Source organism: Leucoraja erinacea, chromosome 7 (genome assembly GCF_028641065.1).
Source record: "Leucoraja erinacea ecotype New England chromosome 7, Leri_hhj_1, whole genome shotgun sequence".
Classification (NCBI taxonomy): domain Eukaryota; kingdom Metazoa; phylum Chordata; class Chondrichthyes; order Rajiformes; family Rajidae; genus Leucoraja; species Leucoraja erinaceus.
In genome coordinates, this window is record NC_073383.1 from 55,613,915 (window position 1) to 55,673,868 (window position 59,954).

The window sequence follows — 59,954 nt, forward strand, 5'->3', positions numbered from 1 at the left end:
GCAGTCTTGTGGTGCTCCTAGGCTGAATGTTTGCGGGTCCGAGATGTGCTTTCCCAGCCTCACATGCTGCTTTCTGTCTGTCGGGAAGTTGGTGATCCACTGACAGAGGGGTTCAGGCACAGTCAACTGGGAGAGTTTGGAGTGTAGTAGCTCTGGCACAATGGTGTTGAATGCAGCTAAAATCCACAAACAAAATCCTTGCATAGGTCCCCTGGCGGTCTTGGTGCTGGAGGATGAACTGCAGGCCTAGGTTCATCCACTGCATCATCCACTGATCTATTTGCCCGGTAAGCAAACTGCAGGGGGGGTCTAGCAGGGGGTTTGTGATATTTTTCATGTGGGCCAGCACAAGTCTTTCAAGGGGTGCTGCTCATGATTACAGAGGTCAGTGCGAGAGGCCTGTAGTCATTAAGACCAGTAGTCCCTGGCTTTTGGGAACAATAGTGGAGACTTAATCAGGCTGTGCCAGTGTAGGTACGCAGAGACCGATTGAAAATGTCTGTGTAGACTGGTGCCAGTGGTTCGACAGAGCGTGAAGGTAGATGGGGAAGCATTATCCGGTCCTGGAAATTTCCAGATTTTCTGTCTCCTGAATAGCTTTTCCACCTCCTCAATTGCTATTGTCAGTGATGGAGAAGTGGCCAGATTGATGTTGGGCAGCAAGGAGGCGGTGGATGGTGGACGAGGGCTCAGTCTTTGCAGACTGGAGTCAGGCTGCAGTGGGTGTGGTGGTGATTGGGGAGGAGTGTGTGGGGAAGGGTTCAGACTTTGCAGACTGGTCAGGCTGTAAGGAGGTGTGGTGGTGATTGGGGAGGAGTGGGTGGGGGGAGGGGGTACCAGGGTTATGTTTCTGCCTATCAAACCTGCAGCAGAACTCGTTCAGGTCATTGGTCAGCTGATCCAAGGAGGGGGGGAGGGGGGGGGGGGGGGGGGGGTTCCTCTTGTAGCTGGTGATTTCTTGCAAGCCACACTGAAGAAGAGTCATTAGCTGAGAACTTACTCCTCAACTTCGCAGAGTACCTTTCCTTGGCAGCTCTGATTCCTCTTCTCAGCTTGTACTTGGCCTGCCTGGCGAGCTTTGCATCCCCGCTCCTATAGGCCGCATATTTAAACTGGCGGAGCTGTCTGAGTTCTGCTGTTGTTGTTGAACCAGATCCGGGTCCTAGTGGGAATGCAACTGTCCTCACAAAAGCTGACATATGATGTCACGGTGCCTGTATATTAATCAAGGCTTTGGTTGCTATCCTGAACAAATTCTAATCAATGAATGTCAACGAATACGCTCTTGACCTTATATAGGTGGACAGTACAGGGCATATTGACCGATATGCATCATGGTCTGGTTTGGCAACTCAAATGCCTGAATATTACAAAAAGTGGTGAACACTGACCAGACCATCACTGGTACTGACCTCCCCGTCATTGAAGGAAGTCGTTGCATCAAAGACAACACCACTCTGGCCACCTACCCACTGTTTAAGGTTCTGCGGTGATGGAAGCACATCGTAAATAGCCTCTATAAGGAAACTTACATGACCCATCACCATGCACCACAGGTCCTTTCAGCTAACCTTACCTATGTCCCCTTTGATTTCTCGTTTTCACATTCTAACTTCATATCTCTCGTTTCTCTTTCACCTAACAGTCTGAGGAAGTGACTCGACCCAAAACATCACCTATTCCTTCTATCCTGAGATGTTGCCTGTCCCGCTTTAGCTATTTGTGTCTATCTCTAAATGTTCCTTCTCTATTTTGAGCAACCACAAGGAAGGGATTCCAACAAATGGTGGGGATGCGTTTCCTCGGTCCATCTGGCAATTGTTTGCAAAGTCAGTTCTAAGGGTACACATTCTTTCAGGACTCTGGCGTCAAGCATGCAAACAATGTAGCTTATCCATCAGACAAGGTATTTAGGACCTCAGTGCTGTGGACGTTGACCTAGTGCATTTGCTTCTTAATTACTTGTCATTCCTGTATTCTAATTTTCCGTGATCACATCTTCTCTTCTCAGACTGTCACGACTTGATGACTCGCTTCCATATCAGTTCTGTGGGACCCACAGATTAAGGTAGAAAGGAGTCATAGTGTGGATAGAAACAAAAAGCTGGAGTAACTCAACGGGACATCTGGAAGAGATGAGATTCCTCTTAGCAGGTAAAGCAGACCAATTCCAAAAGACGTGGTCTATGTTTCTGGACCTATTACAAGTATGAGGTGCAATAGTAATTTAAATAAATAAATAAATAAATAAATGGTATCAGGACCTGGTAACGGGAGGTAAAACAACAAAAACAGACTTGGTTGGTAGTCCCCTTTCTGCGGAGTTTAATGTTATAATAGAGCGATTGTTCCTATTTTCTTTTTCTTTCTTTTCTAGGGTCTACTTTCTCACTTTACTTCCTTCTCTAACTTCTTTTCTAAGGGGCTTTCTTTTCCCAACACTCTTGCACTTCACGACTCTTGCGCACTTTCTTTACTTTCTTTACTTCTATCTTTTTCTTAAAGCTCAAAAAAAAATGAAGCGGTACAAAAAATGTATTAAGATATATGTGTTGTGTAGTATTGTAATTTACCGTACTTCTAATAAAAAAAAAAAAAATTAAAAAAAAAAATAATAAAAAACTCAACGGGACAGGCAGCATCTCTGGAGAGAAGGAATGGGTGACGTTTCAGGTCGAGACCCTTCTTCAGTGAGCAAACAGGCTCACCGACCCAACCTGTCTAAATGCTTTATAAACGTTGGGATAGTACATGCCTCAAATATCTCTTCCAGCGGCTCTATCCAAATACCCACCACTCTTTATGTAAAAAAACTTACCCCTCAGCTTCTTATCAAATCATCTCCCCCTCACCTTAAACCCTTGTCCTCTGGTTCTCAATTCTTCGACTCTGGGCAAGAGATTGTGCATTTGCCCGTTCTATTCATCTCACATTTTTTTTTACACTTCTATAAGATCACCCCTCAGTCCCAGCCTGCTCAGCCGTTCCTTGGAGCTCAGGCCCTTATCTCGGCGACAACCGTGTAAATCTTCTCTGCAATTCTAGCTTGACATCTTTTCTATAACATGGTTTGCAGAACCGAACACAATACTCTAGATGTGACTTCACGGACGTCTTTTATAACTGCAAAATGACCCCCAACTTCTATACTCAATATTTTGGCTGATGAAAGAGGAACACAACTCTGTGGGGGAGGATAGCTTGGAATGATTTTGGACCACATACCCTGCGTGGGATCATTTCAGAGCTTTGAGATGCCTGCTGTAGGTAATTAATTTCTCAGATGCACACAGGAGGGCAGCGACAACAGCTGACTGTAGACCCAGAACAGTGCCAGTTTTAGGTTTAGTTTACTTTAGTTTAGAAGTATAGTGCCGAAACATGCCCTCCAGCCCACTGAGTCCGCACCGACCAGCTATCCCCCCCACACTGACATTAGGCTTTACTTCTAAACAGAAATTATTTGATTTACATTGTCTTCAAAGGAACTGGATTTAATAAGGTGAATACACATTTGCATATGTTTAGCACAAATGCCCAAAAGATTTTTCTCTCCAAAAACCCTTTGAAATGGTTTGTAGTTAAATTGGCTGCATCATGGCCTGGTTCGGCAACTTGAACATCCAGGAGTGGAAAAGAATGCAGAAAGTTGTGAACACTGCCCAGTCCATCATCGGCTCTGAACTCCCCACCATTGAGGGGATCTATCACAGTCGCTGCCTCAAAAAGGCTGCCAACATCATCAAAGACCCACACCATCCTGTTCACACACTCATCTCTCCATTGCCATCAGGAAGAAGGTACAGGAGCCTGAAAACCTGTAACATCCAGATTCAGGAACAGCTTCTTCCCCACACCAACAGGCTATCAAATAAGCTCCAAACAATAACAGTCTATTATACTATTGCCTTTATTTGTTATTTATTGTGTATAATGGTCTACGGTCTATACACTGAACTTTTACCCCGCATTCTGTATTACGTTTACATATTCTGTTGTGCTGCAGCATTGTCCTATCTGGGACACATGACAATAAAACTCTCTTATAGACAATAGACAATAGACAATAAGTGCAGGAGTAGGCCCTTCGAGCCAGCACCGCCATTCAATGTGATCATGGCTAATCATCCCCAATCAGTACCCTGTTCCTGCATTCTCCCCATATCCCCTGACTCCGCTCTTTTTAAGAGCCCTATCTAGCTCTCTCTTGAAAGCATCCAGAGAACCTGCCTCCACCGCCCTCCGAGGCAGAGAATTCCACAGATTCACCACTCTCTGTGAGAAAAAGTGTTTCCTTATCTCCGTTCTAAATGGCTTATTCCTTATTCTTAAACTGTGGCCCCTGGTTCTGGTCTCCCCCAACATCGGAAACATGTTTCCTGCCTCTATTGTGTCCAAGCCCTTAACAATCTTATATGTTTCAATGAGATTCCCTCTCATCCTCCCAAACTCCAGAGTATACAAGCCCAGCTGGTCCATTCTCTCTGCATATGACAGTCCCGCCATCAACCCAGAATCATTTTAACCTCTTGTAAACCTACGCTGCACTATCCTCAATAGCAAGTAAATGTCCTACCTCAAATATAGGGGACCATAAAATTGCACACACATCCCAGCTTCTATCTCAGCTCTGTGTGGTCTTTCATCTATGGGCTCTGCACACCCAGAATGTTCAAGAATTCCTTACCATTTCTGTACGTCCTATTTTGATTTTCCCAGGGGGTAGTACCTCACATTTATCGCATTAAATTCTGCCATCTTTGCCCCCATTTATAAAGGCCTAAATCATGCCATTCGCTTTCATTCACCTATGCTGGTACCTGCATACTTACTAATCCTTTCACCTTCATCCAGATCATTGATGATGTACAAAGGACCCCCCCAGCACCCCACTAGTGTACTTCCCCCGATTTTCCCAATTACCCTTGGCGCCATTTAGCCATGAATACGATTCCTCTTGTTATAAAGGCTTTCCTGCCTGCTTTAGCTACCAAATGTGGACCCCCCACCTCCCATTTCCCAAACCGCCATTTAGATTAAACTTAATTGCTACCAAATGGATAACATCACATTGCATTAAACCATCTGCCATCTGCCCCCCCCAACCTTTCCAAATCACCCTGCATTCTCATATCATCCTTCTCATAGTTCACACTGCCACCCAGCTTTGTGTCATCTGCAAATTTGCTAATGCAACTTTGAATCCCTTCATCCAAATCATTGATGTATATTGTAAATAGCTGTGGTCCCAGCACCGAGCCTTGCGTTAAGCCACAAGTCACTGTCTGCCATTCTGAAAGGGACTCGTTAATCCACACTCTGTGTTTCCTGTCTGCCAACCACTTCTCTATCCAAGTCAGCACTCTAGCCCCAATACCATGTGCCCTAAGTTTGCCCACTAATCTCCTATGTGGGACCTTATCAAATGCTTTCTGAAAGTCCAGGTACACTACATCCACTGGCTCTCACTTGTCCATTTTCCTAGTTACATCATCAAAACATTCCAGAAGATTAGTCAAGCATGATTTCCCCTTCGTAAATCCATGCTGACTCAGACCGATCCTGTTACTGCTATCCAAATGTTCGGCTATCTCATCTTTTATAATTGACTCCAGCATCTTCCCCATCACCTTCCCCACCAATGTAAGGCTAACTGGTCTATAATTCCCTGTTTTCTCTCTCCCGCCTTTCTTAAAAAGTGGGATAACATTGGCTACCCTCCAATCCACAGGAACTGATCCTGAGTCTATACCTCTTGACTCGATTAGATTGCTTGAAGCAAGAAAAATAGAACAAAATAAATCTCTTTAAATAAATTAAAAAGCATGAATGATGTGAGAATGGAAAATTTAATTTTCAGCCATTATATTTCACAGAAGCCATTATTTGACCATAATAACCACAACAATAATTTGTATACAGTTTTTGAATGATGCCTTAAAGGAAAATAAATTAAGGAAAGTAATTAAGAAGTGGTTCTTTGTAAATTAATCTGTATTATAAATGAAGGGGAGGTGGCTCTAGAAATAGTGGACGCATTGGTGATCATTTCCCAATGTTCAATAAATTCAGGATCAGTTCCTGTGGCCTGGAGGATAGCTAATGTCATCCCACTTTTCAAGAATGGAGCGAGAGAATAAACGGGGAATTACAGACCAGTTAGCCTGACGTCAGTGGTAGGAAAGATGCTGGAGTCAATTATTAAAGAGGTAATAATGGAGCATTTAGATAGCAGTAAAAGGATTAGTCCAAGACAACGGATTTATGAAAGGGAAATCATGCTTGTCTAATCTTCTGGAATTTTTTTAGGATGTGACAAGTAAAATGGATAAAGAGGAGCCAGTGGATGTAGTGTATCTAGACTTTCAGAAAGCCTTTGATAAGATCCCGCACTGGAACCTGGTGAATAAAATTAGAGCACATGGTATTTGCGATAGGGTGTTGACGTGGATAGAAAATTGGTTGGCAGACAGGAAGCAATGAGTAAGAGTGAACGGGTCCTTTTCAGAGGCAGAAGCAAGTGGAATGCCGCAAGGCTCGGTGTTAGGGCCGCAACAGTTTACCATATATATTAATTTGGGAAAGGGAATTAGGAGCAACACTAGCAAGTTTGCGGATGACATAAGGCTGGGTGGCAGTGTGAACTGTGAAGAGGATGTTAGGAGGTTGCAGGGTGACCTGGGCAGGTTGAGTGAGTGGGCAGATGCGTGGCAGTTGCAGTATAATATAGATAAATGTGAGGTCATCCACTTTGGCGGCAAAAACAAGGGGGCAGATTACTACCTCAATGGGGTTAGGTTAGGTAAGGGGGAGGTATGATGAGACCTGGGTGTCCTTGTACACTGGTCACTGAAAGTTGTCGTGCAGGTACAGCAAGCAGTGAAGAAAACTAATGGAATGTTGGCCTTGAAAACAAGAGGATTTCAGTATAGGAGTAAAGAGGTTCTTCGGCAGTTGTATAGGGCTCTGGTAAGACCACATCTGGAGTATTGTGTACAGTTTTGGTCTCCTAATTTGAGGAAGGACATCCTTGTGATTGAGGCAGTGCAGCGTAGGTTCAAGAGATTGACCCCTGGGATGGCGGGACTGTCATATGAGGAAAGATTGAAAAGACTAGGCTTGTATTCACTGGAGTTTAGAAGGATGAGGGGATATCTTATAGGACCATATACAATTATAAAATAGGACTGGCAAAATGTTCCCAATGTTGGGCGTGTTCAGAACCAGTGGTCACAGTCTTAGAATAAAGGGAAGGCCATTTAAGACTGAGGTGAGAAAAAACTTTTCACCCACAGTTGTGAATTTGTGGAACTCACTGCCACAGAGGGCAGTGGAGGCCAAATCACTGGATGGATTTAAGAGAGAGTTAGATAGAGCTCTAGGGGCTAGTGGAATCAAGGGATATGGGGAGAAAAAGGCACAGGTTATTGATTGGGGACGATCAGCCATAATCACAATGAATGGCGGTGCTGGCTCGAAGGGCCAAATGGCTTCCTCCTGCACCTATTTTCTATGTTTCCATGTTTCTAAATAAGAAATGTAGTGCACAGTTATTTCTTGCCGCACTCTGTTTAAAGGCGATTTCAGGTTTAAGATAGACACAACAGCTAGAGTAACTCAGCGGATTAGGCAGCATCTCTGGAGAAAAATAATAGGTGACATTTTGGGTCGACACTTCTTCAGAATGAGAGTCAGGGGACAGGGAAACGAGATATATAGACAGTGATATAGAGAAATAGAACAAATGAATGAAAGACGCAAGAACTAACGATGATCAAGGAAAGGTGGAGCCTACAATGGTCTGTGCTGTGGGGACAGGTGGTAATGACTGATACTGACTGAAAAATAGACTAGAACTGTAAATGAGTGTCCCTGATGTGAATGCTGGATAATTCATGAGTTTATGCTGTGTTCATGAACTTGGGAAAGATCTCTGCCTGGAGTTACACATTCAAGCAGGAGTCCAAACGTTGCTGACAATTACAAAAAAATGCTGGCAGTCCTCTGCAGAAACTCAGGTATTTTCAGTGAATTTTACCGCATTGTTTTCAAACAACCTGCATGGCTTAAAAGGGATTTACTTGCATAGTAACGGGATGGAGAAACTAGTTGAAATGAGTTAATATGAAGCAGAAAAGGTCAAGAGAAGATTTGACAGGCAAGCACAAATCATGAAGCACTTTTACAGAGTGATTTAGGAGAAAATGTTTTCTGAAGCAAAAGCACATGTAAACAGAAATTATAGAGATTGGCAAAAACAAAGGTAGCACAAAAACATTTACATAACGAATTGTTACGGTCAGGAATGTATAGGAAGAAAGAATTAGAGCTTTCAGCTTTCAAAAGGAATTATTAGAATGGTTGGGGCGAGGGACTCAAATAGAGAAAGCTAGTTGACAGAATGGGAGGCAGGAAGCAGAAAAGGGAAGCACTCGGGCACAAGAGGAGAAAGAAAAAAAAGGAAATAAACAGAGAATAAGAGGCGGGGGGTTTCTTAAATGTGCATATTTTAATGCTAGGAGCATTGTAAGAAAGGTGGATGAGCTTAGAGTCTGGATAGACACCTGGAAGTATGATGTTGTAGCGATCAGTGAAACATGGTTGCAGGAGGGCTGTGATTGGAAACTAAATATTCCAGGATTTTGTTGCTTCAGGTGTGATAGAATTGGAGGGGCAAGAGGTGGAGGTGTTGCATTACTAGTCAGGGAAGATATTACAGCAGTGCTTTGGCAGGATAGATTGGAGGGCTCATCTAGGGAGGCTATTTGGGTGGAACTGAGAAGTGGGAAAGGGGTAGCGACACTTATAGGGGTGTATTATAGACTGCCAAATGGGGATCGAGAATTGGAAGAGCAAATATGTAAGGAGATAGCAGATATTAGTAGTAAGCACAAAGTAGTGATTGTGGGAGATTTCAACTTTCCACACTGGGAAACACATTCGGTAAATGGGCTGGATGGTTTGGAGTTTGTAAAATGTGTGCAGGATAGTTTTTTGCAGCAATACATAGAGGTACCTACTAGAGGAGGGGCAGTGTTGGACCTCCTGTTAGGAAATGAGACGGGACAGGTGGCGGAGGTGTGCGTTGGGGAGCACTTCGGGTCCAGTGATCACAATACCATTAGTTTCAATATAATTATGGAGAGGGTCAGAACTGGACCTAGAGTTGAGATTTTTGATTGGAGAAAGGCTAACTTTGATGGGATGCGAAATGATTTAAAAGGAGTGAACTGGGACATTTTGTTTTATGGGAAGGATGTAGAAGAGAAATGGAGGACATTTAAAGTGGAAATTTTAAGAGTACAGATCTTTATGTTCCTGTTCGGTTGAAAGGAAACAGTAAAAAGTGGAAAGGGCCCTGGTTTTCAAGGGAAATTGGACATCTTGTTTGGAAAAAGAGGGAGATCTACAATAATTATAGGCAGCATGAAGTAAATGAGGTGCTTGAGGAGTATAAGGAATGTAAAAAGAATCTTAAGAAAAAAATTAAAAAAGCTAAAAGAAGACATGAGGTTGCTTTGGCAAGTAAGGTGAAAGTAAATCCAAAGGGTTTCTACAGCTATATTAATAGCAAAAGGATAACGAGGGATAAAATTGGTCCATTGGAGAGACAGAGTGGATAGTTATCTGCAGAGCCAAAAGAGATGGGGGAGATATTGAACAATTTATTTTCGTCGGTATTCACCAAGGAGAAGGATATTGAATTATGTGAGGTAAGGGAAACTAGTAGAGTAGCTATGGATACTATGAGGTTCAAAGTAAAAGAAGTACTGACACTTTTGAAAAATATAAAAGTGGATAAGTCTCCAGGTCCTGACAGGATATTCCCTAGGACATTGAGGGAAGTTAGTGTAGAAATAGCCGGGGCTATGACAGAAATATTTCAATGTCATTAGAAACGGAATAGTCCCCGAGGATTGGCGTACTGCGCATGTTGTTCCATTGTTTAAAAAGGGTTCTAAGAGTAAACCTAGCAATTATAGGCCTGTTAGTTTGACTTCAGTGGTGGGCAAATTAATGGAAAAGATACTTAGAGATAATATATATAAGCATCTGGATAAACAGGGTCTGATTAGGAACAGTCAGCATGGATTTGTGCCTGGAAGGTCATGTTTGACTAATCTTCTTGAATTTTTTGAAGAGGTTACTAGGGAAATTGACGAGGGTAAAGCAGTGGATGTTGTCTATATGGACTTTAGTAAGGCCTTTGACAAGGTTCCTCATGGAAGGTTGGTTAAGAAGGTTCAACTGTTGGGTATAAATGCAGGAATAGCAAGATGGATTCAACAGTGGCTGAATGGGAGAAGCCAGAGGGTAATGGTGGATGGCTGTTTATCGGGTTGGAGGCAGGTGACTAGTGGGGTGCCTCAGGGATCTGTGTTGGGTCCTTTGTTGTTTGTCATGTACATCAATGATCTGGATGAAGGTGTGGTAAATTGGATTAGTAAGTATGCAGATGATACCAAGATAGGGGGTGTTGTGGATAATGAAAAGGATTTCCAAAGTCTACAGAGTGATTTAGGCCATTTGGAAGAATGGGCTGAAAGATGGCAGATGGAGTTTAATGCTGATAAATGTGAGGTACTACACCTTGGCAGGACAAATCAAAATAGGACGTACATGGTAAATGGTAGGGAATTGAAGAATACAGTTGAACAGAGGGATCTGGGAATAACCGTGCATAGTTCCTTGAAGGTGGAATCTCATATAGATAGGGTGGTAAAGAAAGCTTTTGGTATGCTAGCCTTTAATGTAATGGATGTAATTTAAAATTGTACAAGGCATTGGTGAGACCAAATCTGGAGTATGGTGTACAATTTTGGTCTCCCAATTATACGAAGGATGTCAACAAAATAGAGAGAGTACAGAGGCGATTTACTAGAATGTTGCCTGGGTTTCAACAACTAAGTTACAGAGAAAAGTTAGGTCTTTATTCTCTGGAGTGCAGAAGGTTAAGGGTGGACTTGATAGAGGTCTTTAAAATGATGAGAGGGATAGACAGAGTTGATGTGGATCAGCTTTTCCCTTTGAGAATAGGGAAGATTCAAACAAGAGGACATGACTTCAGAATTAAGGGACAGAAGTTTAGGGGTAACACGAGGGGGAACTTCTTTACGCAGAGAGTGGTAGCGGTGTGGAATGAGCTTCCAGTGGAAGTGGTGGAGGCAGGTTTGTTGGTATCATTTAAAAATAAATTGGATAGGCATATGGATGAGAAGGGAATGGAGGGTTATGGTATGAGTGCAGGCAGGTGGGACTAAGGGAAAAAAGTTGTTCGGCACGGACTTGTAGGGCCGAGATGGCCTGTTTCCGTGCTGTAATTGTTATATGGTTATATAGACATTAAAAAGGAAATTATTTGCAGGAGTATGAAGAAACAGCAGCAGAATGGTTAGATGCTGGTTAACACTAAAGATGAACACAAAGGAACACAAATCTCTGGAGAAAAGGAATAGGTGAAGTTTTAGGTCGTCCCTTCTTCAAACTGAGAGTCGGGGAGAGCGAAACTAGAGGTATGAAAAGTTACATGACAAATTAGATCCGACACCGATGGCCAAAGGGCCCAGAATGGTCCATTGTTGGCTGTGGAGGAGGTGATTATGAGGGAAACAGTAAAACTAGCAGGACAATCAGGGTGGGGGAGGGATGGAGAGAGAGGGAATGCAAGGGTTACTTGAAAATAGAGAAATAAATATTCATACCACTGTTCAAGCAAATGACGTGCTGTTCCTCCATCAAACAGACAGCTTTATCAAATAAGTAGCAAAGTTTGATAGATCAAATTCCTATTTTCTATGCTGTATTAACCAATGATAACATGATGTCAATCCGTTAGCATAGATATGAGTTTATTTAGACACAGAGGTTGCAGATGCTGGAATCTTGAGCAATAAAAAAGTGGCAAAGGAATTTAGCAGGCCAGTCAGCATCTGTGCAGGGAAAATGGACAAGAAATATTTCTGGTCCGATTGATGGAGTAGAGGAGAGAAAAAAATGCAAAGAGGTGAGGAGAAGGGTTGGGGCAAAACTGGCAAGAAATGGGTGGATTCAGGTGAAAGGGGATGATTGGCACTTGGGTAAAGATAATAACAAAGGCCAGGGGTAAGATGGGAAATGGAGATGGAGAGGAAAGTCTTCTGTAGGTATGTTAATAATGCCTGGATTTTCAGAATGCATTTGATTAACTCTGACACAAAAATCTGCTGAGAAATATTGAGGCTGATGAAACTGATGAATCAGCAGCTGCATGTATGATTAAAGGAAGGAAGCAAATAATCAAGGTAAACTCGTTTTTTTTCATCTGATAGGATGAAGTGTGTTCTGGAACCAGTATTTGTTTTTATATATTACTGACTTCAGCATAGTCATAGATCAAACAGAGTAGAAACAGGCCCTTTGGCCCAACTCATCCATAGTGACCAAGATGCTCCATCTAAGCTAATCCCACACCTGCATTTGGCCCATATCCTTCTAAAACCTTCCTATACAAGTGCCTGTCCAATACTTAATGAAATATTGTTATTGTAACTGCCTCAACTACCCCCACTGGAAGTTTATTCCATAAACCCACCACTGCCTGTGTGGAAAAAGTTGCCCTTCAGGTTCCCATTAAATCTTTCCCCTCGCACTTTAAACTTGCGTCCTCTAGTTCTTGATTCCCCTACCTTGGGGAAAAAAGACTGTGCATTCACCCTAATAACTCCCCTCCAGGATTTCCACCTATGTCAGGCCGCTGTCTGATCCCGACGGCCACTCGCAGCCACCCGAGCTACTTTCCTTCCCGCCCACAATGTGGTGGCTCTGCGCCCGGAGCACCGCTGCAGCGGTGAGTGAGTGAGTTGCTGGCATGATCCCCGACCCCCTCCTTCTCAACGCTCCTGCCCTCCCCGCAACTTTACCCCTGGCGGCCCAGCCAAGTTTGTACTTTGTGCAGCCCAGGCCTTGCTGACCCAGACCAGACTCTCCACATGCTGTGGAAAGGAACTCTCCACCAACTCGTTGGAAAGTTTCTTCTGCATGATGTTGAAGTAAGACCAAATGTATTTTATTCTTTGATATGGGATTGGCACGTTTCTTGATTGTCAGAAACCTGAAATGCACAGCAGAAGGTTAAGAATGGAGTTATTAAAAAAAAAGTTTTACATCTTATTCCAGACCCAACAGCTAATGGAATTTTATAAATTCAGTAACACTTAATTCGAAACACTAAACAACGAAAGTTGACTTATATAATCATTTATTTTCCCAATCTTTTGGTTTAGATTTCATAGGTGCGAATACTGTCATGAATGGGTAGTTTAGAAACAGAAACATTGCATTTTTATTTCTTTACTAGACCAAGTGCCACCCTTTGGGTCCAGTCCGCTCGACACGTGGTTAACCACCCTACACATACACACACTAACCCCACTACCCCCTTGATATTATATTAATATTATTAGTTCGCTCCTTTTACCCCATCCCTCGCCCTAGCCACTCACTCATAACCCCCAACTGCACATGCGATGTATGAAAGAAAGCACTACAATCTCACAATAATAACCATGTCTTGGACCGCTCTCCTTTTTGGAGAACATTGCTACTTCAGTACAGTTGGGTAATATTCAAAGTTGAACTCTTTCAAACGTATGCATGCACAGTAATCTGCAGTTCATTCTCTTGCAAAAACGATGATAATTTGCTGAAAGTTCACAGTAATCATCAATCATACTGTCATGGTTTAATATGGTGTACGATAATCATGTGAGGGTATTTGTATTATTGTTTTGATAGTTAAAACCTCTTGCACTAACCTTCCTCGGAATCTCCCATCACCATGATCCCAGTATGCTCCCTGCCTAGCTAGCCTGAAAGAAAGCACGTGATTGGTCAGTAGGCGTCTGACTCAATGTCAAACGTGCTTTGATTAGACAATTACTACTTGGAAAATTTGAGTTTTTTTCCATATTTTAAAAATACGTACAGGTTTTTTTCTTGGCGGATTTCAGATATGATTTCTAAAATATTTTTACACAAAATGTTATAAATACAGTGTTATACTGTAACAGGAGTGGTGCAGTCCGGAGGCGGCCCTCAGCCGGAGGGTTTAAAAGGCAGGGGTTTGGGTGCCATCTTCCTCTGGTTTCGTCTTCCCTACACCCGGGAGGAATATAATAAAGGTGCTTCTCAAAACATTGGACTTCGTGCCTCCTTTTGAATCCCACGCACCACAACAGGGAGATATGGGATGTGGGTCACGAAATGGAACCAAAAAGCACCTCGGCCCACAGTGTAATTCTTTCAGCAGTGTTTGCCTGCTATGTTGAATTTCTTGCTCCTAGGGTGAAATGTATTTATTTACTATTTATCTTTATGATGACTTTGACCATTCAAATTGGTTTGGTTTTTCTGCACACAGCTTAGACGCAAATCCACCATGGCTCCCCTCGAGGCAACACTCTCACTTGGGAGGGGGGAGGGGTTATGTGGGCAGGGGAGAGGTGCGTGTGAGCAGGGGGTTGAGCGGGGGGTTGTGGAGGGGGGGGGTGGGCTGGGGGAATTGTGGGGGAAGGGGGTGTGGGCAGGGGGGGGGGGTTGTGTGGGAGAGGGGTGCATGGGCGGGGGGGGGGGGGAGTGAGCTCGGAGAAAAGACGGGGAAAGAGCCATGGGGGAGAGAGGGGCATCACGGGTGAGGAGCCAGCGAGGGGGACCAGAGGGGTAGTGGCTGGAATTGGCGGTGTAATGGGGACTCACAGCGGGAGCTGGTCACTGGTCATTCTTCTCCACCGGGATCAGAGTCTCCGCTTTCCGTTTGGTGACATTGGCGACATTGGAGACATCTCTGAGTCCGGGCTGGGCTGGGTCTCCGATGCTCGGCTGGGTCTCTGACTCTGGGCTGGGCTGGGTCTCTGACGCTGGCTGATCGACGCTGGGCTACTCGGGGCTGGGCTGCTCGGGACTGGGCTGCTCGGGACTGGGCTGCTCGGGACTGGGCTGCTCGAGGCTGGGCTGCTTCGGGTCCCTTTGAAAATTGTGCCCGGTTGGAAACCGCCGCCAGCCATCAGTGATGGCGTGATGGGGCAGAAAAGGGGAAGACCGTCATGGTCAGGGCCGGATTTGGAGAGAGGCCCTAAGCTATTTCATTTGTGAGGCCCCCCCCCCCCTCCCAATCCCCCACCCCCACGACTAGAGGACCATGACTACCCGACAGTGACAGTGTGACACTTTTAGATCCCACTGTATGTTGTCATTAAACATTTGGTTTTAAAATACATATTGGATTCACCGCGGAGCAGGTGATGCCTTACCTGGATCGCCGTTTGAAGCTCTGGAGTGTTGGGCCTGCTGCTTCAACATCAGGAAGCTGTGGTTTGCGGAGCTCCCAGCCTCGGGCAACGCTGATTTCAACATCGTGGAGCCCTGCGATCCCTTTGCCGAGGGCCGCCAGCGTGAATCTCCGCCAAGAACAGCCTGTGGACTTCAGGAGCCGCGGTCTCCGGTAGGAAGTGGCCGATTCGGAAGTTCCACAGTTGGGAAATATTTCTTAAAGAATTGTTCCTTATTGACAATTATATTGCAAAACCTGAATCAAATCTGCTTGAAAATGACTAACATAACTAAACAAACAGGTTCACTTTTTAATAAACAACTCACAAAGCAGCTTGGTAGACCAATTCAAAACTTTACTAATTATCAGCCCGATGGAAGTGGCAAGGAAAACAAACCCCAGCCAAGTGAGCAACACAGATGCTTGGCTGTCCTCTCTCCACTTCCCTGAACACAGAATTACATGGTGTTATATATTGTTGAGGCGGTTGATGTCCTGCCGGCAGTTTAAAATAAAATGTTCTAAGGCCAGAAGATGGCCATGAAGGGGGGGCCAAGAGGAGGGCATCCGTTGGAGACCGGGAAAGGGATTATCAATGGGGGCGAGGACTCCTTCCCATGGAAGAACGGTATGAGGCGGAGGCGATGGAAGAAGAGCTCCAAATCGCACGGGCGCGGAACTCATTGAGGTGGGTATGGAGGGGGACAAAGGTGAGGCCTCTGCTGCGGACAAACCGTTCGGCATCTGAGAGGGGGAAGTGAGGGGGGGTTGGTGAACACAGGGCAGGGATGGGGGTTGGGGCTGGAGGAAGGCAGGTGAGTGAACTGAGGCCAAGGCGATGTCTGGTGGGGGGGTGGTCAGGGGGTAGGGGGTTATGAGGACTGTAGTGTGGGTGGGGATGAGCTGAGGTCACATGGTTTGAGGGGAATGGGGAAGACCCAGTGGAACAGCCACAGAGGTTACCAGAGTTGGGGGGGACTAGCATTAGGACCCAGTGCAGTCAAACCCAGGGGAGTGGGAATCTGCAGCGTGGAAACCAAAGATACTAGAGGGCCTCCTCTAGTATCTTTTGTGGAAACTTCAGGCCCGGTGCTGAGTCCAGGCTGCAGGTAAGGTGACGGTCGACGTGCAAAGCGTGGGAGGTCCCGTTGGTCTGTGGGATGGCGAGGTTTCATGGGTTTCTGGTGCGGCAGCAAGGTGGGTCAGCCCCCAGTGCGGCGGCGAATTGGGTAGGCCCCTAGTGTGGCGGTGAGGTGGGTAGGCCCCCAGGTGCGGCGGCGAGGTTCGGCGGGGGAAAAGGGGTAAATAAACAACATACCTTTTGCTTTGTCCTGCACTTCCAATGATCCAAGGATCTGTGGATCAAATTCCTCTCCACAATGAATATATACCTCACCTACATTTTAAACCCTCCCCCCCCCCACACCACCAAAGCCTCCGGAATCGCAAGCACAGCGCCACCGATGGTGGGTTTTATAACAATGCCACTATCGCACAGCGCCACTGATGGTAGGTTTTGTAACAACGCCACTATCTCAAATGTTTTATACACCTTGGTGGAGCGAGCAGAGGCCCCCCTAGATCTCGAGGCCCTAAGCTTAAGCTTGTCTAGCTTATACGTAAATCCAGCTCTGGTCATGGTGAGTGACAGGGGAAGAGACTAATCCGCACGGCGCTGAATGGCAAGAGAAGAGATCGATCTGCGCACACGCGGTTTTTAAGATTTTTTTAACCCTCACTAACTTTTAAAAAATTCAACCGATCAGAACGAAACTTGGTGCAATCGCAGCGTAGGAGAACGGTGAGTGAACTGGTGAAAAATCGTAGCGCTATCGCAAACCGTTTTTGCGCAAATAGAAAGACCGCACAAACCGGAAGATAACAAGATCAGAATTTTAGTTATGTATAGATAGATAGATAAACATATTTTTAAATATGTGAATATTTAGTTCACAATATTTAGTTTTCTTTTATTACTCTTAATTCTAACATTTAATAGATCATTGGTTTTCTTTTATTACTCTTAATTCTAACATTTCATAACTGAAGCACAACCATATAAAATGTTTCTATAATTTGTTTGTGTTAATATTGCACCTTAATGTTTGAGGTTGAAAACAACCTGTTTACATGTTGTTTAACCAATAAATCCTTATCATAATTAAAATATTCTTCATGTTTATCTGTTGGTGATGAACACATAAATTGCAACTCCCTCTATTCTGTACTTTGAACTGTAATGATTATTTACCAGGTTAATTAAATATTATGAGCTGTGATTGGCTGGTGCACAGCTATACCCCTCAAAGGAAGGTAAGATTGAAAAGAGTGAGCTATTGGCCTGCATCAGGAGATCTTGTCACAGTGTCGAATTTTGAAGTCGAATTGCTTGCTGTACAGGAATGAAGATAGACTTACACAGTCACATCTTGCCTAAGGAATGGCCAAATCTGAAGCAGGTAACACTCGAGCTGTATTGTTTTCTGTTTTAAACATTGAACAACCAGGCAAATAAATTCCTGAAGGAACAGATGTATAAATGCGTAAAGAAAAGAAAACAATAACAAGTACCTCAATGAAACCTAATATGAAGTTAAACACTTAGCAGACTTGAAATAACTGGTGATAAAGCATAGGCAAGAATGAAAAAGGCCATTCTAGGTTTAAAGAAATCATCCAAAATAATAAAGATTTGTTCAAAGCCAATAACAGTGAGACTATATAACAGAATTCTAAAGTGTTGACATGAGTTGAATGTGCCACAGACAAGTAACCAGTTTTAAAATGTCCTTATCAAATTCTATCTTTGCTTCCTTGTCCTTTTGGTTGTAAATGCATATGTTGTTTCTGTTTCTAAATTGTACTTTGCACTTCAATCATTGATTTGCAGTTAGTGAAAGTTTACTTGTGCTCTCATCGGTTTCTATGCTGCAGTACTGAAACATGTAAATACTGTGATGCAGTCACATCTCCACGTTATCTGAGAAAAGGTACATTTATTATTGCTCGGGAAATTTAGAATAATGTTGAATCCACGAGAGAATGGAAAACAACTGTCGAGGAAGGCTGAAATGCACTCATGTTGAAAGCTCCTGAAACATCATGTTGATAGCAATGAATAACTTCAAACACAAAAACAGAGAATGCTGAAGCATTCAGTTGAACCGGCAGCATGAGTGGAGAAAGGAACATAATCAACACTTATGAGTCAAGGACCTTTTCTCATTAATGTGAAAGTGAAAAGAAACGCTTGTTTAAATTGCAAAGTGGAAGGAACAAAGGGAATGTTTGTAGAGAGTGCACACCAATAGTGTCAGAGCAGCAATTACTTTAAAACACTGCAGTTGGAACAAAGTGATAGAAGAACAAATTTAAAGATAACAAATCAAAGCAAAAGTACACAGTCACATCTGTGTGATCAATAAAGGATTGCATTCAGATCCTACCTCACGCTTTTAGTTTTCCCTCAAAGACAGCAAACATAGCATTAAGGTATTAATTCATTGGAGATAAAGAACAACAAAATAGGCACTCGATATTCGTATGAGATCAAAAGCTACTTTCAGGAATTAGATTACAAAGTCTGCCGATGTGCATTTTTGCTAACTAACTCTGCTGTTGTTCACATTATCAACAATGCCTGCTATTAGCACACTTCAATGCAAAATAATGATGACATAAGAATGCCACTGCTGCAGGACATTACAATTTTTTCACTTAACTATCCACAAGAGGAAAACAAAAATCATTAATTTTACTGAACATCATTTAATTGCCCTTGGATAAAAGTTTCATTATCACAGAATAGCTTCAAATTTTCAATTTTCTCGGAACAGGAATATTAACCTTTTTGACATCATACTTAAGTTCTCTGGTCATCTCTCTTATTGGTGTAAATGGAGGATATTATAATGGTAGTTCAGTCACGGCACCACCCAAAAATAAGGGAAGGAAGCACATCCCAGTTTTAGATACGAGCGTAATTTTTTTCCATCACACAAACTTGACAGGAAACTGGCTGGCCACTTCCTATATCCAGCCCATGAGTTTTGGTGCATTGCAAATAGATAAAATAAACACTTAGATAATATATTTAAAAAACAGTTGTGTAAACACTGATCACCGGAAAATATTACTGTTTATATTTTAACTTATTAATATATAAATTAAGAATTCATAATCCTATTGTTTAACTGGTTTATCCATTTTGCTCCACAGCTTTAATACCTTGCATTTTATCTTAAAGGCACACTATAAATTGGCAGGGAAGAATTGCAAGAATGTTAAATTTCATGTTAAAATGAAAAGCAAAGTTAAATTTCATGTTAAAATGCAAAGCATGACATTCATGCTGTCCATGATCCACTGGTCCAGAACGAGCCGCCCGATTCCATAAACTGGGTCCATCACTCCAGTCCTCAGCCATCTCCCCCGATCACCTCAAAATCTGACCCATACCAAACCATCTGGCATCTCACATACCACTCCAGTCCTCAAACCACTTCACTGGCTTCTCCATCTCCCACCGACAGATCAGCTCCCCTACAAAATCCCTCCGATCCTCACCCTACAAAGCCCTGGACCCCCACCATCTGCCCCCAGCCCCCCCCCCCCCCCATCCATCTCACTGACCTAAACTTACCTCTCCCCCTACCAACCCGATCATGGTCCCTCAGATCCACATCAGCTGGTGTCTCCTCTCCATCCACAAGTCGCCCGAACCTCCGCAGTTTTGGGGACAGAACCTTCTCCAGGGCAGCTCCCAGGCTCTGGAACTCCCTCCCCCAACTGATCCACAATTCCGTGTCCCTCACCATCTTCCAGTCCCGCCTCAAGACCCATCTCTTCACCTCTGCCTATCCTTAGCCCCACGTGCCGTCCCTTTTCATCTGTGCATTAATTGCCTCATACTGTGTTTTGTATTGAATTCTGTATTTACTTTGTGTACTAGTCATGTCTCTACTATTTATTTCATTCCTCTTACATGTTTTTCTTCTACCTGCTAAATTTTTGTAAGGTGTCCTTGAGACTCTTGAAAGGCGCCCATGAATAAAATTTATTATTATTATTATTATTCATTGAAAAATATCAGCATTCTCCCAAGTAGGAAATGCTGAAAATTCAGAAGCAGAAAGCTTCTGTGGCAAAATAAATTAAGTTGAGCACTTTTGTTTTATTTCAAGAAAGAGAATGATAGTTGAGAGGAGCAGTGAAATTCTAGCTAAGGGCCTGTACATCCGACGGCTGTAGCGGCGACAACGGAGGGTTCATGGCCGCAACCACAGATGAACAAAGGAGGAGGACTGACTGAACTTTGTTGCCTTCCACCACAGTGAAGAATGCCGTGGTGGATGCTTATGTTAAATTCTATTGTGTATTGTGTGGGGTTTTTCAAGTGTATCGCTGCATGGCAAATTCATTTCACTGCACCTTCGTTGGTGCATGTGACAAATAAATTTGACTTTGACTTTGACTTTTTGACTTTGAAATACATACCACCCTCTCCATAATAAAATATAACCCTGCCTCGTGAGTCTTTTTTTAATCCCCACATCTTAAAACCTATGCCCTCTGGTTTTAGGCAGCCCTACCTTGGGAAAAGGATACTGGGCCTTATGTATTCCCCACATGATTGTATCTACTTTTATAAGGACACCCCACAGACTCATAGGCTGTAAAGGAAGAAAAGGGTCCTCGTTTATCCTGCCTGTCTTAACAACTGAAACAATCCAGACCCAGTAACATCCTGGTAAATCGTTTTGCCACCCATTTTAGTTGAATGAAGTTTGTTCTAGAACAGGATAACCAGAACAGCATACAGTAATCCAAATACCACTATATTGTACATGATGTCCCCACAGTCTGAAGCAAAGTCCAGACCTGAAACATCGCCTATCCATGTTCTCCAAGGATGCTACCTGACCCATTGAGCATTTTGTGTCTTTCCTATTGCACTCAATACTTGGAGATGACTATAATTTCACATCAATGATGTTTCATTTTCTTTGCTCTAATACTGTACTTGACACAACAGGGAAGTGTTAAGCTTAACATACCCGGAGGTTCTAGTGCACCCAAATGGGCATATCTGTCCTCGCATTGTCCAATGAAGTATCCTGATCTTCTGCAGGCTTCCCAGGTCATAGGCTCGCAGATGCAGCTTGGTTAAAGATTTTTGGGGTAATGCAAGACCTCTTTTAATATTGAAGCAAGATTCCTGTTGGGACGATAATTCTAATGTTTCCAAACAAAACAGCAATTACAGTTCAATAACAATCAGTGAATTTAGAGCATTTTGGGGCATTATGAAATTTTAATGAAACCATATAATTAAAAGTGATTTCTATCTGTATGTAACCAGACTTTCTCTTTTGCCAGAGATATGGATATGAAGGTTGGATCCAACTTCACCATCACTGCAAGGTATAGTTATTCTAATTCTAAGAGTGATGGATGATTGATTGCAGGAATTCTGATATGAGATATAAAATTGCAGCTTTGCTCCATTTTTTTAATCTCCTTGATTGTATTGAAAGTATTTTTGGTTGTGTTTTCTTGTTTAATTGTGGGTTTTTTTGTTATTTACTCTGTTGCTCTTCTTGATCCTGCTGTCCAAAGGCAATCATCTGTTTTTTGCAAGAAGTCCCGTTAGAATCTTGTCTGCAATCTCATTCATACTGTTTCATCACCAGCCCAGGATGGAGATTAAGCCAAAAAAGACATTGGTACAGTGTACATTTTGAATATCCATAGGACAGGATAGACTCGGCTTGTATTCGCTAGAATTTAGAAGATTGAGGGGGGATCTTATAGAAACTTACAAAATTCTTAAGGGGTTGGACAGGCTAAATGCAGGAAGATTGTTCCCGATGTTGGGGAAGTCCAGAACAAGGAGTCACAGTTTAAGGATAAGGGTGAAATCTTTTTTCACACAGAGAGTGGTGAATCTCTGCCACAGAAGGTAGTTGAGGCCAGTTAATTGGCTATATTTAAGAGGGAATTAGATGTGACCCTTGTGGCTAAAGGGATCAGGGGGTATGGAGAGAAGGTAGGTACAGGATACTGAGTTGGATGATCAGCCATGATCATATTGAATGGCGGTGCAGGCTCGAAGGGCCGCATGGCCTACTCCTGCACCTATTTTCTATGTTTCTATGTTTCTATGACAGTCAGGTACACATACATAAACATTTAATTGCATAAACCTGAAAGAAAAAGAGTCTTACAGTTTTTTTCCTTCTGGAGAGAAACACAGTAACTACGCTTTTCAGGTCATTTTGCATCACACTGGAAATTGGATTTAGGTTTAGATTTATTATTGTCACATTCTGGCCAGAATCACTGATACACAGAGCCGTCTGTACTCCCCTGTCCCCTGTCTGTCCATCAATGTTCTGTCAATTGGGTGTGGATGTGCAGTGTTACCAAGGAGCTACAAGGCTGGCCTGTCCTGGGGGAATTTACCTGGGTTCTCCCAGTAAACTGGACAATTACAGGTGGTCCAGGAATCCATGACAGGCTGGTCAGTATAAGAATGGACAGAGGCTCCATCGTCTGTACTCTCTGAGGATATCCGCTCTTTCACTGTCTATCAGTAAATGCTGCAGATGTTCCCTTTCTAATGTTGCTGGACTGGCCAGTGCCTTTCCACTTGTCACTTTAATTCCATGTTTCATCTATCTTGTTGTGTTGTATGACTATTGGCAGACAAATTTTCATCCTGAGATAAATAAAGACTATCATATCGTAATGTATCAAATGTCCATGAGATGTCAAAAGACTCCACATGAACACAGAATAGGATCAAAATGCTTCAACGACATCTCTTAACCAATTACAACAAAAGATTTTCAAATCCCCTCTGGGAATGATTGAAGTTTGACAAGGGGAGACAACAGTCGCTGGCACCCAGCATGAATACCCACCCATTGTACCCTTTTGAGTGCTCAGGGTTTCTAAGTCACAATAGCTCGACTACTAATTGCCTAAATTCAACATGCCATCACAATATAACAATACAGACTCTTACATTAAAATGTGCTGTTTACAAAAAGGGAGAAGCAAAAATGATGAAAGATGGTAACGTCTTCAGAGTCATACAAGAAAACTGCTGGGATCCACAAGTACGAATTCAAGATATGGATCAGTCAGGTAAGTAGGTCTCATTTTCTGGCTGTTTCACCATGTGTCAATCTGGATGACAATTAGAGGTGGAACCATCATGCCGTGCTGGTATTTATTATGAAAAATATTTGAAAGGCTGATGAATTGGGGATGACTGTGAAGTGACATACTATGAAAGACAGATTTCCAGTTCAATAACCACTACAAATTTATAGTCTTACCAGCCTGTTCCTACTGTAAAATATAAATTTGCTTTGAATCTCTAGAATACAATTTTTGAACCTATCAAACATTGAATAAGTTTATAATTTGGTCTGTTAGCAAGTGCATTGTGAAGGTGGGCTAGAGAGGAATGTAATGGTCGGGTCGTGGAATAGGTGTCGTGTTACTGGTGTCTGGTAGCAAATGGATGGTGCATTGTATAGAGAAGATCTATTCATGATGTTCCAGCCATTGCAAATGTGCGGCATGTATAGAAGATCAAGTAGCATTTGTCGTCTTCTAATTTTTGTATATCAATAAGGGGTTAGTTCAGCTCCTTGAAATGTTTTGATCATTAGTTAATCTTGTCTGAAGCTGTAATCCTGAGACAAGTAAGGAAAAATTAGTCAACTTCTATTCCAAATTTTTACATTGTCACCCCAATCAATCATCCGTGCATGAACATGTTGGAGGGGGGGACAGCAAGGTGAGCTCTGCAATGGCTGACATAGAAACATAGAAAATAGGTGCTGGAGTAGGCCATTCGGCCCTTCGAGCCAGCACCGCCATTCAATATGATAATGCCTGATCATCCAAAATCAGTACCCCGTTCCTGCTTAAAGAGGGAACTGCAGATGCTGGAGAATCGAAGGTTACACAGAAAAGCTGGAGAAACTCAGCGGGTGCAGTTTATAATATGGAGCGAAGGAAATAGGTGGGCAACGTTTCGGGCCGAAACCCTTCTTCAGACTGATCAGGGGTGGGGGTGGGTGGGGACAAGAAAGGAAAAAAGGAGGAGTAGCCGGAAGGCTGGAGGGTGGGAGGAGACAGCAGGGGAGCAGAGGAAGGGGAGGAGACAGCAAGGACTGTCGTCTTGGGAGTTTGGGGAGTCAATAAGGGGGGTTCAGCTCCTTGAACATCGACTTCTCATTATTCTGTTAGTCCTTGCTGTCTCCTCCCCTTCCCCAGCTCCCCTGCTGTCTCCTCCCACCCTCCAGCCTTCCGGCTACTCCTCCTTTTCCCTTTCTTGTCCCCACCCACCCCCACCCCTCTGCAATGGCTGACAGAAGGGTTTCATAGAAAAACGTTGCTGGAGTAGGCCATTCGCTCCATAGATGCTGCTGCACCCCGCTGAGTTTCTCCAGCTTTTCTGTGTAACCCCCGTTCCTGCTTTCTCCCCATATCCCTCGATTCTGTTAGCCCTGAGAGCTATATCTAACTCTCTTGAATATATCCAATGAATTGACCTCCACTGTCTTCAGTGGCAGAGAAATCCACAGATCCACAACTCTCTGGGTGAAAATGTTTTTCCTCTTCTCAGCCCTAAATGTCCTACCCCTTATTCTTAAACTGTGACCCCTGGTTCTGGACTCCCCCAACATCGGGACCATTTTTCCTGCATCTAGTCTGTCCAAACCCTTAAGATTGTAATATGTTTCTATAAGATCCCCTCTCATTCTTCTAAATTCCAGTGAATATAAGCCCAGTATTAGGATCGAATATGGTCCTAGCACTCCAAGCTTTGGCAAGGAAGCAATATATTGCCATAAAAACAGAAAATGCTCGAAACATTCAGCAGGTTAATCATTGTCTGTGGAAAGATAAATAGAGTTCATGTTTTAGGCTAAAGACCTTGTGTCTAGAGTGTGTAAGCCTTATTCCTAGTCATTAAATTGCAGCACTGCAGGAATTACAATTTAACAAAATAAAATTTTCCGAGTGAACTTAAACAATGTTAAAAACGTTATCGCATTGTTAAAAATTGCCTTATAACCATATAACCATATAACAATTACAGCCTTGTAAAGTATTGATTTATGCTCCCAGCATACCAGTGTATTCTTAAACGGACTTTAATTTTATTTTTGTACAGTTAAAAAATGGCACTCCAAAAGAAAATTATGCAAACATAGTTCCGTTTCAAAGGTCTTTTATTGTCACGTGTACCAATTAAGGTACAGTGACATTTGTATTAACCATACAGCCATACTAAAAAAAAGCAACAAGATGCACAGCTACATAAAAGTTAGTTCAAGTTCACATTTATTGTCACATGCATCAATTACGTTATAGTGACATTTGAGTTACCATGCAGCCATACAATCAAAAAGAACACAATACATAATAGAATTTAACATAAACAACCACCATAGTGGAATCAACATTCTTCACTGTGATGGAAGGCAATAACGTTCAGTCAATCTTCCTCCTTTGTTCACCCATAGTCACCGCTATGGATGGCCCGATGTACAGGTCCTTGTTAGCATAACAGCCTAAGTTAACATAAACATCCATCACAGCGGATTCTCCACATCCCTCACTATGATGGAAGGCAATAAAGTCTAATCTTCCCTCATTTTCACCCGTGGTCGGAGCAGTCGAACTATCCGTAGGGGCGATCGACGCTCCCGCAGCCGGTTGAAGCCCCGCGTCGGAGCGGTTGAAGCTCCTGCGTCGGGGCAGTCGAAGCTCCTGAGGCTCGGAGCTCCCAAAGGCGGTCTCTAACCAGAAACCGCGAGCTCCACGATGTTAAAGTCCGCAGGCTCCCGCAGTTGGAGCTCAGAGATCGATCCCTGGCAAAGGGATCGTGAGCTCCGCAATGTTAGAGTTCTGCAGGCTCCCGCACTTGGAGCTCCCGAAGTCGGTCTCCTGCAGAGGCCTCCAGCTTCTCGATGTAAGGCCGCAGTACGGATGGATATACGATACGGGAAAGAAATCGCATCTCCGTCGAGGTAAGAGATTAAAAAAGTTTCCCCAACCCCCATATAAAACAAGCTAAAGAACCCCAAAAAGATACATTTAACACATACTAAAGAAACAATTGAGAAGAAAGGGACAGACAGACTGTTGGCCAGGCCACCCAGTGCTGAAGACCTTCCAAGGTTTTAAAAGGTGCCTAATTTGTAAGTTACAAATCTAGTGGAATTAGAATGACATATATCAGCATGAATCATCTCATCACTAACACAAAATGCTGTCAGAATAAAACTGCTTTCTTCATGTAGTTCCCTTTAAGCTAATATAAATGTTTGGCTCTTTACATAGGCAGCTCTGTTAGATTGTTGTGTTAATAATAGTTATGATTTAAAGATCTTGGCACGATAAATGAATTTAGCTGAAAATATTTAGATCTGTTAGCATGGGCAGAGTGTTCAAATAACGAGCAATTTCATAAAATGGAATAATAATGAACTAAATGTGGGAACATAGTGTAAAACTGAAATGAAAAGGACAAACGTTTTTACTTGTAAAACATTTAATTTTACAGGTGTAACTTTGCAGGTTCTTTCTACTGTTCCTGTTATGTTCAATTACTGGGTAAGTTTGTACACCGGAAGGATGTGAGTACCAGGTTATGTAGATTAAGGGTTTTGTTATTATAAATTAATTTATCAAAAAATAGACCTTTTTCTTGCTTGTCAATTTAGCAATTTCTCTGGATCTTAGTCATCATTACATCATTAAATCTTGACACATGGAAATAAATGTGTAACAAACATAAAATGTTAGGCCACTCATAATGATAAGACCTGTTTGGAGCTTGGGAAAAAGTTAGGAAAAATGCATTCTGCACAAAATTACTGGTGAACTCAATGATAAATTATACAATATGAAATAGAATAAAATCACTTCCAGCAGGGTGGCATGAATCAGAAATTATTGCATGACTCAATGCTGATATATAACAAAAATCCCACAAACAGTCCTTTATTTTCTTTGACATTCATTACTTTTGTTTGGTCTCCTCTTTAATAATTTGCTTGACTTAATTTCTGTTCACTTTGTTTGCCTTTCTCAACTGTTTCCTGTACTTTCTTCTTTCATTTCGTTCTGCATTTCAGTCTCTTTTTCTAATTCACTTTTTAAGAATACAGACGTAAGTTGGAATCTTGTGACTAAAAATATGAGGCTCAAGCAGAAAGTATGAAGAGTGATAAAATGCTTGCATTGTGGTTGTGGTTTGAAAGCGTACAGATAGCTCTCATCAGCAGACAAATAAGGAATGTTTTGGCACAATAGAAACATAGAAAAATATAGTAGGTGCAGGAATAGACCATTCGACTGATCATCTAAAATCAGTATCCTGTTCCTGCTTTATCCGCCTATTCCTTTTCCTTTAGCCCTAAGAGCTAAATCTAACTCTCTCTTGAAAACACCCTCTGACTCTGAAATAAGATTAGATTTATGCAAGTAATGTTAGAGAACTGCCTCATAAAATTTATATTTTAACAAAATATAATCAAAATAGCAGCAGGAAACTAACTTTTTCTAAAGGAGAATTATGAAAGATTGAGATTGAGGGATTTATGGAGGTTGGAGCCTGGAGGAGAAGAAATGAGGGCTGACCAGAATCAGGTTGCTTTTGTCTCACAACCAGGTAACATAACATTTGCATAGCATTTTAAGCTACTCTTTAAAACTAAAGATATTTGTGTGCACAATTAAAACTATTAGGTCTTGCCAGTACACTTACACTTCATAAATTCATAAGTGATAGGAACAGAATTAGACCATTTTGCCCATCAAGTCTACTCCGCCATTCAATCATTGCTGATCTATTCTTAACCCCATTCCCCTGCCCTCTCTCCATAACCCCTGACATCAGTATTTATCAAAAATCCATATATCTCTACCATAAAAATATCCATTGTCTTGGCTGCCACAGATTCACCACCCTCTGACTAAATAAATTCCTCCTCATTTCCTTCCTAAAGGAGCGTCCTTTAATTCTGAGGCTATGACCTCTGGTTCTAGACTCTCCCACTAGTGCAGAGGTTCCTTGGTATGTTGGCTTCAGTACAAGATGATTTTAGTGTAGAGAAAGGGACTTCAGAAGATCAGGACCACCATCTCATTACTGTGTGGAGTGTTGGTCTCTTTATCTGAGGAAGGCTTTTCTTGTTATGTAGGGAGTTAGCAAAAGCTCACCAGAATGATTCTTGGGTTGGCGGGACCAATATATGAAGAGGTTGCTAAGATTAGATTCATCAGATTTTACAAGAATGAAACAGGAGCTCATTGAAATTTCTGAATTCCTAATGGGACTTGGCAGACTGAATAGAGAAAAATGTACCAAAACTAAGCCTTTGGATTCAGATTATATTGTTTTGGACATAGTTGATCGAAATTTCTTTCCCAAGGGAATGTTAAATGTGTGGATGCCTCTACTGCAGATCAATATTCAATGGTACTTTATTGTCATATATACTGAGGTACAGTGACATTCATTTTTGTATACAGTTAAATCCAAGTATCACTGTGCATAAGCACTTGGATACATCTTAAATAAGCAGGTATATGGCAGTACACTGAGACAGTATACAGAGTCGCCAGATTTGGCGCCATTTTCAAATTGCAGTTGTTGTAAGCATAGAGTTCAAATGTAGAGAAGCGCAGAATGTAGTAAATACAAAAATATTAAATATACTCAAGAAGGAATGCGCTATAATACTGATGTCTGAACAGATTGAGGAATATGGGGAGGAAGGTGAAATGGGGTACTGCATTTTGATGCTCCGGCCTTGGCATCATGGGGCTGTGGTCTGCGGAGCTTCTAGCCGCGGGCGGGGCATGGACTTACCATCCGGAGTCTGGGACTCCTTGCCAGGGATCGCCAGACAAGAGCTCCGACCGCTGCGGCTTATAACATCCTGAAGCCCTGGTCTCCGGTAGAAAAGTGTCGATTTGGGACCTCCAAGCCACGGAGTGTGTTTGACCGTCCCGACATCGGAGTTTTGATCATCGCGACGAGTGGGCCTGTGTATCCGGCCGTCCATAGCGACGACTACGGAGGATTTATGGCCCCGACCACGGGTGAACAAAGGAGGAGGACTGGCTGAACTTTGTTGCCTTCCACCACAGTGAAGAATGCTGTGGTGGATTTTTGTGTTAAATCTTATTGTGTATTGTGTGTTCTTTTTAAGTGTATCGCTGCTGGCAAATTAATTTCACTGCATCTTCAGGTGCATGTGACGAATAAAATTGACTTTGACTTTGACTTTGATGGTCAGCCAGATTGCATTGAATGGCAGAGATGTGTCAAAGGACTGAATGACCTACTCTTCCTTTTAATTTACTACGTTTCTATGTTTCTATGTTTTCCCTTTTTACGTCTGATGAAACTACCCTGCCTAACTTACCTCAATTGCTCTTTTCAGCAGATAAGGAGCTCCACTTTTTTCTGATAGTTATATTACATTTAATTAAAAATAAATCAAAACTGTATTTCAGTTTCACCAAGCTGTGCAGCTTAGTGAACTATTGTTTGTTGGTGCCAAATAAAGCGTAATTCTAGGTTTTGTGAAGTAATTTTAAGTTTAGCAAATGAAAGGTTGGGTAATTTGAACACTGTAACAATCATAATTTACAACACACTATATTTAGTTACATACTTTGGAATAATACAGAGATCAGCATAGATAGGCCTTACTAAGGATGACAAGCTCAATTATGAAAAGTTTCCTTTTTTATGAAGCAGGTTCAAAAGCCTGTTCTTGGATATGCATCAACCCTTTTTGACTTAATTTATCTTTCACAGAGAATATTTCAACAGAACTATGAAAATACTTTTTTCGCAGAAAACTAATTGTATGTTGACGGTTACTCTGTTGTTTTTGTCAGGCAAAACCCAAGGACACGTTGGACCTGTGCCATATTTTGAATGATGACCTTGCAGCCACTGTACATAAACACTCAAAGAGATTCATTGGTCTTGGTAACGGTGCCAATGCAAGCCCCAGAACTGGCTGTCCAGGAAATGTATCGCTGCGTAAAAGAGTTAGGATTTCCTGGAATCCAAATTGGCTCTCATATAAATGATTGGGATCTGAACTCTCATGAACTTTACCCAGTGTATGCAGTAAGCATTTATTTATTTTAAAACTCTATTTTGTCGTTGAGGGAATGGTCCTCATGTAATGGTACAAATGCTGAAAGGGGGAAATGTATCTGGCAGGGTCATCATAATGGGATTCAAAACACTTGTATTGGATGGAGGTTATGGGAAAGCATTGGGCATTGGCCCCTAATACAAACTTCACTTACTGCTACCAACGGACGTCCTGAGGGTTGGGATAGGTTTTGCAGGAGAAGTGTCGGGATGAAGAGGAAGGAACAATGAGGGCTAGAAAGCGCGAGGATCGGAATTGGAGCAGTAAGCAAAATAAATCACCAGGAGAGGAGGGGACAGCCTGTTAATTGGTTTGGGGCTGATGTTATGTTTTCAGGGGAAACTCAGACTTTGGATGATAACAGACAGATAACTTTGGACTGGAAACCTTCTTCAGACTCCATCGTACTGCCTAATCCGCTGTTCCACCAGCAGTTTGTTCTCTGCTCTTGATTCCAATATCTGCAGACACTTATGCAGTCAGGTGAAAGGTTGGAGATTAAAACCCTCCCTGGCGGCTTTGCAAATTGTTGCATCAAGGACCTACACCAACTGGGGTCAGGACCTTGGGGGAACTAGAGGATTGGGATGGGCCCTCAGATATCAGGGTCATTGAGGGGTCAGAATCACCTGGACGTCCAAGGATTGGGAGGCATCAAGTATAGGATTTGGGGAATTGAGGAGTTAGTATAGTGGATGGTGGAGAATTTGGAATGATTTAGTGAGAGAAAGGTCCCGTTGGATCAAAGGATATTGGAATTCAATCTGGCACTTTAGAATTTAAACAGAGTGCCCAATGATGGAAACTCCAAACATAATTTAATCCAATTTCTGTGGTAATACATCAAAGGAGCATTGTTTGGGAAACCATGTGCAGAGATTGAAAGGACACTCTTTCGAAGCATTTAAGATTCTGAGAAACCTTGATGGGGTGGATGTGAAGAAGATGTTTCCTCTTGTGGGAGAATCAAGAGTCAACAATGACTTTTAAATATAAGGAATCATCCGTTTAAGACAGATGACATTATTTTTTCTTTCTGAGAGTTTTGTTTTTGGTAATTTTTCACAATGGGCAGTGGAAGAAGAGTCTTTATTTTTAATTATCAGAAATATCGCTAGATTCCTGATCAGCAAGGAGGTAATAGGTTAAAGGTTATGGCAATCACGGTGGTGCAGCGGTAGAGTTGATGCCTTACAGCGTATGTAGCGCCTGAGACCCGGGTACGATCCCGACTATGGGTGCTGTGCTGTCTGTACAGAGTTTGTACGTACTCCCCGTGACCTGCGTGGGTTTTCTTCGAGATCCTCAGTTTCCTCCCACACTCCAAAGCCATACAGGTTTGTAGGTTAATTGGCTTGATAAATGTAAACATTGGCCCTAGTGGGGATTGCTGGTTGGCGCTGACCCGGTGAGCCGAAGGGCCTGTTTCCTTGCTGTATCTCTAAGCTAAGCTAAGTTATGACCAGTGGTTTGGGAATGCAGAGTTGAGGTTACAATCAGATAAGCAAAAATCTTATTAAATAGTGCCAGAGCATAGGATCAGAATAGTCTCAAAAGATAAAATCACTCATGAACTCAGAAGAGGAATTCAATGTGATAGCCCAGGCAAGAAATGCCTCGTGTCTTGGCAAGTTAGCCAGAAAACCTGTGCACAATATCAAGAGACAAAGGCAAGTCCAGCATCTATCTTGCACAAGATTTTAAATATGAATATTCTCCAGAGATGTTGCCTGACCCATTGAGTTACTCCAGCACTTAGTGTCCTTTTGTAAGCCAGCATCTGAAGTTTCTTGCGTGTACACTCTACCGCTGAATGTCAGCAGTTTTCCGCCAATCATGCTACAACCAATGGGATATATCAGAAAAGACAAACACCTCCAGAAATTAAGCACTAAGGCAATAAATTGGATGATTGGTTGATTCTTTTCCATGAGTATGTATACATTTTGTTTGAAATGTTGATTTGTGACATTTGTTTAATATTAGATCAAAGTAAAGGTTTTATTGTCCTATCCTCTCCATTCCTTCCCATTCTACTAATCTTTTGTTATTTACAGAATAACACAGCGATGGGATTTCCCATCAATGATGGCAAAGTACAGCAACATCATTATTTGCAAACTAACGATCAATTTTATGTATTATTACTTGCAATTTCAATACTGATTGATGACAACATTTCTCATTGGTTCACTTTAAGGCTGCAGAAAAGTTAAGCTGTGCCATATTTGTGCACCCTTGGGACATGAAGATGGATGGGAGGATGTCGAAATATTGGCTTCCATGGCTCGTAGGTTAGTACCAACACAGAGATCTTCACAGAAACGTCAGCATATTACACTGAAGCATGAGGATGAAGTCTGCAATCCTCTATTAGCTGAACTCCTAGACACAGACACAATATTGTGGTGACAACAACGATGGGCAAATGTTTCGTCAAGGATAAGATAACAAAAATTTCGATTGAGGGTCCTACCAGTTATATGAAACATGGGAATAGCCAGGAAACGGAGGATGAACGAGTTTCATTTTCAACAAATCTCAAATGTCAGCAATTCTCCCATGGTATTGATTATAGTTAGGAAAATAAATAATTGTAGAGAAATTCCTCTTGGAAATTTACAAAAAATAGTGATTGTTCATTAGAAATCAATTTCCACTCAACCAGTTAATATTGGAAAGAAAATCAAGTGGGGTACTGGTAAACTACTCCACCTGTTTCACTCCACCAATTACCGTGAACACTTTGCAATAAATTAGCAGTCACATTATGTCTAGTTCCTGATCACTCACTCTGCTTCTTGCTCAAAATTAAATATAAAACCACCTTTATTACATTACACAATAGAACATTTGAAAAAATGAATGATTGAACCACTTTTATTTTTGCATTCTGCAGACAAATCAGTTCAGGACCCTTCTTCAGACTGATGGAGTAGAAAGAAGATAGCTTTGGTGCACACGTTTTTTTCCACCCGTTGGTCCACTCACCTCTTAACTTCCTCCCTCCACTACCTCCTCCAACCATTCAGTAACCTCCAACCACCACTCTCCCCATTCCAGGTACCGCATTTTTATTTCCCTTTTCCTTCTTTCCACCATCCTTCCTTATTTTCTACATTTCACTCCCCACCTTCCATTCTTATCGCATTCCACCATTTGCACTTTTTTGTCTTCTCTACTTACCACCTCCAGCCTCCATCCTTCTCTCCTCCACCTGATGCATCTGCCAATCAACCTCCCCTTACCTGGATTCATCTACCATTTGGCAGCTCTTGCTCCACCTCTTCCTCTCACCTCTTTCGACTACCTCTCTCCCCTCTTATCTGTCAGTCCGAAGAAAGGTCCTGACTCAAATCATTGTCTCTTTCCCTTCACGGATATTGCTTAACCTGTGGAGTTCCTTCAGCAGTTTGTTGTTTGCTCAAATAAAATAAAATGCCACTCTGCAGCTGGCACCATATCTGCTGTGCTGTACTCCACATGAATACTGGCAGTACTAACCGGAAACCTCACAGCTTTATTATTTCCCTCTACTATGCAGAGTTTGGCTAAGATTCCCTCCTGTGCACATATTTGCAGGTAAATACTTGGGGTGACCTGCCTCTACATTCAACAGCAAGCTGGATCTTAAAACTTGTGCTGAGGACATCAATGCTCTCAGCTCACAATTTCTTTGCTTAACTCAAAATGCTTTCCCATCTTGGTTCACACAAGTTCTGTTATTAACATCCTCCTTAATCATTTTTAATGTTCCGCATGTGGACCTGTTTGTTATTCTAACCATGTCGGAGTGGGAAAAATTGATCAAACGTCTGGCTTACTAGCGCCTGCCTTTATACAGGTGTTGAAATTACCGCCGGTAAGTCCTGGCCAATAGCGCTGCTCCCAAATTCTAACTATAACCAATGGCAGGGGACTGCATCCCAACAAGATCCCCCCCCCCCCCCCCCCCCCCCCCCCCCCCCCCCCCCCCGTTTGGGAACAAAGTGCTATCAGCCGCAGACTGGCTTGTAAAGCAATACACACAGTACCACAGACTTGGCGCGTAAAAAGGTCATACACACAGCGCTGCCGGTTTGGCGCAAAAAGGTTTAAACAGAACGGTGTCGGCTTAACGCATGGGAATTTAATAAGAGCTGTCGGCTGCAGCACTATGGGTTCTAAATATAGCACTACTAGCTGCTGCGCCATGGGGTTATGGTCTGAGCGCAGGTATATGGGACTAGGGGAGATTATGTGTTCGGCACGGACTAGAAGGTCGAGATGGCTTGTTTCCGTGCTGTAATTGTTATATGGTTGTTATATGGTTATAGCGCTATGGCCACAGCCCTATGGGTCACAGACTGTTCGGGAAAATTCTCATATAACAGTCAGTGATAAAGGTTGTTTTTGAAACAATGTGACTTCATCAAGGGAACCCATCCATGCTGCTACCTAAACAATACCGAGACATCTTGGGGAGAAATGGAATAGTCTTAGCATTGAGAAAACAACACAGCGGAATGTTTTATCTTATATCGCAAGGACTCAACCCTTTCAACCTGGAATATGTAATCTTTGAAATGGAGAATGTGAAAGATACCACTTTAATACCTGATTAACATGCAAGAGGTTATGAATGTTTTTCATCTTTTTTAGGTATGCCTGCTGAGACAACTATTGCAATCTGTAGCATGCTGTTTGGTGGGATCTTTGAAAAATTTCCCAAATTGAAAGTCTGTTTTGCCCATGGAGGTAAGAAATATGCTTTATTTAGAATCTCAACAAAATTAGTCAATGTCAGTGGCTGAGAAAGGACTGAGAGAAAAGCACCATTCTGTTTTAATCTGTCCAATTTAATTTTCGGTTGATGTTAATCGTCTGTGCAGACACACATTTATTGTCTACTACTGTCTTCCACCATTTATTGTCTACTACTGTCTTCCAATAACATTTAGATATTATTTCAATTCACTTTTTAGGAATTGTTTGCAGGATGGTGGACAATATTGGTAAGCTTACCCATCCGTGCTGCCTTGAGAAGGTGGTGTTGAGAGTTGCCCCCATTTAGATACAACACAACCAATGTAATAAAACAGAAATGCTGGAATAATTCATCAGCTGGATGCTAATCAAGCAGCATCCATGGAAAGAGAAACCAGTTAATACTTCAGGTCAGACATTTCAACAGAAAGGGACAAGTAAGTTAGTCTAAGTAACTATAAAGGTCCATGAGGACAATGGGGGTACAAAGGGAACATCTTTAACAGGGGAATATGATGGACAACCATTGAATAGCCAGTTAAGCTCCTATGTCTTTGTAATGTGCTCCTAATGTTGTGAAGTGTGATTTATGTTGTATAGTCTGGCCTACTGGTACACACTGAGCAGACCAGTCCATAAGAAAAATGCTGAAACAAGGGGAGAGAAATGGCATGTACAAATAGCTAGCCATTTTTTTGTAAATGCCATTCCTCTCCCCCACCCTTTTGTTTGTACAGCTGCCGCATCAATTCTGTACTTTTAGAACAACTTGCTTTCTTTTCACATCTGTCCTGCTATAGCTTTAGATTCCATTATCTGCAGTCGCTTATGCCTCCATTTTGCTTTCTCTTTCTGCCAGTTTTATTGAAGGTTTCTCTTTCCACAGATGCTGCTTGACTAGTTGAATCCTTCCAGCATTTCTATTTTTGTTTCAGCTGCTGAAATATTTATTTTCCATGAAAAAAAATGGTAATTGTTGGCCTCTTATCAGATAGAGTACCAATCAATGGAAGAGAGGGGAGGAAAATGGGTGGGACCCATAACTTCTGGTCTCTCACTAGTTAGCAGACATGATGTGTATAATTGCCATCAATATTTTTATGTTGATTATCTCTTTGCTCAGGACATAGATGAGGTCAATGCTATGGTTATTCAACTCTTTTAATTCTGATGGTGCAGCAGCATAGCCAGAATTTTGAGAATAACATCCCTAAAGATTTGTAGGAAGGAATTGCAGATGCTGGTTTACACTGAAAATAGACACAAAATGCTAGAGTAACTCAGCATGTCAGGCAGCATCTCTGGAGAAAAGGAATATATGACATTTTGGGTTGAGACCTAAGATTTGTTGGTTATAAATATAATACTAACTGAAATGAAAAGAACCTTCTTTTTTTGCTTTCTATTACAATTATAGTGTTGATATAATGCAATGAATACTGCCCAAATATGTATTCAGGCAGTGAATAAGTGTAAATGGAATGAGAATCTTTAGATGAGGAAATCTCATTGCAATCAAGGCACGCTGGAGTTTTAAAGAATGAGATGTGATTATATGGAAACACATAAGAATTCTAATTTCTCCCCATGTTAAATGGATATGTCTTTATTCTCAAAGAATGCTTCGTGATTTAAGATACCTGCATGAGAAGAACATCCTTTCTCCATTTCTCTTGCCAATCCCCATCACAGCTATGGTGTAGCTTTTTAACACATTCAAGGCTGAAGTTGACAGATCTCTGAACTCCAGGGTTAAAGAGAGCAGCAGGAAAGTGTAACTGAGGCTAGAATCAGAACAGCCACAACTTATTCCATAGCAGAGGAGATTTAAGGGGCTGAATGGCTTATTCCAGCTCTTATTCCTTATGTTCACTTGCTTCAAAGCCAATCCAGATTTGAACAGCAGATTTATGGTTCTCTCTGCATGCCAGGGTAAAAACAAAACAACTTTATAATAAGACTGAACATCCATGTGGCAAAACAACAGATTGCACCCATAGGTTATTTTAATAAGGACAGGTGCATCACAGTCATCTCTTCATATAAAGAATTTACACATAAACACTTGAAAGAATTATGTATCTTTTTTCCAATGTAGATGTTCACAACTTATTATATGCTCCAACATTTATGGATAACTAAAATCATTCAATTTCCAGGCTAAAATAATTCCTGTGAAATGGTGTCCCATAAAGTATTTAAAAAATATGTAATAGTTTTTTGATTACATTCCAAGTTGCCTTAAATGTGCACTATCAGCCAAAAGCTTTGTAATTAGAGTACATCTTGGGAAACAGCGGGTGCACTGTTCCTGTCCATGAAAGGAAATGAATGAAAACTTATGGACAACATATCCGTGATTTTTTTGACAGACCCAGCAAGCAGCTCAGCCTCACTTGTATTTATAAAATTGACCCCATTGTTTCAGGATATATTCTACAGATGGCCAAGGATGAATTTCAGATTTAAACACATTACATAAATAGGACACTTATGAAACTATCTACAAAAACATTTAAAAAAAACTAGTAAATTACATCTCCATGAATTTGCTGAATTTCCCATTTACCTTTTTGCAAGTCTAAATCTTCCAATGTGAAATATGTCTAACTGTTTCTTAAACGTTGGGATATAATCCCAGCTTCAACTACGTCCTCTGGTATCTTGTTCCACACACGCGCCACCCTCTGTGTCCAAATATTACCCTTCAGATTCCTATTAAATCTTTTCCCTTTCACCTTAAACCTATGTCATTGATTCACCTACTCTGGGCAAGAGACTGTGCATCTATCCAATCAATTCCTTCACATGATTTTATATGGTAGCATCTTAGCATCAAAGTCAAAATCATGAACCGAGGAGACATTTAAGGCTCAATCAAATTGCTGGCCTAGAGTCACAAATAGTGTAGTCACAATAAGGATGATAGACTACCTTTCCGAAAGGACATGTGAACCAGATGAGTTTACCAATATTTTAATAGTTACCGTTGCTGAGGCTGGCTTTTCTTTAAGTTCCAGGTTTATTTAATTACTTGAATTTAAATTCGCCAGCTGCCTTGAAGGGTTCAAAATTTATGCCTCAGCCAATGGTCCCTGAACTACTTTTTTCACACAGAGAGTGGTGAATCTCTGGAACTCTCTGCCACAGAGGGTAGTTGAGGCAGTTCATTGGCTATATTTAAGAGGGAGTTAGATGTGGCCCTTGTGGCTAAGGGGATCAGAGGGTATGGAGAGAAGACAGGTACGGGATACTGAGTTGGATGATCAGCCATGATCATATTGAATGGCGGTGCAGGCTCGAAGGGCCGAATGGCCTACTCCTGCACCTAATTTCTATGTTTCTAACTTAACCGTTACTCTAATGCAGGGGTTTCCAAACTATGGCCCGCTGGCCACATGCGGCCCACCACAAGATTTTATCCAGCCCGCAGCAAGCTCTTAACACGTTCTGTGTGGTGGGCTATTTTTAGGGTTCTGTGGTAGCACAGTTAGTTGTACGTGACTAATACCCAGGGGTGCAGTGCTGCCGGAGCTCACCAGAACGCCGCTCCGGCACCTCTGTACAAAAAAAAGTCAAATTGCACAGCGGGGAATTTTAACTACCGAGTGTGTGGTCGGGGTAACCTGGTTGAAAGAGGGGGAAGGGGAAGACCCATCACTATTGAGGTTTCCTGTAGACGGGGAGGAGCACCAGGACCCAGCAGAGTCAGACCACGGTCATCGTACTGAGCTTGGATGGGGAGGTGACGGCTCTGGCCCGCTGGTGGCCGGTGTAGAGATGAAGATCAGCGGAGTCACTAGTGGATGTCCGTGGGGGGGCTGGAGTAGAGATACGGGCCGGCAGCAGCAGCATCGGTGGCCCCTGGAAGACAGTGAAGGTCAGCAACAGCCGCCTGTGAGTGAGTGGGTGGGTGAGTGGGTGGGTGAGTGGATGGGTCAGTGAGTGGGTGAGTGAGTGGGTGAGTGGATGAGTGAGTGGTGGATGGGTGAGTGGATGAGTGAGTGGATGAGTGAGTGGGTGGGTGTGAGTGGGTGGGTGAGTGAGTGGGTGGGTGAGTGGATGGGTGAGTGAGTGGGTGAATGAGTGGATGAGTGGGTGGGTGAGTTGGTGAATGAGTGGATGAGTAAGTGAATGAGTGAGTGGATGGGTGGATGAGTGAGTGGGTGTGTGGTTGAGTGGGTGGTTCAGTGAGTGGCTGAGTGAGTGGGTGAGTGGGTGGGTGAGTGAGTGACTGAGTGAGTGGGTTAGTGTGTGTGTGCGCGTTTGTGCTGAGAGCTGCGAGAGAGTCAGGGTGAGTTGGTGCCGGACCGCCACCTCGGTAAAAATAAATGATTACCGTCTTTTTCTTTACTTGCTTGATAATTATAATTCATGATCATTATATTTCATGATAAATTTATAAAAGTGAAATTTCTTTATTTTTTCCTACGGCCCGCAAAAATGTGCGAAATATATAATGTGGGTCCTCATGCTGAAAAGTTTGGAGGCTCCTGCTCTAATGCATAAAGTGTGGCGTTGTTCTGTGAATGCTTGCCAATCTATTTTATAGCGTTACTAAAAATTTAAACAATCATTAATTAGGCAGCCAACCTGAAAGAAGCTCTTTAATATTGATTCTTTGTCACAACTGTGAATAAAATAATATTATTTATCTTTAGGTGGTGCTTTCCCATATACTATTGGTAGGATTGAGCATGGATTTAATATCCGTCCTGATTTGTGTGCCATTGACAACAAGATAAATCCTCGAAAATCCCTTGGCCGGTTTTACACAGATTCATTAGTACATGATCCCCTCGCACTAAAGCTGTTGGTTGAGGTGATAGGGGAAGTGAGTAGAATACCTATTGTACTCTTTATACCTTTATCATTAAATGTGATTCTTTAACTGGTTAATCTTGCACTGAGTTACAGATAACAATGTGCTACAATGTCTTAACTGATCACAATAAATGTTATTGTATTTAGGATAAGGTGGTGCTGGGGACAGACTACCCTTTCCCACTGGGTGAACTGAAACCTGGAAATCTTATTGAATCTATGGAAGAATTCGACAATGAACTTAAGGTAAGATTGTCATTAAGATCCAAATATTTCAACACTACGTGGTTGGCAGACAGGAAGTAAAGAGTAGGAGTGAACGGGTCCTTTTCAGAATGGCAGGCAGTGGCGAGTGGAGTGCCGCAAGGCTCCGTGTTGGGGCCGCAACTGTTTACCATATATATTAATGATTTGGAAGAGAGAATTAGGAGCAACACTAGCAAGTTTGCGGAAGACACAAAGCTGGGTGGCAGTGAGAACTGTGAAGAGGATGTTAGGAGGTTGCCGGGAGACCTGGACAGGTTGAGTGAGCGTGGCAGATGCAGTATAATATAGATAAATGTGAGGTTATCCATTTCGGTGGCAAAAACAAGGGGGCAGATTATTATCTCAATGGGGTTAGGTTAGGTAAGGGGGATCTGGGTGTCCTTGTACACCGGTCACTGAAAGTTGGGGTGTAGGTACAGCAGGCAGTGAAGAAAGCTAATGGAATGTAGGCCTTCATAACAAGAGGCTTTCAGTATAGGAGTAGTGAGGTTCTTCTGCAGTTGTATAGGGCTCTGGTAATGGGGCTTTCTCACGGGGCGACTTGACGCAAGATGTAACCAGAGTGAAGTGGTCGTGGTCTAGCATGATATCACACGATATAACGGGGGGTAGATAAAGAATTCCCATGGGTACTCGGCATTTCTGTTATTTGTGCGAGTGACTTGTCCGTCTCCCGAGCTTTCCCGTTAAATCTTGAATGAACATTGTGAACTGTGAAGTGTTGTAAAATCATCACGTGGCACAAATGATGTCACTTTTTTTTCACACACTATAAATATCCTCCCTTGGTTGAATTGGCTCATTTGGAGACATGCCTGTACTAAGTAGTTTCGAGTACAGGATGGTGGTGTTTTTCATTGACGCGCTGTATGCAGCAGCCCTCTATGTGAATCGAGGACGCTTGCGTGAAGGCAGAAGGGTGAGATTAATTAAAAAGAGAATTAAGAGGAAGTCTCACTGGGTGAAGCCCATCTTTCAACGGAGACCTCTATTTGGACAATATGATTCATGATTCCAACTTCAAACACAGAGCGTGTAAAAGCTGTCTGCGACTTTTTTACTTTGCAGCTGCAGGGCACAGACACACTTATAAGAGAAGTTTAAGTTAACTGCAAAAACAGGACTTTTACATCAATAGCAATGTATATTTTTAAATCATGGATAACATTAAATGGTTTTCCTGTTGATGTACTAATATATCGTTATATATACTCACATGAGCACCCGGGATACTCCGCAGCCTTCGTCTCCAGCAGGTTCCGTTTTTTTCTCCCTGTTTCTGTAATCCTCTCTGGATTTATCGTAAAGAATTTTGTTGAATTGCTACCATTCTACAAGTTCACCCTCTTGTTCCCTGGTGAAGTTATATGGCCTTACCTTCTGCCATCTTCCCTTTATAATTTAATTTTCTCCCGAGTCAACAAGTTACACGATTACCTGCCGTTAGCGCCACGGTGGTCCACGGTGGTCCACGAATGCCGTAGTTATCGTACGAGGTTCCCACAATGTTCAACTCTGGTTACCTCATGTCGCCCTGTGAGAAAGCCCCATAAAACCACATCTGGAGTATTGTGTACAGAATTGGTTTCCTAATTTTGAGGAAGGACATCCTTGTGATTGAGGCAGTGCAGCATAGGTTCACAAGGTTGATCCCTGGGATGGCGGGACTGTCATATGAGGAAAGATTGAAAAGACTAGGCTTGTATTCACTGGAGTTTAGAAGGATGAGGGGTATCTTATAGAAACATATAAAATTATAAAAGGACTGGACAAGCTAGATGCAGGAAAAATGTTCCCAATGTTGGGCGAGTTCAGAACCAGGGGCCACATTCAAAGGGGTGGCCATTTAAGACTGAGGTGAGAAAAAACGTTTTCACCCAGAGAGATGTGAATTTGTGGAATTCCCTGCCACAGAGGGCAGTGGAGGCCAAGTCACTGGGTGGATTTAAGAGAGAGTTAGATAAAGCTCCAGGGGCTTGTGAAATCAAGGGATACGGGGAGAAGGCAGGCACGGGTTAGTGATTTGGGACGATCAGCCATGATCACAATGAATGGCAGTGCTGGCTCGAAGGGCCGAATGGCCTCCTCCTGCACCTATTTTCTATGTTTCTATGTTTCTTTGCATTAATATATTCCATGTGTGCATCGATGAGGCTTAATCCACGCTAACTATAATTGCAGAACACATCAATCATCACTAAAAGAGAGAAATTATAGTTTCCCATGCTTCTTTCTGTTAGTTTCAGGAGTGCAACAGAATTGAACTTTCTGTAGGTAGAACAAATCACCTACCATTTTCTCTAAAATGAAGAAAAAAAATCCAATCTTTCAAAAGGAATCTAAATGATTTACAAATAATTCTGTTAAATTTGATTTATTTTCTTTATGAAACTAACACTCAAATTAATTTTGCACGTAATTTGATATCACAAATATAATGTAAATGTTTATTTGGAAAAGACTTGAACACCAGACACTTCAGCAGTATTTCAGTACAGCTAATTTCAACATTAACTTAAAGAACAGGAGAACCAGACCGTTTCAGTCAAAAGATGGCCGTCTTGAAACTCATTCCTCATGTGTTGTACTAAATACACTGTATAGCAATATCATAATTTGTCTTGAAAATCCATTCCATTGATTAAATTGTAGGGCATCTAGTATGACCAACCAGAGGATGTATTTCTAGACAATTACATTAAACAATGTCGTACTCCTGCTGTATTACACTCAAGTGCCAGATTACATTATATGCTCAGAACTAGAAGAATTTGGACCTACCACATTTTAGCTCAGAGAGGAGTGATTTCGAAGCTTGGCTCATGTACTACTTTTGAAAATTACAATGAAGAAACAGAGAAATTAATACTTGGGTAATCTTTGATTTTTCATTACTGCTACAAATTGAGTTTATGAACCGTTTTAAACATTATACTGATCATTTACCAGGAACTCCGGTGTGTGTGGTTTATTTAGATGCCCATACTGGCATTCTAGCTCACAAATACAAAGAGGAAAATTTAATCACCAAGCATGGGTGTTCTGGAGTTGGTGAGTAAGCAAAATAATTGGATTTTGGATCACGGCCAAAACTTAGGTTCAATGCACCCATGTTGAGATTTGATAAAGAAACAATTGGATTAGTTCCACAGCAAATCAACCGTTACCCCTTAATTAGAATAGATGGGCAGGTAAATCTCAAAACAATTAATTAGGTATATTGAAATTGAACCACTTTTAAATGCAATGGTTTAAAATATGACTTTAGTGACTGAATAAAATCAAGGCTCATCAAGGCACAGCTCCACAATTCAATTTCTTCTAGGCTTATCTAAAATCTATCTAATATCTCAGCCTCAAAAACATTCAAAGACTGCTTCCATTGTCCTTTCAGGTAGAGTGATCCAGAGACTCATAAATCTTTGAACAAAAAGATGTTGACTCATTTCAGTCTTAATTGTGACCTTGACTATTAATCAGTGACTCCTAGTTCTGAATTCTCCAGCAAAGATGGCCAATCCACACCCACCTGGTCAATGTCCCTCTGTATCAAATCCACTCTCATTCTTAGAAATTCCAGCAGATACAAGCTATCCAATCTCTCCTCATAACACAATCTGTTCATTCCACATAAGTACTAAACATGACTAACCGTCTTTGCAATGCTTGCAGATAAACATCCAGATAAACTTGCTGTGTTATCTTTTTTACATATATTCATTGAAGGGATGTGGGCATCATCGGCTGAACCAGCCTTTGATTTCCCATTATTAGTTACTCTTGAGAAGGTACTGGTGAGCTATGTTCTTCAATAGCTGAGTCTTTGTGATGTGAGTATAATTCTTTTAGGGAGAGAATTCCAGGATTTTGCTCCAACAATCATGAAGGAATGGTGATGTATTTCCAAGTCAGGATGGTGTATTTGGGAACAAGACCATAAGAAATTGCAGGAAGTTGTAGATGTAACCAAATCCATTCCACAGAAAAGACTCCCCACCATTGACTCCATCATCACTTTATGCTGCCTCAGAAAAGCAGCCAATATGATTAAAGACTTGACCCACCCCAGTCATTCCATCTCCTGCTCATGTCGGACAAAAGGTATAGAAGCTTAAAAGCTCCCACCACCAGTCTTAGGAACAGCTTCTTCTCCTCTGTCATCAGGCTTCTGAATGGTCCTTCCATAAGCTAAGATACTGTCCAATTCACCTCCACCCCTTTGCTCTATTGATTGTACGCATTTGAGATGGTTGTATTTATGTAGAATATTTTCTGATCTAATTGGATAACATGCAAAATGAGGCTGATCACTGCACCTCAGTACATGTGACAATAATAAACCTAAACCTGAACCTAAAGTGTGAAAGTGTGTGGTGGCTTGGAGAGCAATGTCAAGGTGTTGGTATTCCCTAATATTTGCTGCCTTTGTCCTTCTGGCTGGTAAGATTTTGGGTTTGGAAAGTGTTGTTACATGAGTCTTGGTGCTTTTCTACAGTGCATCCTGTACTGGTACAAATTGCTGCTGCTGTGCATTGATGGTGGAGTGAGTGCATGGGGGCATAGCATATCAAGAGAGCTGCAAAGTCCTTTATGGTGTCAAGGGAGATGCACATCATGGACCCCATAAAGAACTTGGTATGTGTAGGAAAGAACTGCAGATGCTTGTTTAAATCAAAGGTAGACAAAAAAATGCTGGAGTGGCTCAGCAGGACAGGCAGCATCTCTGGAGAGAAGGATTGGGTGATGTTTTGGGTCAATAGACAATAGGTGCAGGAGTAGACCATTTGGCCCTTCGAGTCAGCACCGCCATTCAATGTGATTATGCCTGATCATCACCAATCAGTACCCCGTTCCTGCCTTCTCCCCTTATCCCCTTCTTGGTAGCTTAGTTGATGCTGCATTCAACCAGGCATGTGGGGAGCATTGCATCGTGCTTCTATCTTGAGCCTTGGATAGGCTTTGGGAAATTAGGTGAGTTATTTTTCATAGATTTCCTCGCCTCTGACCTTGTGGTCACATTGTGTATATGGCTACTCCAATGCAGCATGGTGTCTCAGCAGTAGAGTTGCTGCCTTACAGCGCCAGAGACCAGCGTTTGATTCTGTCTACGGATGTTGGCCGTATGGAGTTTGTATGTTCTCCCCGTGAGTGCATGGGTTTTCCTCGGGAGCTCGGGTTTCCTCCCATACTACAAAGACGTAAAGGTTTGAGGATAATTGGCTTTGGTAAAGATTGTAAATTGTCCCAAGTGCGTAGGATAGTACTGGTGTGTGGGGATCGATGGTTGGCGTGGACTCAGTGGGCCAAAGGACCTGTTTCCCTGCTGTATTTCTAAACTAAACTAAATTAAAATGATAAATTAAATTCAATTTCTGGTCAATGGTAACCCCCGGGATATTGATAGTGGGAGATTCAGTGAAGGCAATACTATTGAATGGCAGGGGGTGATAGCTGGATTTTCTCTTGTTTATCGTCATTGCCTTACATATATGTAGTGCAATTACTATTTGCACCTCCCAGCTGTGGCCTAGATATTGTCCAGGTCTTGCTGCATTTGCTTGTGAACTTGTTCATTATCTGAGAAGTTGCGAATGATACCAAATATTGTGCCATTATCAGAGAACATCCCCTTCTTCTGATCTTACAGCTAAAAGATCTTTGATGAAGCAGCTGAAGATGGTTGGGCCTAAGATACTACTCTTTAGAACTCCTGCAGAGATGTCCTGTGGCTAAGATGATAGACCTCCAAACATCTTTTGTGTTAGGTTTGATTCAAGATAATTTAGAGGTCTCCTTGATGTCAATCAAATGTCAGGGAATCAAACAGAGGCAAAAAGCCGGGTGCATCTATGGAGCGAAGGAGATAGCGTGTCACTTAATTCTTCAGAGTTCAGGGGCTCTTTAGCCAGAAGGCTGGGGGATGGGAGGAGACAGCAGGGGGGCTAAGGAAGGGGAGGAGGCAAGGACTAACGGCAATGTCATGCCCCCGGGGAGTTTGAGGTGCTGTTTACTGCTACGGGGGCAGAACCTCCCAAAGCCTTCTGGCTACTTGGGGCTCTTTCTTGAGATCAGTCTGAAGAAGGGTTTTCTTTAGCAAGCTGCTGCCTGATAGCTTTTTTGTGTAACCTTCGATTCTCCAGCATCTGCATCCTTTCCAACACTCTTTTCCCTGCGGCGGCAATGTCGAGCTACTTAGAACCCAAACTAATGCAAGGGCTGTAATTGGCCGTGCCAACACTTTCCTGATAATCGAGATTAGACTAATGGGGCTGTAATTGGCCGTACCAGGGCATTTTCCACATTAATGTGTGGACACCCATGGTATAGCTGTATTGGATCAGCTTGGCCAAGGACACAGCAAGTTCTGGAGTATGTCTGATATTATTGGCAGAATATTCTCAGGGCCCATAGCATTTGCTGTATTCAATGACTTTAGCTGCTTCTTGATATCGTGAGGAGTGAGTTCATTTAGCGGAAGACTTTCATGTTGAGGGACTAATGGAGGAGGCAAAGATGGATCATCCACTCGGCATTACTGGCTGAAGATTCTGCCTTACTAAGGGATAGAATGCATGATAAATATTTAACATACTGTAAGATAATTGAGCATTGGCTTCAGTCATGCATCTCACATGGGAAATGTAACAATGTTTCTATTAACCCAGAAACTCCTAACACAGTCCATAAAGTTACTACTACTACTTGGCCTGAATTCCCTAAGCCCATGTCAAACAGAGCCCATGTCCTAAATTCTACTTATTCACATTATCTTCTGTGTTGTAATATTTCATAAATAGTCTCTCCTAACATTCCTATCTGCAACTAGTGCCCTTGGTTCTATCTTTTGCATCATTTATGCTTTTATTACTTTTGGCACAACGTGTTCTATTTTCTTATATAGTTTTTTATTTTGTCACTTAACATTTTTTATCGTAGAGTGTAAAATGTATCGTAAAGAGTAGCTAACGACCTTTCTTTATTTCAGGGATGTTGGGAGAATCTAGGAAATTATCGGCCATGAGGCTCGTGTCTGGGGTAGGAAAGCTATTGGAGAGGATTATTCAGGATAAGATTTACATCCATTTGGAAGAGAATGAGTTAAATAGGCAGAATGGCTCTGTACATGGCAGGTCATGTCTTACTAACAATCAAGTTTTTGAAGCGGTGATGAAGGTGATGGATGAGGATATGGCAGTGGATGTTATCTACATGGATTTTAGTGAGGCATTTGATAATTTCCCCCATGGTAGGCTGATCCAGAAGATTGAGGCACAAGGTTAATAGTAACAGTCACATGGATTCAAAACTGGCTTGATAGAAGACAGAGGGTTTAGTTTAGTTTAGAGATACAACGTGGAGACAGGCGCTTCGGCCCGCAGACCGCACCGACCAGTGATCCCCACACACTAACACCATTCTACACAGACCAGGGCCAATTTACACTGATACCAAGCCAATGAACCTACAAACCTGTACACCTTTGGAGTGTGGGAGGAAACCGAAGATCTTGGAGAAAATCCATGCGGTCACTGGGAGAACGTACAAACTCCATACAGACAGCACCCGATTCAGGATTTGAGTTGGTTAGTGAGTTTGCAGATGACACCAACATTGCAGGGGTCGCAAATTGTGAGAAAAGCTGTCATACTACACAGCGAGATATAGATCAGCTACAGAAATGCATGGATAAATGGTACATGAAATTTAATCAGAGCAAATATCAGTGTTACACTTTGTGAGATCAAATGTAAGGGGAAAATATACCATTAATGGCATGACCCTAGCAGCATTGATACACAGAGGGCTCTTGGGGTCCATTACTCCTTGGAAGCGGCAACATAAGTAGCATGGCCGTCCGAAGGGGGGTTGCGTTGGGTGCAACCGCATCCCCCTTTTTTTCCTTTAAGAAAAAAGTCACGCAAAAAAATAAAATCGGGAAAATAAATCGAAAAAAAAATCAAAAAAATCAACATTTCCACTTTGGAAACGGCCAGTTCTCTGTTCTCTCGTTCCCGGCGGGAGTGGCTGAGTCTGAATCCAACGGCTGTAACCCCAACACCAGTCACCGCTGTGGCGGAGCCCGCTCCCCACGCCACCCCCGCTGGGTCCACGCCACCCCCGCTGACCCCCACTGGGTCTACGCCATCCCTACTGGGCTCACGCCACCCCCGCTGGGCCCACGCCACCCCCACTGACACCCGCTGGGTCCCCGCCACCTCCACGGGGGCCACGCCACCTTCATCCCCCCCGCCCGCTGGGCCAGCGCCACCTTCATCTTCGCCCCCCCCCCGCAAAAAAGAGGGGGGATGTGAGAGGGGGGAGGGGGAAAGAGAGAGGGGAAGGGAGAGGAGAGAGTCATGGGGAGGGGAGAGGGAAAGGAGGATTATCTTGAGTGAGATTGCAAAATTAAGGTAGGTTTTAGAGCTATTATATTTTCTCCTCCATATGAATAATATGGTTATATGGTTATAATATTAAACAATATCAAATAATATCAAAATTGAAACTGCTTTCTTTTCGATAACAATACTGAAACGTATGAATTCTATAGTTTGTGACATAAATACACATTTTAATGGGATCATTATATACAGATGTAACATTTCCATTTTGAGATCGGGGGATGGGGGGGTGTTCGGGGCAAATATGCGTCAAGCCGATAGCCTAATCATTAAAGAGTTAAAAGATAGCCTAATTGATAAAGCTCTGAGAAGAGGAATCAGAGCTGCCAAGGAAAGATACTCTGAGAAGTTGAGGAGCAAGTTCTCAGCTAGTTATTCTTCTTCAGTTTGGAAGGGCATGCAAGAAATCACCAGCTATAAGAGGAAAGCCCCCCCCCGCTCTTTGGACAATTGTCAGCTGACGAATGACCTGAATGAGTTTTACTGCAGGTTTGAAAATCAGAAACGTAACCCTGAAACCCCCTCCCCAACAAACACAGCCAGACCTCAGTCTGCAAAGAATGGACCCTGCACCCGCTCCTTCCCATTCACCACTTCACACCTACTTAAGGCAAGACTACAGTATGAAAAGAGTGGAACCTTTGAGGACGACAGATAGCACAATGGGCTAAGAGTTCGGCTGGCGACCGGAGGGTAGCCGGTTCAAATCCCGCTTGGAGTGCATACTGTCGTTGTGTCCTTGGGCAAGACACTTCACCCACCTTTGCCTGTAATGGAATGTTACGGCGGCAGGCGCGGGCACACCGCGACGCCCTGTGTCTCCCTTTCAAGGGAGATGCTAAAAATGCATTTTGTTGTCTCTGTACTGTACACTGACAATGACAATAAATTGAATCATTTCATTTCATTTCAATCATTTCATTTCCCACCCCACCCAACGACTTCACACCCACTCACAGCAGCCTGACCTCAGTCTGCAAAGACTGGGCCCTTCTACACCCACCCCACTCCAATCACCACTTCACACCCAATGACTACACCTCCACAGACACCTCTGTCAAGCTTCTCAAGTTTGTGGATGACAAAACCCTGATTGTACTGATCCAGGATGGGGATCTCTGTATTCTTTTCAGTTTGACATCTTTCCTATAACATGGTGCCCAGAACTGAACACAATATTCTAAATGCAGTCTCACCAACGTCTTATACAACTGCAACATGACCTCCCAACTTCTATACTCAATACTCTGACTGATGAGGACCAAAGTGCCAAAATAGTTTTTGACCACCTGATATACCTGCAACACGACCTTCAAGGAACCATGCAACCATCAACCATTCCTCTGCCCACCTGGCTAATTGATCTAGATCCTGCTGCAATCTTTCACAACCATCTTCACTATATGCAAAACCACTCACTTCTGTATCATCAGCAAACTTGCTAATCTTGCCCTGTTCTGTGACGTTTCAGTGCTGGAGTAACTCAGCGGGTCGGGTGAGTATAGAAGTTGGGAGGTCATGTTGCAGTTGCATAAGAAGTTGGTGAGGCCGCATTCAGAGTATTGTGTTCAGTTCTGGGCACCATGTTATAGGAAAGATGTCATCAAACTGGAAAGGGTACAGTGAAGGTTTATGAGAATGTTGCCAGGACTAGAGGGCCAGAGCTATAGGGAGAGGTTGAGTAGGCTGGGACTTTATTTCATGGAGCCCAGGAGGCTGAGGGATGATCTAATAGAGGTGTATAAAATCATGATTTGAATAGATATGTTTGAGTCTTTTGCCCAGAGTAAGTGAATCGAGGAGCAGAGGACATAAGTTTAAGGTGAAGGGCAAAAGATTTAATAGGAATCTGAGGAGTATGTTTTTCACACAAAGGGTGGTAGGTGTATGGAACAAGCTGCCAAAGAGGTAGTTGTGGCAGGGACTATCGCAACATTTAAGAAACAGTTAGACAGGTACATGGATAGGACAGATTCGGAGGGATATGGATCAAACGTGGGCAGGTGGGACTAGTGCAGATGGGACATGCTGGGCCGAAGGGCCTGTTTCCACACTGTATCACCCTATGACTCTATCTTTCCCTCTCAAACCCATTCTTCTGCCTTCTCCCCATTACCTCTGACACCCCTATCAATCAAGAATCTATCAATCTCCTCCTGAAAAATGTCCAGTGACTTGACCTCCACAGCTGTCTGGGGCAATTAATTCCATAGTTCACCACCCTCTGACTTAAGAAATTCCTGCTCATCTCCTTCCTAAAGGAATATCTTTTAATTCTGAGGCTGTGGCCACTTCTCCTAGACTCTCCCACTAGTGGAAACATCCTCTCCAAATCCACTCCATCCAGGTTTTTACCAGGCTGGGACAGACGGCAACAGCTTCACACCATGTCCCAAAGCTTGTGTCCTGTCCTGCATCACCCAAGGCAGCAGAGACGTTATAGGAGAGGGCAAGCACCGTAACAAAGTAGCTCACGATGGTTTGGGTAACATTCAGGAATGCCTATGCATGGCACATCATGAATATTACTGAAGAACGTTCTTGACCCGAACTATAATCTATACCTTTTCCCCAGAGATGCTGCCTGACCCACTGAGTTACTCTAGCACTCTGTGACATGTCACCTATCCATGTTCTCCACAGATGCTGCCTGACTCACTGAGTTACTCCAGCATTCTGTGATATGTCACCTATCCATGTTCTCCACAGATGCTGCCTGACTCGCTGAGTTACTCCAGCATTCTGTGAAACGTCGCCTATTCATATTCTCCGCAGATGCTGCCTGACCCGCTGAGTTACTCCAGCACTTTGTGACTATTTTCCCTTCACCCATCTGCCCAAGCCCACTCTCCCCCCCCCCTCCTTTCCTATGTTCCTTTCCACCCATAAACCTCTCTCTGTCTTTACATTTCACTCCTCTTTCAAATCTGCTATACTTATCTACATGCATTTTTCTTCTTCACTTTTTAGTCATAGAATGATGCAGTGTGAAAACAGGCCCTTCAGCCCAACTTGCCCACACCGACCGACTTGTCCCATCTACACTAGTCCCACTCACACGCATTTGGCCCATATCCATCTAAATCTGTCCTATCCATGTACGTGTCCAAATGTCTCTTAAACATTAGGATAGTCCTAGCCTTAACAACCTCCTCTGGCAGCTCATTACATACACCCAGCACCCTTTGTGTGAAAAAGCTACCTCAGATTCCTGTTAATTTCTGAAATATTGGTCATAAATTTGGTGCAAAAATGCTCCAAAATAAGGCTCAGAATGGATCAGAGAGCATCTAAAACCCCTGAGCTTCCAGGGCCCTTAAGCGGGCCCTGGACCCCGGCATTGAGGGACTTCACGCTTCACGCTCATGATGTGTGCAGCGCGCACATTATTTCAAATTACGTTTTTTGTAATCCTGTCAGGCCCTTTTTGAAAAGCTTCGTACGGGCCTGAGTAGATAGAATGGTAATGAAGGCATATGGTATGCTTTAATAGGTCAGGGCATTGAATATAAGATGCAGGCAGTCGTGATGCAGTTTTATAGGGCTTCTGGTTTGGCTGCATTTGGAGTGGCTGTGGAGGCTTTGGAAAGTATATAGAGGAGATTTACTGGAATGATGCCTGGATTAGTTACAGGGAGAGGTTGGACAGACTTGGATTGTTTCCCTGGAACACCGGAAGTTATGGGCAGATATAAAATTATGAAAATGTTAAAATCGAATACCAGGGGGCATAGGTTTAAGGCGTAGAGCAGGATTTTTAAACCATAAATGGTGAGTGTCTGGAATGTGCTGCTGGGTTGTGGTTGAAGCAGATACGCTACTGGCATTTAAAAGACTATTGGATAGGCATGTGGATATGCAGGTAGATAAGTGATGGTCTTGGCATCATGTTCAGCTTAGGCATTGTGGGCTGAAGGGCCTGTTCGTGTGCTGTACTGTTCTATGTACTGTATGACAGAAGTTAGAGAAAATTGGGGAAATGCCAATATTCGAAAAGGGGAAGACATATGAAAGCGCAGGAAAACAGGGAAATAGAAATAGTGTAAAAAAAACTGAGAGGGACAGGGAAACCATCGAATATTAACCACTGTAGTTAATGATTTTGTGATTTTCGTGATTACTAAGCTGAGAAATATATATTGTTTATCTGCAGGTAATGAACAGGATTAAAGGAAGGTCATTGACAAAGCAGGTGAAGGTGGTTGGGCCTCGGACACTAGGAACTTCTGCAGATATCCTATAGCTGAGATAATTACCTCCAACCACCAAAAACATCCTCTTTTGTGCTAAATATGATTCCAACCAGCAAAGTGTATACCCCCTGATTCTTATTGACTCCAGTTTAACCAGAGCTTGATGCCATAATTTGACAAAATGCTGCCTTGATGTTATGGAAAGTTACTCTCACTTCACAGCTGGTGTCCAGTTTTTTTCACAAAGCATGGACTGATAGCCCTGTCCCATGGTGCGAGTTCATTCCAAGAGCTCTCCCGAGTTTAAACAAAAAATCAAACTTGTGGTAAGCACAGAGAATGAGCGTAGCAGGTACGTCGGAGCTCGGGGACGTCTCTTAGCGCTAACGGCAGGTACTCGGGAAGACTCGCTAACGGCAGGTAAGCACGGGAAGACTCGTGAAGATTTTTCAACATGATGAAAAATGTCCACGGGAGCCCTGAGTACCGACAAGTGGCCATTACCGTAAATCTCCGAGTTCAAATCAGGGCAAACTCGGGAGAACTCTTAGAATGAACTCGTACCGTGGGACAGGGGTTTAAGGCTGTAATTAGGTCAGGGCTGAACCCAAACTGAGCTATGTGAGCAGGTTATTCTAGACAAGTGCGGCTGGATAGCACCAATGGTGATCCCTTCCATCACTTTGCTAATGATCAAGAGTAGACTAATGGGGCCATAATTGGTTGGGTAGGATTTCTCCTGCTTCTTGTGGACTGGGCAAACTGGCCAATTTTCCACATCTTTGGTTAGATGCCAGTGTTGTAGCTGTACTAGAACAGCTTGGCCAAGGGAGCAGAAAGATCTGAAGTACAAGTCTTCAGTGTTATTGCCAGAATGTTGTCTGAACCCATTGCATTTGTTGTATCCAATGCCATTAGCTGTTTTTCTGGTATCATGAGGAAGTGTGTAAAAAATTAAGCAAAGAGAGAGGAAGGGAAAGAAAGGTGTTTCTGTTTTTAATCAATTAAGCCATTGTGCATTAGCAATTGCAGTAAATAATTTTGAGATAACCTTTTTTAAAAAAAACACGAAAAAAATTACAGGCCATCTCCAGGTAACAAACATCCAAAACTTGATTTTTAGAATAGAATAGAATGCCTTTTATTGTCATTCAAACAGCTTGGTTTGAACAAAATTGCATTTTCTACAGTCTTACATTACAAAAAAACCCAAGACCCACACTTAGCACAGTGTGTAACACATTTTTGCCAGTAAATCAGAAATTATTAATTTTTTTTTAAATCACATGATACAGTAACTATTCCTCTCCAGAATTGTAATGAATGGCATCAAAAGCCCATAAGATTGATAAGAAAAAAAATCTAAAAGAGGCGAAAGAAAACTTGTTCTGCCAGTCATGGAAATTCATATTTAATTTTTTTTCACTTGCCTTACAGGAAAAGCTTCTTGCCAAAAATGCATTGGAGTTTCTTGGCCTTGAAAAGAAACAGTTTGGTTGATTTTTTTTTTAATACTTCTATGAATCACAACTGGGTGTGGAGCAAGCGATGAATATCTTCCCAAAGTCAACATCCTTACTACAGCTTTTTATCATGAAGATGAGCTAACAATATGTTTTGAAATCAAACCCTTCACTGTTTACTGCAATTACTTACAATGATTCCATTCTGGTTAATTGTGAGCAACGGAAATAACAGTCCAAAATAATGAATAGTTCAGAGCAAGAGATGATGCATCAGGAAAAACAAGAATGGAATCCTTCTGCTGCTTTGTGAAGCCTTTTTTGTAAATTTTCACATTGTAATCCATTTTTTGCCTCACGTAATGAAACTCGCCTCTGCAAAGATTGCATTTCTCAGATGTTGAGTCCCTGTATGTCCATGAGATGGATATAAATGAACTGTAATACTATTTTTGAAGACAAGCAGGAGATGTCCCCAGAGACCTCAATTAACATTAGAATCAAACTATCTGGTCATTATCACAATATCCTTCGTTTCGTTTATAGTTTTAGAGATAAAGTGGAAACTGGCCATTCGGCCCACTGAGTCCGCACCGACCAGCGATCCCGCACATTAACGCTATCGTACACCCACTAGAGACAATTTACACATATGTAATTGTCAATGAACCTACAAACCTGTACGTCTTTGGAGTGTGGGAGGAAACCGGAGATCTCAGCGAAAACCCACATGGTCCCGGGGAGAATGTACAAACTCCATACAGACAGCACCCATAGTTGTGTTCAAACTCGAGTGTTTAGTTGTGCATGTGCTGTAAGGCAGCAACTCTACCACTGCGCCACCGTGTTGCCTGTCCTTGTTGCCATCTTGTTTCATGTTCTACAGTACAATTTGTTAGCACACTTTAAACTTAACCGATTGGGATAACGTGAATTTGGGAAATGCATTATATAATTGTAATTTATTTCTTTATCTACCCATATCATCACCTAGTGATGCTGCTGCAGCAGTTCAATTTTGTACTCTTCAAAGCTGGAAAAGTTCCCATGTTTTAATTAATTATATTTTTCTGCTTAACGAATATGGGCTAGAATATTATAACATTTTAACATGCTACTCAACTGAATTTAATCTAAAACTTAATTACTAACCATCGTCAGATCTCTCTGCCAAGTACCATTCCATATATTCAATCCTGATCCTGGCTACGTATTCAATGCACATTTCGCACAAAATTATTTTATATATACGAGTCAAAGCAGGCCATACACCAGAGCTGAGACAGGTTTCAGTGCTGCTTTGTTAAGGCATCTAACCTTACTTGGACCAACTACTCTGATTGCCAACTACTCCCAACATAACTAAATTGCAAGTTTAAGTTTAATTCCTACTTCACCATCAATCATGTGTCCAGTCCTATCCCTTACCAATTTTAGCTTTTTAAGAAATGCTCTACCATAGTTTGTTTTGCAACTAAAATTTTTTTTATAGCATAATTGTAATGATTTGCATAGGCAGATTTATTTTAAATTGTATACTAATAATATCAGAAGAACATGTGAAAATGCAAGGGGGCATGGAATAGAAATCAGTTGTTCAGTATCTGATTATGTGAATGCCCGGATCAAATCTTACCCCTAGTCTGGTTCAGTAAAAGAAACTTAGTAGAACACTGAAGTCCAAACCCTTCTTTATTTGTATACACTGCGGGGACGGTCTCAGATCCACTCATGCAAGCCCACCGTAGCCTCATGCAAACAGAATAGAAGGAAGACAACCGACACACCCAAACAAATTACATACACTTTTATACCCCTAAATTAAGACGGGGACACTAAAATACGATGGGGGAGGCCACCCCTACATGCCAATCACTTCTTACCGGTACGAAAACACATTAAGCACTTACTCTGTTAAATTACAAACGCTGTATACAAAAAATTTTAGCACTTGGATACCAAGTGTAAACAGATAATCCTCTATCCCATCACAAGAACTAGACTTAATAGCATCAGAGAAGACACAAGAACAGGAACCACCCGGGTCTCTTGCAGAAACCTAGTCTTAATGGCAGCAAGTTGGTCATAAATGCAGAATCTCCCCGGATCTTCTGCAAAGAGCTAGACTTTGTGGAAACAGCTAGGTCACATGGACCTCTTGCGCCTGGTGTTCTTGTAACCTCATCCAGCTTGACCTTACTCACAGGCACTATCATCTATTTTCCAAAGCACCATCAGCCATTTCCCAAAGTACCCATATTCTTACAAATGATCATTCCCTTTTATCCTTTCAAGATAACAACTTCTTCACAAACAAGGAAAAATGAAATGTAATATGTACAAAAGTTCATATATCAATAGTCAAACAGTGATGATGATGTTATGCCAAGATCCCATAAGTCTCTGCTTCCTGACTTTTCATGGGCGTAGCAGATTCTCAGGCAGTTGACCAAGGAATCTTCACCTCCTGACTTTGCATGGCTGTGTAGTCTCTTGTAGTCATCACCAGCAGCAGAAGCATATTCAGGGTGCTCAAAACACCTACACTGAAAGACCTGGTGTTTTTGTGCTGATATTATGATAGTGGTGATAGGAAAGGTTAAGCAACCATTTTGTAACTTCAAAATCTACTGTACAATCCATCTTGTAACTTGCTGCTTCATTAAACTCTTTCACTCTGAGCAAGCAGGGTAGCCAATGCATCATGAGTTGGGGATCCCAGAGTAACCAAGAATCTCACATGTTTTACCGGGGTCAAAACGTGCTGTACTAGAGCCCACAAATCCCTTCAATCTGCATGGTACACTCGTATAGTAGTTCAGATGTCTCTCCCTCTGGTGGGATGGGTATATTTCCCTTAGTTTTACTTCTGGTATTGAGTGCAACTGGGGTGTCAGCTAACTCCGGGGCTGTCTGGATCAACGAATTTGGAGCTGGATCTGATTCAGGGGACACAGGGGGTGCTTCAGGGCCAACATCTGAATATGGTGGGGGCTGTAATCTAGCCCTCATATGAACACTATCCCAGTCTTCAGAATAATAATTGTCTCCCTCTTCCAAGCCAAAGCCAACCACTTGATCACGTGGTCCTTCTTTCCCTTTCTTGTGTAATCCTTCCGGAGTCTGCTCAGACTCCCATCTTTTATGTTCCCTAGAAGCATCGGTGCAATCTCGTTTTAATTTATCAATAGACCTGCTGGGTCTGGGGGATGTATTCCTAAATTCAAAGCTGTCTCTTGCCAATTAGCCAGCATCTTGGCCTCTTTTTCATCGCTTAATTCTTGATAATACTGTCTCCATAACCCAATAAGCTATTTTGTGGCAACATTTGTATTGTAAGTCCATATTATTTTCTCTATATACTTCATGCCCTCTAGGGTTCCAACTCCTCCCTCGGGCCATAGTTCACATCCTAACATTCCAGACAGACTCTTCAATTGTTCCGCCTTATCGGGATATCTAGCACACACTTTTTGCAATGGGCTTTTAGGATCAGCAGTGGTATCGAGGTAATTACCCATCTTAGCTCACAATCACACACAAGATCTGTCTGCACGCACACACACACAATACAACCGGTATTCAAACAAACTTATCACACACTCCGAATGCAACAACTCACACATAGTTCACAAAAAGTTTTAAATCAGATCAAAACAGCAGCTTCCTTCTAAAAGGAGCCAGCAATCACAATGTAGCAGCAAAACGATTTAAACTCCGTGCATTTAAACAAAAGCTTATAACACAAAGACAAAATTCCACTTATGCAAGAACAAATACAACTAGCTACTATAATAGAGAAGCAAATTATAATATGTGCACATTCAGCAATTACACCATACAAGAATAAATTACACAATCTTAAATTACACAATATACACACTAAAGCAAAAACAGACAACTATAATACAGAAGTAATTACACAGTATTAAGCAAAAGCATTCAATATGAATACTTCCAATTTAGGAAAACTTAGATCAAAATCCAAGACTATTACAGACACATCTTATATCAAGCCCCAGTATTATTTTTTACAGTATAACGTCAGTTTACCTTAGTACTGATCCCAGTACCACCAGGGACTCGAACCCCTCTGGGGATTCTAACCGTAAATCCAAGGGCCTCAAATCCTACGGGGTGGGAACTTTAACCCTACAGAGACTAACCCTCAACCAAGGGAACTTTAACCCTACAGAGACTAACCCTCAACCAAGGGACTCTAAACCCTTCCTCGATGGGGACTTTAACCCTACTGGGATCCAATTCAGTGTTCTCCAGACTACTAACCTTATTGATCTCGTCGGGACCCCACACAAAGTCAGCGACTCACTGATTCGTCGTCGGATTAGCAGAGCGGGGAAAACCGATACAGTAAAAACTACTCACACACGCCTATTTCTCCTCTCGCAATCCGAGACGATTCAGCTCTTTGGCCGCAAAATCATGTGGTAATCCTTTGAGATCCTGGGCGAGCCCCCAAATGTGAATGCCCGGATCCAATCTTACCCCTAGTCTGGTCCAGTAAAAGAAACTCAGTAGAACACAGAAGTCTAAACACTTCTTTATTTGTATAGACTGCAGGGACTGTCTCAGATCCATTCACGCGAGCTCACAATAGCCTCTTGCACCTGGTGTTCTTGTTACCTCATCCAGCTTGACCTTGCTCACAGCCACTGTCAGCTATTTTCCAAAGCACCATCAGCCATTTCCCAAAGTACCCATATTCTTACATATGATCAATTTTGGTTTGTCACCAGATCAAACAGGTTTAACCATATACATCTACTCGATTTCAAACAGGTTTAACCATATACATCTACTCGATTCCCACATTTCTATGACTTCATCTTCCATCACAAACTGCACAATCTAATTATGAATTTGACACAGTTGCTGCTTTAAAGACTAACTTTACATACAACAAATCTATATAAACTACTATCGGTGGGGGCGCTGCAATGGCGGCAGCGCGTTAGTTTTTTCAACTTTTTTTAGTATGTTTTAAAGTATGTTTTTAATGGTTCTTTGTGTGTTTTGTGTGGGGGGGGTGTGAGGGGGAAACCGTTTTGGCCACCTCCTCCATGGAGAGGCGACTTTTTCCAGGTCACCTCCCCTGTGGCCTAACAGCAAGGATCGGCACGGCCTTTCCCGGAGACGCGCCCGGGGCTTCAGCGGGATGGAGCGAGTGAGCCCTCGCTGGGGCTCGCTGGAGGGGAGCGCTCCGTTTCGCTGGCCCGGGGCAGCCGGCAGCCTGAAGCCGCGCGCGGTCTGCACAGCTCCAGCTGGCGCGGCGTCTACAGCCCGGGATCCCTCATGGGGGACCCAGGGGAAGAAGAAGCCATCACTGCCGACCCGCGGCCAACTTCTACCGCGGGCACGGTGGCGACTTACCATCACCCCTGGAGGGGAGCTTTGACCGCCGGCCCTGCGGTCTGCGGTGCTTCTGGCTGCGGCACGAACTTTAAACTTTCGACCGCCGGCCTGCGGCCTACACCAACTTAAAGCCGCGGTCTCCGGTGGGGAAGAGCCGATCCTGG

The 59,954-nt window shown here is 42.5% G+C and overlaps 1 protein-coding gene across 1 annotated transcript; it reads left to right on the forward strand.

Annotated features, from left to right (window-relative positions):
• The first annotated feature begins 17,617 nt into the window (after window positions 1-17,617).
• On the forward strand, window positions 17,618-56,090 carry acmsd (aminocarboxymuconate semialdehyde decarboxylase). The gene is given in 11 exon segments (XM_055638621.1): window positions 17,618-17,766; window positions 21,686-21,730; window positions 23,362-23,458; window positions 26,901-26,950; window positions 30,254-30,349; window positions 30,351-30,491; window positions 32,723-32,816; window positions 35,164-35,259; window positions 39,930-40,102; window positions 40,240-40,338; window positions 54,392-56,090. Coding segments are annotated over 11 exon segments (1,011 nt in total). The 5' UTR covers window positions 17,618-17,709; the 3' UTR covers window positions 54,455-56,090.
• Window positions 56,091-59,954: the final 3,864 nt, after the last annotated feature.